Below are 72,089 nucleotides of genomic sequence, written 5' to 3'. Positions count from 1 at the left end.
GCAATAGTTGTCATTAGACTGCATGTTCTGACCCTACCCTAATGATTGCTGCAGACCTTCATTACAACACTGTTATGTAACAGCTTATCCTCAGATGAGCTGTTCATTGGGTTTTACTCCTTCTTTAAACCAATAAAAGAAATCCCGAAGTACCCTGACCCCAGATTTTCCTGCAGATGTCCTCTTCTTCATGTGAGGTGAAAGGTGCCAGATAAGAAGAAATTCATAGATGTGACATTATATGCATTATATTTCTCTGTTATCTTCATTGAGAACGATTCATTTTGATACCCGCCCAGTAAAATCAATGCCATCACAATTTTCCTGGATTACAGCCGTTTCTCATGTAGCTGCTACACTGACTTTACAGTTGTATCAACTAAGTCATTGTTTTGCTTCTATATCAACTTTTCCCACTTCCTAGTTGGCTCATTTGTCAACCTCCCAGTAACTTCGGTATACAGTGTAGAGCTAGATAAACACAGCAGGCCAAGCAGCATCAGAGGAGCAGGAAAGCTGACGTTTCGGGTTGAGACCCCTCTTCAGAAATGGGGGAGGAGAAGGGGATTCTGAAATAAATAGGGAGAGATGGGGGAGGCGGATAAAGGAGAAGATAGGTGGAGAGGAGACAGACAGGTCAAAGAGGCGGGGTTGGAACCTGTAAAGATAAATGTAGGTGGGGAGTTAGGGAGGGGATAGGTCGGTCCAGGTGTACAGATAGGTCAAGGAGGCAGGATGAGGTTAGTGCATAGGAGATGGGGATGGGCCTTGAGGTGGGAGGAATGGTTAGGAGGTGGGGATGAGCTGGGCTGGTTTTGGGATGCAGTCGGGGGAGGGGAGATTTTGAAGCTTGTGAAGTCCACATTGATACCACTGGGTTGCAGGGTTCCCAAGCGAAATATGAGATGCTGTTCCTGCATCTTTCGTGTGGCATCATTGTGGCAATTCAGAGGCCCAGGATGGACATGTTGTCCAAGGACTGGGAGTGGGAGGGGGAGTTAAAGTGGTACGCGACTGGGAGGTGTACTTGTTTGTTGCGAACTGAGCAAAGGTGTTCCGCAAAACGGTCCCCAAGCCTCTGCTTCATTTCCCCCATGTAGATGAGGCCATAACGGGAACAGCGGATACAGTATACCACAGCAGATGTGCTGGTGAACATCTGCTGATGTCGAATGTCTCGTTAGGGCCTGGGATGGGGGTTGAGGGGAGAGATTTAGGGGCAGGTGTAGCACTTGCTCCGGTTGCAGGGAAAAGTGCTCGGGGTGGTGGGGCTGGAGAGGAGTGTGGAGCGGACAAGGGAGTCACGGAGAGAGTGGTCCCTTTCCGGAAAGCAGATAAGGGTGGGGAAGGAAAAATGTCTTTGGTAGTGGGGTCAGATTGTAAATGACAGAAGTATCGGTGGATGATGCATTGGATTCCGAGATTGGTGGGATGGTATGTGAGGATGAGGGGGATTCTGTTTTGGTTGTTATTGCCGGTAGGTGGTGTCAGAGATGACATGCGGGAAATGCGAGAGACACAGTCGAGGGCATTTTCGACTACTGTGGAGGGGAAGTTGCGGTCCTTGGAAAAACAAGGACATGTGAGATATTCGGCAGTGGAATACCTCATCTCTGGATCAGATGTGGCGCAGGCGAACGAATTGCGAATAGGGCATGGCCTTTTTGCAGGAAGATGGGTGAGAGGAACTGCACTCGAGGTAGCTGTGGGAGTCGGTAGGCTTGAAATGGACATCGATTTCCAGGTGGATTGCAGCGATGGACACAGAGGGGTCCAGGAAAGGGGGAAAGGTATCAGAGATGGTCTAGGTGAACTACAGCTCCCAGTCGCGAACCATTTCAACTCCCCGCTCCCACTCCTTGGACGACAGTCCATCCTGGGCCTCCTGCATTACCACAATGATGCCACACAAAAGCTGCAGGAACAGTATCTCATATTTCCTTGGGAACCCTGCAGCCCAAGGGTATCAATGTGGACTTTACAAGCTTCAAAATCTCCCCTCTCCCGACTGCATCCCAAAACCAGCCCAGCTCGTCCCCACCTCCCTAACCATTCCTCCCATGTCAAGCCCCATCCCCAAATGCTACCCACTAACCTCATCCCACCTCCTTGACCTGTCCATCCTCCCTGGACCGACCTATTCCTTCCCTAACTCCCCACTTACATTAATCTTTACAGGCTCCAACCCCACCTCTTTGACCTGTCTGTCTCCTGTCCACCTATCTTCTCCTTTATCCGTCTTCTATCTGCCTCCTTCTCCCTATTTATTTCAGAATCCCCTTCCCCTCCCCCATTTCTGAAGAAGTGTCTCAGCCCAAATCATCAGCTTTCCTGCTCCTCTGATGCTGCTTGGACAGCTGTGTTCATCCAGCTCTGCACCGTGTTATCTCAGATTCTCCAGCATCAGCAGTTCTTGCTTACTTCAGTATAGAATCTGATTTATTTCAAAGGGTTCATTTGATGTGACTATGATAATAAATTCCTTTATGTTCTTAGAAAGTTTTGCAATTCAAATGAGAGATTAGTTTGTGAATCAAATTGAATTAATATCAAGACCCCTGAGCCAAGCCGTTCCAGTATATCTATAACTCCAGCAAATACCTAAGCGTGGAAAATTGTCCAGGTTTGTCCTATACAACAAAAAGCAGAACAAATCTACCTGGCCAATTACTGCCCCATCAGTCTACTCTTGATCATGAGTGAAGTGATTAAACTTTCAAGCAGCTCCTGCTCAGTGCCACCCCCAGTTTAGGTTCAGCCAAGGCCATGCAGCTCCTGAGCTCATTACAGCTTTGATTTAAACATGAACAAAAGAGTTGAATTCCAGAGCTGAGGTGAGAATGACTACCCAGTGAGAGAACACTCAGATAGTTGGAGTCATACCTGGCACAGAGGAAGATGTTTATAGTTATTAGAGGTCAGTCATCTCAGTTCCGGGACATCTCTGCAGGAGTTCCTCGGGCTGGTGTCCTAGGCTCAGATATCTTCAACTGGGCAAAGAAGTGGCAGATCAAATTCAATTGGGGAAAAAATGTGAAGTGATTCATTTTGGAAGTTTGAATTTGATTGCAGAATACAGGGCTAATGGCAGGATTCATGGCAGTGTGGAGAAACAGAGGGATCTTGGCGTCCCTGTCCATTGATCCCTCAAAGTTTCCACCCAAGTTGATATGGTTGTTAAGAACATGGATGTTGTGTTGGCTTTCATTGGCAAGGGGATTGAGTTTAAGAGCCACGAGGTTATACTGCAGCTCAATAAAACCTGGTTAAACCACTCTTGGAATATTGTGTTCACTTCTGGTTGCCTCATTGTAGGAAGGATGTCAAAACTTCAGAGTGTGTGCAAAGGAGATTTACCAAGACGATGCCTGGAATGGAAGGCAGGCCTTATGAGGAAAAGTTGATGGAGCTAGGGCTTTTCACGTTGGAGCGAAGAAGGATGAGAAATGACTTGATAGAGGTATACAAGATCATGAGAGGCATACATTGAGTGGATAACCAAAGATTTTTTCCCAGAGCGGAAATGACTTTCATGCAGGTGCATAATTTTAAGGAGTTTGGAGGAAGGTAGGGGAGATGTCAGAGGTAGATTCTTTACACAGAGTGTAGGGTGCATGGAATGCACTGCCAGCGGTGGTAGTAGAGTCAGATAGATTAGAGACATTTAAGCGACTCTTGAATAGGCACATGGATGATAGTAAAATGAAGGGTATGCAGGTTATTTTGATCTTAGAGTAGGATAATAGTTTGGCACAACATCGTGGGCCGAAGAGCCTGTGCTGTGCTGCACTATTTTATGTTCTATGTTTCTTCAATTATCTTCGCTCCACTATAAGGTCAGTAGTGGGGATGTTTACCAAATGATTGCACAATGTTCAGCACCATTCGTGACTTCTTGGGTACTGAAGCAGTTTATGCCCAACTGCAGCAAGACCTTGAGAGTGACCAACGGCTGAAAATTAACAATATTCACATCACACAAATGCTAGGCAAAAACAGTCTCCAGTAAGAGAAAATCTAACCATAGTCCTTTCAGCGTGGCACTATCCCTGAATTCCCCCACTCCTCAAACCTCAGTACTGTGCAGCTGTCATTACCAGAAACTGGACTAGCCAGATAAATACTGTGGCTATGAGAGCTGGTAACCTGCAATAAGTAATTCACTTCCAGATCCCCAAAGTCTGTCCACCATCTATAAGACCAACATGAGAAGTGTGATGGAATATTTCCTAGTCAGCTGATGAGTGCAACTCGAACAAAGTTCAAGAACCTTTCAGAACAAAGCAGCCCACTTGATTGGCACCACATCCACAATCATTGACTCCCACCACCACCACCATAGCTCATCGTAGCAATGTGTACCGCAAATAAATTCACCAAGGCTTCTTTGATAGCATCTTCCAAACTCTCTCCTATTTCCATCCAGAAGGACAGGGGCAGCAAAAATATGTGAAAACCACCACCACTGGCAGGTTCCGCTCCAAGCCATCCTGAGCTGGAAATACATTGCTGTTCCTTTAGTGTTGCTGGGTTAAAATTGAGGAATTCCATGCTTAGTGGCATTGAGTCTGCCTACAGCAATGGACTGCAGCGGTTCAGAAGGCAGTTCACCATTATTTTCTGAAGGGTAACCAGTGATAGGTAATAAACACTGGCCCAGTCAGTAACACCCACATCTTTCAAGTTGAAAAAGTAACAATGAAGATCATTACAACTGCAGATAATTTGACTTTAGGGAGGCAAGATACCCACTTTTCTTGATGTGCAATAATTTTTTTGTGAGACATTAAAATTGGTAACTGACAGGACTATTTAATTCTCTAACTTGCTGTGGCTGAGACGCTTGCCAAAGATGACTCTCTTTCAGAGTGGAGGTTGATTCTTCAAAAACATTTACTTGTTGATTTCTGTTTGGGTTGCTGCCTCATCTGCAAAAGGTCAGAGAGTTGCCTCATTGTCAACATCGAAGGAAGAGTTTATGGCCGTCAGTGAATATCAGTTTCAGCCCTGATGCAGATGATTAAACTGCCTGGTACTCAGATTCAGGAATAGCTTTTCACAAAGGGTTAAAATGGGTACATTAAATAATTTTAAAATGTTTTACCCTGTTTATTACCAATTTCAATGTCACAAGACCATCAAATTACAAGAAACCTTTGTTCCAAATGTATAGCCATTGTTATTGTTACATTTGAAAGTTTGGAACTACATACAACAGCTGTTTCAACTAAAAAACTGTAATGTTATCATTGGCCTATGAGACCATAGGCCTGCCGTCTCATTGGAAGGAGAGATGACTGAGGGGCACCACGGCTCAGGCAATGGGATAGGTTGGGAAGGAAAGTCCTTCAAGATAATTTCAGCCAGTGTGGAAATTGAACTCATGTTGTTGTCCTTACTCTGCATTGTGCCAGCTGAGCTATTACAAGTGCTAAAAAAAAGCATTGGCTATATTCAGCCATAGCTCAGATCTGCTGCGGTGCATTACAGTTAAAAATACAGGAAAGCATATAGGAAGTTACTAAGTGTGAGATTGAAGCACTTGATTGAAAGACAGTTTAGGTAACACAGCCAATAACTTTTTTTTTTGCATTGGTTTTGAAAAATCTACTTCTGTTCAACTTGGTTTCATGTCATGACTGGTTTGTCATGAGGGAAGCAAGAGAGGAAATCGCGGGGGCCTTAACAGATATCTTTGCAGCATCCTTAGACACGGGTGAGGTCCCAGAGGACTGGAGACTTGCTAGTGTTGTCCCCTTGTTTAAGAAGGGCAGCAAGGGTAATCCAGGTAATTATCGACCGGTGAGCCTGACGTCAGTGGTAGGGAAGCTACTGGAGAAGATACTGAGGGATAGGATCTATTCCCATTTGGAAGAAAATGGGCTTATCAGTGATAGGCAACATGGTTTTGTGCAGGGAAAGTTATGTCCTACCAACTTAATAGAATTCTTTGAGGATGTGACAAAGTTGATTGATGAGGGAACGGCTGTAGATGTCATATACATGGACTTCAGTAAGGCTTTTGATAAGGTTCCCCATGGCAGGCTGATGGAGAAAGTGAAATCACATGGGTCCAGGGTGTGCTAGCTAGATGGATTAAAAAACTGGCTAGGCAACAGGAGACAGACAGTAGTGGTAGAAGGGAGTTTCTCAAATTGGAGACCTGTGACCAGTGGTGTTACACAGGGATCTGTGCTGGGATCACTGTTGTTTGTGATATATGTAAATGATTTGGAGGAAGGTGTAGGTGGTCTGATCGGCAAGTTTGCTGATGACACTAAGATTGGTGGAGTAGCAGTTAGTGAAGGGGACTGTCAGAGATTACAGCAGAATATAAATAGACTGGAGAGTTGGGCAGATAAATGGCAGATGGAGTTCAATCCGAACAAATGCGAGGTGATGCATTTTGGAAGATCAAATTCAAGGGCGAACTATACAGTAAATGGAAAAGTCCTAGGGAAAATTGATGAACAGAGAGATCTGGGTGTTCAGGTCCATTGTTCCCTGAAGGTGTCAACGCAGGTCAATATGGTTGTCAAAAAGGCATATGACATGCTTTCCTTCATTGGGCGGGCTATTGAGTACAAGAGTTGGCAGGTCATGTTGCAGTTGTATAGGACTTTGGTTTGGCCACATTTGGAGTACTGTGTGCAGTTCTGGTTGCCACATTACCAAAAGGATTTGGATGCTTTGAAGAGGGTGCAGAGGAGGTTCACCAGGTTGTTGCCTGGTATGGAGGTGCTAGCTATGAAGAGAGGTTGAGTAGATTAGGATTATTTTCATTAGAAAGACAGAGATTGAGTGGGGACCTGATTGAGGTCTACAAAATCATGAGGGGTATAGACAGGATGGATAGCAAAAAGGTTTTTCCCAGAGTGGGGGACTCAGTTACTAGGGGTCATGAGTTCAAAGTGAGAGGAGGAAATTTTAAGGGAGATATGCGTGGAAAGTTCTTTACACAGATGGTGGAGGGTGCCTGGAATGCGTTGCCAGCGGAGGTGGTAGACGCAGACACGTTAGCATCTTTTAAGATATATTTGGACAGGTACATGGATGGGCAGGGAACAAATGGACACAGACCGTTAGAAAATAGATGACAGGTTAGACAGAGGATCTTGATCGGCGCAGGCTTGGAGGGCCAAGGGGCCTGTTCCTGTGCTGTAGGTTTCTTTGTTCTTTGTTCTTTGTTCTTTATTCAGACACATCAGTAACAGACCAGGTATTACAGGACTATTATATAGTTTGAGCTGTGCAAATTGAGACTGTCCTAGTATATTTCGAGAAGAGTGGAACTTTGAAATTGGGATTAAGGTTGATATACGGAAGTGCTTAGAGTTGTTTCCCCTTTTTGTCACTTTTATTCTGAAGTTACTGACTGCACTGCAGTTCCTTGCACATTAGCTACCTGATTGTATCTCGACCAAGTAGTTATTCCTAATGTGTGGATCTGAACAGGCTGTTCAGTTGAGAGGGCATCACAGCCAAGTGCAATCCTGTTGTCCACACTCTAATGCTTTTTGGCAAGAGGCACTGGGTAATGATTAGGAGTGGAAAAACTTTTCTGATATTTTTCCCCTCTCTCTAACCAGGGAGGCTGCTTTCAGCACCCCGACCATAACCCTGGCTCAGATTGAGATCAAATCTTGGACCTGTATGGCTCAGTGTTACTCTTTCTAACAGTACTCAAGCATAATCTGTAGAACTATTTGGGTACCCATATTAATACTCGGAAATTTTTAAAGGAAAATCATGTGGGAATATGTTCCGGCACAAACCTAAAATTCTTGGCAGTTGCTTAAAGCTATTTTCTATAAGCATAAATATAAATTGAAAATTAATTATAGACGGTAGGCATAGCACGTACTGTGCTGGCCACATAGAGCCCCTGTGCTTTGTAAAGGAACTTTAACGGAATTACCTCATTAATGCACTGATTATGCTTATTTGGCTCAGTGCATCATGGGAATATGCCTCTTCCTGCTCAAGGACTCTTCTTTCCGGGTATATTCCTTCAGCCAGGAGGATGGGGTGGACAAAGCCAAGAACTTCTCCAAGACTACAATCACCAGTGCTGTTCCATGTTCTGCTGACAAGGGGTGCATTTGGCTTGACGAGACAATGTAAGTTTGTGTCTCCAATGAAAACTTTATTTCTGGTGCCCCTTCATTCCCTTGCCGCCTTGTGGGAGAGTCATGAATGGCTGAATATCCAGGATCTCCTGATTGTAGCCATGTTAGAGGTGAAACAAGTAGTTAAAGTCAAAGGGAAAACGATCGCCTAGTGGTATTATCGCTGTTAGTCCAGAGACCCAGATAACGTTCTGGGGAACTGGGTTTGAATCCTGCTATGGCAGATGGTGGAATTTGAATTCAATAAATATCTGGAATTAAGAATCTAGTGATGACCATGAATCCATTGATGATTGTTGGGAAAAACCCATATTTTCTGAAGAAGGGTCCAGACCCGAAACGTCAGCCTTCCTGCTCCTCTGATGCTGCTTGGCCTGCTGTGTTCATCCAGCTCCACACCTTGTTGGCTCACTAATGTCCTTTAGAGAAAGAAACTGCCATCTTTATTGGTCTGACCTGCATTCACCCCCAGACCTACAGCAATGTGGTTGATTCTTAACTGCCCTCTGGGCAATTAGGGATGGGGCAATAAATGCTGGCCTAGTCAGCAATGCCCTCATCCTGTGAACGAATAAAGAAAACAACAGTATAAAAGTGGGCCAATGTTCCTGTTTTGGCAGTGCCTGGGTTTGGGTAATGTGAACAAATTGTTTCATCGTTTTGCTGAGTTAGTTAGAAAGCATGCATTCAGCTCTCAGGTTGACAATGAATGGAATTCAACCAGTGATTGAATGTGACACTCTGTCCTTTTCTAACAATCGGTCTCACAGTCTGGCCCTCTTCACTTTTATTGGAGAATTTAATGGAGAACAGTATAGCATTGATATTCAGTGCCAGTACCTATATGCAAATTTCTGTATGACAGGCATAGTTTCAGTGTCAACAACAGCCACTGGCTGTCACAGCAAAAGATTAATGATCAAAATAGTTATAGCAAATTTTAAAAATTTGACTGCATTAATCAAACAATGAATTTGCCTCCTCCCCACCATCTTAAATTTGCTTCTTTAGATTTTTTTCCTCATTTCCACAATCTTTCTTTGTCATTTTTGCTTTTTATGAATTTTCCTTAAAATGCATTTATAAAATGTTTCAGTTCCCTCCATTTTCCCTCTCTTTCTTTCTGTCTCTTCTGTGTGGCCCATGGTTCAGCTTGTGAACGAACTGCAGTGTTTAGCTATTGCCTTCCACAGCTCATTTGGAGTCACTTATGTTCACACTGCCTGCCCTTGGCTTATTTTGACAGGATTTGCAGGTGATACTCAACCTAATTGACCGTGTTATGGACATAGCTTTCTTAGCCGTCAAATCCTAGAGAGGGACTGGAATCTGAAGCTTCTGGCTTGGAGACAGGGACCGTATCAACTGCACTGTAACGACTCATCACCACCTCTCTGGAGTACATATTGCCAAAGGAAGCTGCAGTTCTGTTGTTACACATCATGGTGCCTGAGCAGAGAGATGCGATAATACATGGGTGTTAGCCTTGGACTCTAAAAGAATATTACTGCATCTTTCATGCTTGGTTCATTGTGAGCTCGAGGATAAGCTCCAACAAAGAGCTATCTCAGGAGATAGCCATCACTCATCTTTTCTTAAGATTGTTCTGGCCTCTGCTTATGAGCAAGAATCAGGTCTCAAAGGCTACATCATTCATTGAAAATAGCATAAAAGTTTAAAGGGTGCTTGTGGCTATTAACACTCAGCCTTGGTTCCAGGGCAGCTACTAACATGCAATGGCAGAATTGTCTCAATCTGTCCAAATGATCTGACCCAGAGTGGGAGGCCTTGCTCTTTGGATTACTTGTAATCTCTAACCAAAAGACTGATGAAATAGTTGAACTTTATATTTTATGTAGCAATGTTTTGTGCACTCTCACAACACTGGGGCATGAAGCAGGGTGCCAACCCTTGTCCAAGAGTATAAGGCAGGCAAAGGGCTAGTTCAAACTAGGAAGCATGTGTAGATATGTATAGTGTGGGCCTGCATTGGAAACATTTGGAGACTGGTGACTTAACATTGCTGCAATCTGCTCAGAAACTAATTTCTGTGGTCTCCAGTGCATTGGGGAGGTCATAACTCTTTCTGAAGAAAGGTCCAGACCTGAAACGTCAGCTTTCCTGCTCCTCTGACGCCGCCTTTCCTGCTGCGTTCATCCAGCTCCATACCTTGTTATCATAAGCAGAATGAATGTCCATTTTGCAGAACACCTTCATTCACTCTGCAAGCACGATCTTGAGCTTCCTGTTACTTGTCATTTTAATGCTCTGCCTTCCTTCGGTGCTGATCTTTCTGTCCATGGCCTACTGCAGTGTTCCAGTGAAGGTCAATGTAAGCACCAGAAACAATACCTTATCTTTGTCTCTTCTACAGCCTCCATGAGTCAACATTGAGCTCAACAATCTTAGATCATAACTCTGCCTCTATCTTGATCTGTGTTTTTGTTTCCTTTTCTTTGGATCTATTGGAATAATGATATCTAGTTTTTAGTCCTGTTCCCTCCATGTTCAATTCAGACAGTTTTTATGTGGCAATCACATCTCACTTGAATGCAACTTTCATTTCTTTAATATTTCCAGCATCTCTCTTTGGTTGTTGTATCTTGAAATCTATTGTTAATTAATCTCTTCTAGCCTCCACTGTTCCACAGAATTCCTTTGTGCTCCCTGTCCCCTCCACCTTCCATCTTCAACTCATACATTTCTATTTTTCCTCAATTCTGATTTTTTAAAAAATTCTTTCATGTGATGTCAACATCGCTGGTAAGGTTGACATTTGTTGTCCATCCCCAGTTCTCCTTGAACTGAGGTGATAGCTCAGACATTACAGGGGACAACTAAACGTCATTCACTATACCAATGATGAGCAATCATTAACGCTGTTTCCTTCCACAGATGCTGCCTGACCTGGGTCTACTCAGCATTTTTTGCTCTTACAACCAATATATTGATTTCCTTGATTTCTATGCACAATTGCAATACAAGTTCCACTTCATTCCGTTGATCCATTCTTTTGCTATTTCCCCACCCACTTTCAGGGAAACGTAAAGCGCTGAATAAAGCCATTTTCCGCTCTTTGAAACAGCCATCAGGTTAATTTCACTCTTCCCCGTGGCCCTGCAAATCTTTCACTTTCTTTTAAGGATAATACCTTAAGCGTAGCACCGTCTCAGTGCGGCAATGCATTAGCAGCCTAGATTTTGGGCTCAAGTCCTCTGGGTGGGACCTGAACACAGAACCTTACGATTTTAAAGCTAGGCATGCCGCCCACAAGAGAGATGTCTTGCATTTCATGTGATAAGTGGAACATTGGGATAAAAGAGGAGAGGTATTCCATTACTTTGATATTTACCACCAGGAATATTGGTGGATATTGAATATATTTGATAAAATATGGGCCTGGATATTCACATTGTCCACTAATGACTATGCATTATTTTTGACATTAGCATCCAATGTTACTGTGATTTTGGTAGTACAAGAGGCTACTCCACTGCAGCAGGTTGCATATTGCTATAAGACACAAACAGTGCTGACCTCAGAAAACCTGTTTAGGTTAGCAATAGAAGTCATTAAATGGAGTTTGGAATTACAAGTAGAAATCTATCACGTTGCACACGAGAGAAGGAGTGCAATGATGCAAAAGATTTTGATAAATTAACAGCTCTGTCAGTATTGTAACTGTATGAGGTATGGTCTGTTGTATTTCACTGGTTTTCTGTTAAGGAAAAATGTGCTGTTAAATTGATCTCTTGTTTGCAATAGACTGCATGTCCACTTTGCAGCTTGTCTTGCTGTATATAATCTGAAGTCAGTTTCTTTCTTTTTCAGTGACCCTCTCAATGCTAGCGACATTACCAGGAAGACACTTGATTGTATTTTGCTCGTCAAAGAGAAGGAGATTGATGCCTAGTTAAAATATGTTTAGAATGTTCCTGAAGAGGTTAACAAGATCACTTGTGGGCAGGGAATACGAACTTTCACTGATGATTTGGGCTGAAAAGTTTTTTTAGGGAAAGCATAGTCTTTTGATCTTGGATATATTATGAAAGAAGGAAGCTCTGAAGTCAAAATCTCGAGTTTTTATTTTGCATTATCCACTGGGTACTCTTTCATAGGCATCCACTTCCCCAGTACCATCATCATAGTTCTCCCAGATCAGCTTCTGATCATCTCATTCTCAGAAGAAACAAAAAGCATCACAAAGCAGGTTTAAGAGATATACCAAGCAGGGCAAAGAGAACAGAAAGGATATTGGGATTAAAAAGATAGGGCTGCTGTGGCTAACGCAGTGCAGAGTAGGATCAGTGAATCACAGTTTCTACCCTGTTTCGATATTCCCAACTCAGAGATGGTAAAAATGTTAGCAAAAGCAAGAAGCAGAAAGCAAAGGAGAAAAGATTACCCTGAGAGATGGTGACAAATAAATGACAAGGCAGGCTCTCAAATGGCAATGTTGGGTATGAACTGCGGAAAAGGAAACTGATATGTTTACAAATGTCAGAAGAGGGAAAGTGAAGTGAAGAGAAAAGCTTGAATTTTGATTTATTGATGTGATATTATGACCAGTGTGCCCTAAGAAGTTTCCACAGTACTGTATAAAAGTTGTGCTATGAGTTATGAGATTTTTTTGATTTGTAGAGTACTGTGTACTATGAATTGAAATGCTGTCACACTTATGTTCCAGATCCAGTTCCTCACTTGGATATCGAAGAAGCAAATGCACAGTTCATGGAACAGAGTGAGGAGTTCTATGATGCCCTCATGAATTGCCATTGGCAGCCATTGGACAGTGTTGCGTCTGACATCCCTGCTTCGGCCATAGCCTAGCAAATTAATATTGCTACTGCAAAGCCATAAAGTATCTAAGTGATCAGTGCATCATGGGACTTTTTATTAGTCCCTTGGTTCTCAAGGTTTTCTGGTTCCAGCAGAATTCTTGTTTAATATGGTTTGGTATGACTGATTAATAAATACTTCATCTTCTTGTTCTTGGTTTACGGAAAGTTTGAAGCAAAATGGTGATTTGAGAAGAAATCTTCTTCAGAAGAAATTTTTTTAAGAAAGATCGAACTTATTCCCAAAATGTTAACGTTTGGACTATCCAAATAATTCATTCACAGTTCATGAGTGTTTTAAAATGTAATTGCTTCTCTGGCTACCATACTTCTGTATACAATGTACAGAGTAGTCTCTCAACCAAGGGGTTCTGCTGACTCTTTCGACCCCAACAGGTTCATAAACATCGTGTAAATCTCAACACTGCTAAGTGCCTTATAACTCATTTCTTTGCATCTCTTGTTACTTTAATGCAATTTTGAGTTTTAGGGATTAAGTGTTCAAATATCCACTGACACCAAACACGAAGGTTTCTTGCGCATGGATCTGGATTAATTTTTTTCATGAAAATTGTGAAATTTTTCAAGTAATTTTGTCAGTTTGATGATTTCTGGTTTTTAATCACCTGATTCTGTACCAGTTTACTCATTGCATTTAGTTATTTGTGTGTGTGTGTATGTACATATAAGTCAAGAAATTTTGATATTGCTGAATATCTACAGTCTATGTTTATCAAAATTTAACCCTCAGCCAGCTGAAAAAAACATTACTGATCCTGTAGCTTTTTTGGGTTTGGTTGTATTTTAGGATTATCAAAATAGTGGACAAAATGGAGGTTATGATCATAGTGTAGGATGTTGGTGAAGTTTTTACTTAACATCCACCTCCAACCCAAGCTTTTGAATTTATGAACATGGATAAGCTACAGGGTTTCATTTGTTTCTGATTTTCAGAAATGCATTTGGCAGACTGCATTTTTACTTGGAAAGAAAGTTAAATTACCCTGGCTAGAGTTTAATGATTACAGTGAAGAGAGTATGTAAAACTTGTTTTTAAAATGCCACTAATTCTGCTGCTGTATCCCTCACTGTCTCAGTTCCAGGTGTTCTTTTTTCAGCATAGTTTGAATGTCATAGTTGCACCATTCAAAAGTATTACTGAGTTACAAAGTATGCAGTGGGGCTCCAGTTCTGTAAGTTAATGAAGGGGCACAATACATTGGGAAATTATTTGTTAGAAGTAAAGTCATTGAATGCCTATTTAAAGTCACTAAGTTCTGCTCGCAAATGTTGACATTTTAATTTTTCCAGTTGTACTTTTATCGAAATTCTGATTTTATCATACTCATGAGCCTGTAAAAACGAATTTATTTTGTAAACTAAAATAAACATGATTTTCTTTTATCGTTTCTGTTTTGAATGCAGGATATGCATAATCTAAGCTTTACTTGCAGAGTGTTGGATAACTATTGGTGCCTGATTATGAGCAGAGTTTTGTAGAGCTCTGTGTTGGGCCAATTACTGTTCATGTTTTCCATTATTGGTACAGAGGGAACTTAAACTGAAGCACCTTTTTCAATTGTATATGCCATAAGTATGTGTCTTGTAGTAACACAATAATTCTGTTTGCAGATTGATTTACATAAATTAGATGAGTTTGTGACTTGGTAGGTGTCAATTTCGTGGACAAAGATATTGCAATACACTCAGATTAGAAAACATCAACCGTATCAGTAGCAAAATCGTGTGGGCATTCAAGGTAGTAAATCAACAGAGTTTTACAAAGCAGAGGTTGACCTGCTTTCTGACGTACCTAGAGAAGCAGGCCTGGCCTCAATCTGATAAAGGAAGTGTGAAACTGCCTTGCACCGCCCAACCTGTTATAAAGGAATGGTTAAATGAAAGAAATTCCCGATACGCACTTCATACTTAACAAGGAACAATTTATTTATCTAACTCTTAACAGTGAATGAATCACAATCAAACTGTTAACAAATCAAACAATTCTCACTTAACGACTAACTAATCCCAAATAAAACAATTCTTGTGTCAGCAATATTAGCTAAGAGTGCCACTATACCCTTATTTAGATGATGCTTACTTTGAGAGCTTAGAGAATTCCGTGAGAGCCAGTGATTTTTGTTTTGGTTTGTTTGTTTGGTAAGTGATTTTCTCTTTAGAGCTGTTGATTGTTAACTCTTAATAGATAGCAGTTGCTTTCATGCCAATTTTCAAATATCATGAAACCAACACTGCTGGAACCAAAATTAACGTTTGTTTAAAAGCTATTGAAACCAGTCAACTCAGACGTAAAGAAACCCTTACCTTCTATTTTTATTTACATGTTTACACAAATTTTTCACATGTTGAAGATTGAAACTTGCTTCCAATTAGCAGACCTGTAGAAACTTCCACAAACAGAATATGCAAAAGGTGCTCCAAAGAGCTGTTTTTGTCAAAGCAGGGGAGATAGATTTTTGACTGCAACTGGAATCAACTGGAGAAAGTGCTGTCAGCCTCTCAAGAAGGAAAGTGCCTGGTCACACAACTAATTTAAAAAAGAAGCATCTGACCATTGAGAAAGAACAACTAAAAGATTGGCTACTGCTGAGAATGTAAGCAATTAATTATACAACCCATGGTGAAAACCATACGCCTCAAGAACACCAGGATTTTAAACTGCATGTTCCTTCTTTCACCTTGTACCTATGTGTACCTAAATAGCTGCCATGGAGCTCTGAGTTACAATAGCTGTGCTCCTGCTAACAGGCCCCCTATCAATTCCATAAATAGATTTATGCTGCATTTTCATTACTTTTCTTGAATTTAGCAGATAATAAGATTGCTTTCTTTTCCTCAAGTAAGACTAGTAAGTGCCTTCTTGCTGACTCAGTAAAGTCACCACAGTCCCAGAGGACTGTATGCTCATTAAAAAGTTGCTTGCTGGTGAGTTTAACCCAAGAGTTGCAATGCTTTAAGCAAGGGGAGTTGTTGAGAAGGTGGAATTTTCATGGTACCTTCAACTGGTGTAAGAATTGGACCTGCGCTGTTGGCACCACTGCAGTGCAAGCCAGCAATCCGGCCACTTGAGCCAACCTAGCCCTCCTACTGATACAGTGGACATTGGGTAACTACATTTTATTAGAGACATGGCCTTGGGTTACAAAATAATTTCAAGCATTTGTTGCAGCTGAAAAGGAGGTTGAAAAGAGCAGAGTCAATTATCCCTCCTAGTCTCATTGTAATAACCTGGAACCTAGCCATGCTGCAGAACAGCCAGACAGGCAAAGGTTGAAATAAGTGATCTTTGTGGTGTTGAGAGTCTGCGGTTTTGCAACTCAGGTCATGTTTGAATAAGCAGCAAATTCTCAAAATTCACACCTAAAATTCTAATATTTCTGCACCCCTCCGTCCAGATGTATATGTTTTTACTTTAGTTAATATTTTTGTGATAAAGAATGAGTAGGCTTTTACATGTCATTAGAGATTTTGTGACCTGTTTTTAACTGCTCCAACCAGTCAATCAGACTTATCATTAATATTTTGACAAGTTATTGAAGAATAGCACTCTCTTTTAAAAAAAAATCCGTATTTTTAATTTCCCCAGGGCTTTCCTAAATAGGGTAACAGGATGAAGTTTATGGGTTACATATTCCATGGCAGTGATAGCTGCCATGGAGTTCTGAGTTACAATAGCTGTGCTCCTGCTAACAGGCCCCCTATCTATCCCATCTCTGGCAGATCTAATCCTCCCCCACAACAACTAGGAAAATCTTAGAGGGTTGGCAATGCTGGGAAGGAGAAAGTGACTGGCTTTACAGAGCCAAGACTACCTACAAAGCAGAATTGGATAAATCCTTTGATGAGAAAAAAATTGCAGGACTATGGGAAAAGGAGCCAAAAATAAGAAAATTTGAGCAAGAAAAGAAACTAAGAGTTCTTACCCAACTTTCTGTATGCATCAGAAACTCAAACAATACTTAAAGATCTGTGGAAGGAAACAGTGATCTTTGAAATGAGGATGTGAGGATATGTGCCTAAAATTCCATTTATAGTCAAATAAAGGGGTGCTTGAAAATGTAACGTCAAAAAGAACCCCAAAAAATGACATTTAGGGAGGGAAATTGTCGGTATTTTTGTCAGTTGATCAGAGCTGGAAAACAATAGGGATCTCTCCTTGAGGGAACGTGACAGGGTGGATGATGTTTTCCCTTATGGGGAGAAACAAAGATTAGAAGATATAGTTTAAGATGATGACGACAGGGAAGCTTTTCTTTTAGAGGGTCATTAGTCTGTGAAAATCTTTTCCCAATAAAGTGGTGTAGGCAGAGTCATTGAATATTCATTTTAAGTTCAAATGCAACAAGATCGGGACAATAACCAGTTTTAGGCTGACACTTAGCAAATAACATTTGCACCACACAAATGCCAGACAATGACCACTGCCAATATGGGGACGTCTAACCATTGCCCTTCACATGCATGGTGTTACCATCACTGAAACCCCACTATCAACATGTTGGACTTGCACATAAATACGGTGACTTATTAAAGCAGGTCAGAGGCAAAGAATACTGTAGTGAGTAACTCCTGACTCCCCAAAAACTGTCCATCATCTGTAAGGCACATGTCAGGTGTGTGATAGAATAGTCTCCACTTGTCTGGATCCATGCAGTTCCAATAACACGCAAGAAGCTTGACAACATCCAGGACAAAGCTGCCTGCCTAATTGGCACCACATCCACTTCCTCCACCACTGACATTCAGTAGCAGTAGTGTGTACTATTTACAAGATACACTGCAGAAATTCACCAAAGATCCTCAGGCAGTGCCTTCTAAACCCAGGATCACTTCTATCTAGAAGGACAAAGGCAGTAGAGACATGGGAACACCACCTTCTTCAAGTTCCTTTCCAAGCCACCCATCATCCTGATTTGGAAATATATTGCCATTCCTTTACTGTCAGTGGGTCAAGATCCTGGAATTCTTTCTCTAATGGCATTGTGGGTCAACTCACGCCAGGGGACTGTAGCCCTTCAAGAAAGTAGTTCACTACCACCTTCTCAAGGGCAATTGCAGATGGGGAAGAAATGCTGGCCAGCCAGTGATGCTCATATCCCACAAATGAATACAAAATGAGGCTGAGTTAGGTGGATTTTTGATTGACAATAGGAGTCAATGATTATCAGGGTAAACAGGAAAGTTGACTTCAGCCACAGTCAGATTAGCTGTGATAAAATTTTATACAAAAGAAAATTATTGTGGTTGATGGAAGTGAATCATCACAGTCCTGAGAAATTGCTGCAGAAGTCTCTTAGAGTCGTGTTCCAGTCCCAACCACTATCAGTTGCTTCAATAGGGACCTCCCTTCCATTATAAGGTCAGAGATAGAGATGTTTGGTGATGATGACATAAGGTTCAGCGGCAGTCATGACTCCTCAGAAACTAAAATAGTCCATGACCATATGCACCAAGATCTGAACATCATCCATATTTGTGCTCATAAGTTGAAATTAACTTATGTGCCACACAAGGCAATGACTATCTCTAACAAGAGAATCTAACTTTTACCCATTGATGTACAATGGCATTACTAATATTGATTTTGCCACTGTTGACATCCTGGAAGTCAACACTGACCAGAAACTGAACTGAACAACCCCAAAAATATGTTATCAGGTCAGAAATTGAGAGTTCTGTAACCAGTAGCTGATCCCAAAGCCTATCTACAATCTGCAAGGTGCAAGTCAGGAGTGTAATGGGATATTTTTCACTCACCTAGGTGATTCCAACTCCAATAATATTGAAGAAGCTTGACACCACCCAAAAATAAAACAGCCCACATGATTGATATTCCAACCAGCCATTTAAACTCCACCACCAATGCTCAGTAGCAGCAATGTACACCATCTGCAAGAAGTAGTGCATCAACTCACCAAGCCTTCTACAACAACACCTTCCAAATCCAAGACCCCCAACAACTAGATGAATAAAGGCAAAAGATACAAGGGGGCACCATCCCCGACAAGCTCCCCTCCAAGTCACAGGTCATCCTCACATGGAACTATATCACTTTTTTTTAACTCTAATTGGAACAGACTCCTGAAACTACCTTCCTAGTAGCACTGTGTGTATACCTACACCAGTTTAATGTAGAGGTTCAAGACACCTTCTCAAGAGTAGTTAGGGATAGACAGTAAATGCTGGCCATTTAGTAACATCCACATCATATAAATGAATATGTTGGGGCAACCTCAAGGTGCCAAATGAATGACATCTGATCCTAATTCATGTATGTTCAGATGTTCTGGAGGACAAATGAAGTGCAGCAAAAAGAGCGGTCAAGCTCAGCATGTGGGATCATAATGTCATAGTGTGTTTACAGATGAGCAGCTGGAGATGTGCTCTGTCACAAACATAAAAACCATCATTTTCCAACCCCGGAAGAATTAGTCATATTGGGCTTGAAACAGCAATACTGTTTGTCTGCAGTTGCTGTCACACCAGCTGAGTTTCACCAGTATTTTCTGTGTTTGTTTCAGGTTTCTGAAATTTGCAATGTTTTGATTTTATTGTGACAGCAAAGCGTTCTCGTAAATGGTAAATCACCAAAGTCCTACTTGACTGTGGAGCAGCATTGTCATTAGAGGGAGATGACTGGAGATGGTTTACCCTGAGGGTCACCATGCCTCAGGCAAGAGGTGAGATTGAGAAGGGCCTCAATGGTCATATGAAGCAAAGATCTGCAGACGTAGAATATCTGAAACAAAAACAGAAATTGCTGGAGAAACTCAGGTCTGGCAGCATGTGCGGAGAAAAACAGAGTTAATGTTTCAAGTCCAGTGACCCTCCTTCAGGGCAAGGACAGCCCTTCATTGGTAACCCCAACTGGGGGCAGAAATTGAGCCCATACTGTTAGTATCATTCTGCATCACAAACCAGCCGTCCAAGCTAATTGAAATTAAACAACGAACTGTGGATGATGAAAATCTGAAACAAAAACAAAAATTGCTGGAGAAACTTAGCAGGTCTAGTAACATCTGTGGAGACAGAAAACAGTTAATGTTCTGACTCCAATGACCCTTAATCACAACTAAATTCTAATCTGAGTTGAGGTAATAGGAGCTGCAGATGCTTAAGAATCCGTGATGAAAGGGTCTAGGCCCGAAACGTCAGCTTTCCTGCTCCGTTCATCCAGCTCCATACTTTGTTATCTCTAATCTGAGTTGAGTGCTGATGAAGGGTCACGGGACTGGAAACGTTAACACTTGTTTCTCTCCGTGCAGATGCTTCCAGACCAGCCCAGTTTCTCCTGCAATTTGCGCTTGTGATCCAAGCTGACTGTCCTGGTACGATTACCTGCAGACAAGAGCATGGGAAAGTGAAAGCAGAAGCCAGCTTCCTTCCTGGAGTCGACACAGTGTGGAGCTGGACGAACACAACAGGTCAGGCAGCACAATGGAGCAGGAGAGTCGACGTTTCGGGCCTAGACTCTTCATCAGGACTGGTTTATAACATATTTATTGTCTCTGACCCCAGCATCTGGAGTTCTCGCTGGCTCACTCTCTTTCTGTGGTGTGGATGGGCTGAATGGCCTCCAAGGTGTGATTGACAGATTCCTGGTGACATCATCCCGCACGAGTGGGCGTGACCACGTCCGTGACGTTAAGCTCACGTGATTTTGTCGGGGCTTTCGGTGGGTGTCGGGAGCGGCGCTCCTTTGGTTAAGGTATACGCTGCGGTAGGAAACTCTCGGATAAAGCAGGCAGCCTTGGGTGGAGGTGTGTGTTATTTACTCTTCCGTTGTCGACAACACTTTTTGACCGGGGCCAAATAGTGTATCTATAGAGATAGGTGACCTGGCGCCTGCGCACTGGGGCGGTTGGGGTACATTATTTTGCAGCTCCCTGGGCTACCCAGCTGTTATTGGCCCTGGCCCTGGCCCTGGCCCGGGCCGATGCTCGAACGTGAGTGAAGGCGACTTAAAGGCAGCCAACGCCCTTTATAACCTGTTCGAACCTGACTGCTTTACGGAGCCAAAGGAAGCACCAGGGCCAAATTGAAGTGTTGAGTGTGGTGGATTGTATGGGCAAGCGGAGGGACTCCAATGGAGGATGGTGGGCGGTGGCCATGAAGGGACCTGTCAATGAGACGAGGGTTTCAATACTTATTTTTTTCTTAAAACAAAGAACCGAAAATCCTGGAGCTCTGAAACACAAACAGACATTGCTGGAAACATGTGCATGTACGACAGCCTCTGTGGAGAGAAAACAGTGTTAATGTTTTGGGTCTAGTTATCCTTCAGAACTATTTCTCCAGCAATTTCTATTTTTGATTTTGAATTCAGAGTTGGGGATGACTGTTTAGAGTTCAAGGGCAGAGGTAACACCTAAGTGCTACTCAGGTTTGGACTCTGAGGCATTGTTTGGAATCTTGATGAAGTGGTTATAAAAGAAGTTAATTTTAATGAGTTTGTGAAGATGTTCTGTAGGATACAGGATTGAGCTGTCTTGCCCACAAGGATGGCATTTTGAAGCTTGCATAATTCACTGTTTCTGGGTGGGAGTCTGTGACCATTCAGTCTGACTACTGAATGTTTAAAAGGCAAATTGGAGAATTATGGTAGCCAGTCTAATCCAAGCAAGCACAGCCTCAGCAAAAAATATAATTGGCCCTAACTAAGCTGTTAATACCTATAAATGTGGCAAATATTGATGTTGAACTAGCTCTATTGAAGCATGACCGTTTAACTTTGACAGTTACTGTGGACTTTGTTTCCAGTATTTTGACTTCTTTCAAATGTGATATTGCACCACCTCAACCCTGACAGCCCACTTGGATGTATTTGTGGTGTGGCTAAATGACCTAGGTGTTAAGTTGTATTTTATATTTTCAAAAAATTTTAGAGTCAGGGTGCTACTGGCTGGGCTAGCATTTGTTGTCCATCCCTAATTGCTCTGTAGAAAGAGTGCGAGAGATAGTAGGAACAGCAGATACTGGAAAATTTAAGGTAACAAGGTGTAAAGCTGGATGAACACAGCAGGCCAGGCAACATCAGAGGAACAGGAAAGCAGATGTTTCGGGCCTAGAATGGTCTAGGCCCAAAACGTCAGCCTTCCTGCTCCTCTGCTGTATTCATCCAGCTCTACACCTTCTTATATCAGAGTGCTAGGTTGCTTCTGGAATCTCTGGGTGTAGCCATACTCATAGTGGTATTAAGAAGGCCTTTTTTAATGTCTTCAATAAAATTTAATTCAAACTAGACCTCTTCTATTATTAGTCTCTTAACAAGTTGTCTCATTTTTGAAAGGTGAATCATCCTTAACTGACTAATTTTTTATGATTAGTCATGAATGAGAAAAGGCTGTTTTCCACTGGCCTCCAAACTCATCCTGTTAACAACACATGTAATATACTTGTCATTGCTACTAGTGAGCCAGATTAGAGCACATTTGAGCAATTATAAATGAGCTGTTATAATTAGAACAGGAAAGATACCTTTGTATCATTCATATTCTCCAGAATATGGCACTATTTCAGTTACTACTGCAGTTACCTCTTTTTTAGGAATGTGGCTGTTGCATTGCCTGAAAACAATCTGCTGTCGCTAGTGAGTTGAAAGAACATCACACTGAAGTCAGTGGACTGTTCCTGTATTTCAATATGTCATGCTGTGTGAACTGTTAGGTAAACATAGCTGCAATCGTTTTATTTTCAAAGTTGTTAATGATCACATTCCTGGTCTCTGAATTCATAAGTAGATTGCCAGATCCTGTATTTATGAATACACCACAAACATTTAATATAAAGACTTTTCTTCCTATATTTCCCTTCCTTCCTGAAAGTGCCTTCTGCTTTATCGTTTTGATTCAGATATACAGCTGACACCTGTTCTGTCATCCTTGATGTGTACATTTAACAGTGAACTTCATTAGTTAATGATTTGGAATGAGAATTTAGATTGATTATCTCCTTTATGAACCACTGTTTTCATTGAGATTGGCTAATTTGGCACAGGTTGTGAATTGAACTGTGATTATTCTTTTCTTAATTTCACATTACAACGGATTGAAAAGCATTTCAGTCAGGGAAGTAAAGCAGACTGAGCGTAGATCTGACAGATGTGCCCTGGTAGCAGCAAATTGCCAAGTTGTCCTGTTCACATTTAGATTGAACTTTCACTTTGTTCACAAGTGACTACATAAGTATACTGCTGTAGAGAGTTACCAGCTGAATTTTTCACGCGAAGTTCCATCTTTTAAAGGTATTATGGCGACACAACAGAATATCGTGCTGTCAGTTGGAACAATTAATATTTGTTCTGAATTATCTATACACCTTTGGAATTGTAGCACTTGTGCATTCCAAGCATGTTGCCATTTGCTCCTTGGTTTAAAAGTAGGAAAAGGGAATCTGAGACAATTTTACCATAGTGATGGGTTTGTGGTGGCCACAGGGCAAGGAATTGCGACTAGCTAAAATTGCTGTGCCAGAGTTCCAACGCTGCCCAAAGTGGCTAACTGGCAGTCTCCTGTATAATAACCTGTGGTGGTTCAGTGGTTAGCATTGCTGTCTCGGCACCAGGGAGCTAGGTTCAATCCTACCCTCGGGCTACTGTGTGCAGTTTGCAAGTTCTCTCCGCCTCCACCACCACCCCCTTCCCCCTCTTTGCATGGGTTTTCTTCCACAGTGCAGGTTAGGTGGATTAGCCATGCTAAATTGCCCATAATGCCCAGGTCTTTACAGATGAGGTGAATTAGCCATGGGAAATGCAGGGTTACAGGGATAGGGTAGGGGGTTGGTCTGTGTGGGGTTTTCTTTGGAGGAGGGGTGTGGACTTGATGGGCTGAATGGCCTCCTTTCACACTATAGGTATCCTAAGATAACCGTTCTAACTGAATCACTTGTTACTGTTTGGCCTTTCCACTTTGTTTTAATCTGAAAAAATAATAGGTGGAATGGGAAACTAACTAGAAATGAAGTCTGCAAGAGGACTAAATCTAGAGTAGACAACCAGGAGTCAATAGCCAGTGATAGTCTCCATCTCGGATTTTGAAAAGAAACTTCATTGCACCTTTCACAGCATTCACATTTTTAACACTATTTTTACATACAAATATTGGAATAATATGTTCAATTCTGGTCTCCCTCCTATAGGAAGAATGTTGTGAAACTTGAAAGGGTTCAGAAAAGATTTAAAAGGAAGAGGCTGAATAGGCTGGAAGTAATTTTCCTGGACGGTCAGAGGCTGAGGATGATCTTGTAGAATTTTATAAAATCATGAACAGGGTGAATAGTCGGTGTTCCCCACAGGGTGGGGGAGTCCAGAACTAGAGGACATAAGTTTTAAGGTGAGAGGCGAAAGGTTCAAAATGGACCTGAGGGGCAACTTTTTCACACTGGGTCGTGCATGTATGGAATGAGCAATGACAGGAAGTGGTGGAGACTGGTACAATGACAACATTTAAAAGGTATTTGGATGGGTATATGATTAGAGGGATTTGGAGGTATATGTCAAATGCTGGCAAATGGAACTAGATTAATTTAGGATATCTGTTTGGCATGGATGAGTTGGACCAAAGGGTCTGTTTCTGTGCTGTACAGCTTTGACTTTTTGTAAGTGAAATTGATGCTTCAGCAAATGGCCTAATTCATTTCACTATTTAATTACTAAACACAATCTTTGCTGCATGAATTGTCTGGATTTTGTGGTCATTAGTGAAGCAAAGGCATGCACTGCTGACCTTGAAGCAAGCTGCCTTCCAGGATCTCTCGAGTTTCCTGACAATTTCAACCTGATGCCTAGTCAGAGGATGTGTTGAGGTCCAATTAAGTCAGTGAACCAATCACATTGAAATATTCTGGACAGCATCAAACCAGGAAGTTAAAATTACTTGGCATTCTTTTAAATTTTCAGATGGCAAAATATCTGGATTTGAGTTTGCTCGCTGAGCTGGAAGGTTAGTTTTCAGACGTTTTGTCACCATTCTAGGTAACATCATCAGTGAGCCTCCGAAGTGCTGGTGTTATGTCCGGCTTTCCGTTTATCTGGTTAGGTTTCCTTGGGTTGGTGATGTCATTTCCTGCATTGGTGATGTCATTTCTTGTACTTTTTCTCAGGGGATGGTAGATTGATTTGGAGCCAATGTGTTTGTTGATGGAGTTCCGGTTGGAATGCCATGCCTCTGGGAATTCTCGTGCGTGTCTCTGTTTGGCTTGTCCTAGGATGGATGCGTTGTCCCAATCAAAATGTCTATTTAGATGGAAGCTAGACAGGACTATTTTCCAGAAATTCTTAATTTGTAGTTCTTTTAATCGTTTAGAGAGAAATTTGACATTCCGCAATTACCTTCTCAGAGCTAGAGAGTTTTGTGCAATTGCAGCAAGACTAAAGTGTAAAAGGAGAAGTTCTGGTTTACTCGGTTGATTTCTCATTGATTGCAATCTGGGTGTTTCAGTCTGAAAATGTGGAATCAATGTCAGTGACTGAATTTAAATGTTATCCCAGACAAACGCAATTCCAGATGTTGCTGTCAGTTACATGGCAGTATTGCCAATGAATGTAGACAGTTTCATCATCCATAATATTGCAAAATATGGGACAGTAAATACTACATTTATCCTGAAAACTTTGAGATTCTTGGACTGCTGCAGTCAACAGTACAGCAACGTAGTCATATGATGGTCATGAATTCTTTTTTAAATGATTCATTTGCCATCGAATGCAGCAGCCACCATGTATACAAAATCTTATGACCAGTAGTGAATGACAAGTTCTTCACAGGATTATGGATAAAATGTTGACCAGAACATCTGTGCCCTGCAGATAGTTCCAAAGTACTGTATTTGGAAAGTTCTTACAGGGATCTGTCTATCTATGGGATTATCTGTTGCTTGATGCTTTTATCTTTTATGGCAGGGTTTCCAAACTGGATTATAACTGCACTGTAATGATCAGAAATTTTGGGTTGCAAGTTTTGGCAGAAATGGTGGCAGTGAAACCTGGACGAAATGTCTGACAGCTGTGAGGCCCCATTTAACTTTTTTCAGTGGATGTGGCCTAATGGGCTGTTTTTAAACCTGAGAGTTGTTAGGTATTTGAGATTAATAGGAACTGCAGATGCTGGAGAATCCAAGATAACAAGGTGTGGAGCTGGATAAACACAGCAGGCCAAGCAGCACCGTAGGAGCAGGAAAGCTGATGTTTCAGACCTAGACCCCAAAACGTCAGCTCTCCTGCTCCTAAGATGCTAATTGGCCTGCTGTGTTCATCTAGCTCCACATCTTGTTATCTTGGTATTTGTTTATTTTGCCAGAAGTCTGCTTACTCATCAACATACACTCCTTACTCTCTTTTCTTTAACCCTTTCACTCCCATTCCACCCAATTCTGTATGACACCTGAAGCTGCGCCTCCTGCTTAACAACTCTAGTCACCTCCAAACTTTTGCTGTGAATCTCTCACAATCTGAGGGATTAAAAATGGGGTCCGATTGAGAGAAGTTTGGTAAATGCTCAGTTGAGGCAGTGGCTTTGCATACCTCTTTGGTTCGTGTTCATTATCAGAATGGCTCATTGTTGCCACCCCATCTTGCTCTGGATTTACCTTGAGCTCATCCATTTTGGTGATTGTATGCTCTGTTAGCTTCAGATGTTAAGGTCGTGCTTTGGTTGACAATGCCAGAGCAGTCAGTGTTAACCTACCTAGGGAGAGGTTATTTAGTTAGATGTTTGTTTGTCTCCCTCTAGATTTTGAAATGCAATCTGGAATTATTTCTGAGATGTTTTAATATGTATGATGTGTAAACTGGGACTGTAACTTGTGTTTGATTTCAGTATGTCTGTACTCATTCCAGAGCATTAAGGCTCATCGCAGTAAGTGAATTGTCACTGAATGCACTGCCTTGCGTGGATCATCTTCTATGAAGGTCATGTGAACAACATTGCTGTCCGGAGATTTGCAGTTCTGTCATCATCTTCCTGCTGATTTGAAAACAAGATGACATGTCTCTTGATTTGAAAAAAAAATTCACAATTTCAGAAAGATGTGCATTGTTTTGGCTAAGGTAATGAGTGCGGTAGTCTGGTCACCTCTTGCACAGAGTTCTACATTATATCGTTGGCAACTCTACATTGTAGATCGTAATTTTATGCTAGTACTGGCAGCAAATAAAAAACAAAAAACAACTTTTTTGTTTTGAAGGTGAATGGGTTAGAGGTTCAACTACATTGATATGACTTTGGTGAGACTGTAATGATGAATCCATGTACAGTTTTTGGTTACTTCTTCCAAGGAAGAAGAGAATTACATCACATTGAAAAGAGTATGGTGATGGTTCAGTTTTAATGCCTGGAAATGAGGAGAGACTGTTTAAGCCTATGTTCTTTGTAGTTTTGAAGAATGAAAATGATCTCCTTGAAACAAAGTTGTTTGTGGTTTTACAGAGTTGGCACTGAGAGGTTGATTTCATAAGCATCGGAGTCAGGATTTCAGATATTGGTCTCAGAATGAGTTAGAATTTAGGAGTGAAATGAGGAGAGATTTCTTTGGACAGTTGTACGTCTTTTAGAATTCTTGATTGTCTTTGGATGTCCATTTGTTTTGAGAATATTCGAGACAGCTTGATAGATGTGTGGATATCAAGGAATATGTGGATAGTGCAGGTAGACAATAAGTCATCGTATCAAATGGTTCAAGGACTGAATAGCCGTAGGCCTCTCTATTATAGAGGACTTTGTTCCAGTAACGCAGCTGTGCTTTACGTTCAACTAATTTTGTCTTAATCAGAACTTTGAACTTGAAGTTTGCCTGTCATGCTCTCAATATTTCCCCTACTCTGATCCTCAGGTCTGCAGTAAGTACTGATGTTTCTGACACCTCACTGTTGCTTGCAGTAAGCTAGAGCTGACCTTTTATGCAGCAATGTCTTACGGACAAATGGAGGACGATCGCTTCAGCTACCGCTCTCAACCTCGGGACTTCAATGCTCTCATTCAAACGTGCAGTGCCAACATACAGAAGATCTCTCAGAATAGTAAGTTGTAATTGCACAAATCTTGGGCTGGGGAAATAATCTGACATTTTTCTTTTGAGCTAAAGAGACCTTGCTTGCATTAAGATTAGTTTACAACTCCAAGCTAACTGGTTGACAAATCTATTACCAATTTAAGCTAATGAAATGTTTATATGTTTGTTTCCACTGTTTTCATTTGTATACTCAGTAAAAACTCCCCATTCCTTGCACCTTGGGCAAGATCAGTATACAGCAGATCTGATTAATTAGCTATTTTAATAACATGTGAAAATGTAAATAGTTGCATGTCAGTTAAAATTCTGGCACCTAGCATAATATATTGCTTTAATTGAGGTGCAATTTTAGTTATTCTCAGTGGGCATGTTTTGGTCTGAATTGAATTACAAAATGGAAGGTTTGGTAATAGCCCCAACTTTTTTTTAGAGAGAACATGCCTCTTAACATTTGGCTTCATTTTGCCAAATGTTTGTGACTTGTCAGTAAATTATAGAATCATGTAGTAAAGAAAGATGACCTTCAGCCTATCATGTCTGCCAGCTGTTTGAAGAAGCCATTGACTGATTCCACATCCATGCCATCTACCCATAATCCTGCAAATCTTTCCACGTTAGGTATGATAGTGTTTGCTAACACGAACTGCAGGGAAACTGGCTGAGAGCTCATTTGGAAATATGCTTGCAGTTGGTTCCAGACCTTCTGTCATTGGCACACTTGTTATGTACACATATGGCACATTGAAACAGGGTTCAGTGACAGAAAAGACCACCAGGATTCATCCTGGGGAGTTACGCCCTCCCTGTACCACTCTCCAGCCAGTTTTCACCTACACCTCTTGTGGTTCTTTTCAGGGTCGAAATGATGATTCCTGGTTCCTGATCTACCCTACCTCCCCCATCCCCATTCATCTTGAACCATTTCACCACCTCCCTCCCCGCCCACTTCCTCAGAATTCTCCATAATTCAATTCACTTCACTTGGATTTACTAGATGAAGACCATACAATTCAATGAGACGATAGTTGATCTTCATCTCAAATCTGCGCATCCACCCTAACTGTACATCTCTTCCCTCCCCACCCCAGTCAAAACCCTGCATGTGTGGAAAATAGGTGCACAATTGAAACACTTTTCTACACATCCCATTTGTCAGCATACACACAAGTGTCTCCTTAGAGCATACGTGCTCCTCAGAGTCAGCAAATGCGGTCTTTATGTATCAAAATCCCTCTGAAATAAAAATTATTGGATAACTGAATTTCTTTTGTACTATAAGTATTGGTTGACTTTGGATTTTATTATTGCCTGATGTTCTTCAAGATGTTATGAATTCAAATTAGCAGATAGCTACGAAGCTGCCTGTAAGTTTCACATCACATGTTTAAAAATACAATGTAAGTCTCTTAAAAATTATGGACAAAATAATCTCTTTCTTACCCCAAAAGATTGTAATATTGTGTTCTGAGAATAATTGGTATCATTTTCACAAGAACCCATATTGGGCTATGATAAGTGCAAGAGTTTTTTAAGTTGTGTTGCAGTCCCAGAAGTAGAACAAAGATATGCTAGGAAAATTTACTGAAGAAAATGGGAGCCAGAAGGGAAAAATAAGTTCTAACATTGTTCATGAAAAGTATTAAATGAGAAGATTACAATCCACTGTTTACTTTCTGATTCCAATGCCTTCAATCTTGGAGGAAAAAGCCTGCAGTGTAGTTTGGTTGAGGTGCATCATATTGAATTGTTTTTATTTAAAGTGTCAAATGAATGTGTGTGGATCTGTTGAGTCAAGCCTCTTGATGCCCATGTAACAGATTTGCTTTCAAATAAGAATGAAAGCAAATGACAGCTATCATCAACTAGATATCACATTGTAGGTACCCATTCTGCTTAGGGTCAGTGATCACCATGCAGGGCAATTGCACGACATGGCTTATATTGTTGAACTAGATAACAAAGTGTGGAGCTGGATTAACACAGCAGGCCAAGCAGCATCTTAGGAGCACAAAAGCTGACATTTCGGGCCTAGACCCTACATCGGAGAGGGTTCTGGAATAAATAGGGAGCGAGGGCGAGGCGGACCAAAGATGGAGAGAAAAGAAGATAGGTGGAGAGGAGAGTATAGGTAGGGAGGGGATAGGTCAGTCCAGGGAAGACAGACAGGTCAAGGAGGTGGGATGAGGTTAGTAGGTAGGAATTGGAGGTGCTGCTTGAGGTGGGAGGAAGGGATGGGTGAGAGAAGAACAGGTTAGGGAGGCAGAGACAGGCTGGGCTGGTTTTGGGATGCAGTGGGGGGAGGGGATGAGCTGGGCTGGTTGTGTGATGCGGTGGGGGAAGGGGAAATTTTGAAGCTGGTGAAGTCCGCATTGATACCATTGGGCTGCAGGGTTCCCAAGTGGAATATGAGTTGCTGTTCCTGCAACCTTCGTGTGGCATCCTTGTGGCACTGCAGGAGGCCCATGATGGACATGTCATCTGAAGAATGGGAGGGGGAGTTAAAATGGCTTGTGACTGGGAGGTGTAGTTGTTTATTGCGAACCGAGTGGAGGTGTTCTGCAAAGTGGTCCCCAAGCCTCTGCTTGGTTTCCCCAATGTAGAGGAAGCCACACCGGGTACAATGGATGCAGTATACCACGTTGACAGATGTGCAGGTGGCAGGTGAACCTCTGCTTAATATGGGAAGTCATCTTGGGGTCTGGGATGGGGGTGAGGGAGGAGGTGTGGGGGCAAGTGTAGCACATCCTGCGGTTGCAGGTGAAGGTGCCGGGTGTGGTGGGGTTGGAGGGCAGAGTGGAGCGAACAAGGGAGTCACGGGGAGAGTGGTCTCTCTGGAAGGCGGACAAGGGTGGGGATGGAAAAATGTCTTGGGTGGTGGTGTCGGATTGTAGATGGCGGAAGTGTCGGAGGATGATGCGTTGTATCCGGAGGTTGGTGGGGTGGTGTGTGAGAACGAGGGGGATCCTCTTTGGGCGGTTGTGGCGGGGGTGGGGTGTGAGGGATGTGTTGCGGGAAATGCGGGTGATGCGGTCAAGGGTGTTCTTGACCACTGCGGCGGCGGGGGGGGGTAGTTTGGCAGAATGCTTCCTAGCCAGAGCTTTCCAACTAGCACCAGGACATTGTTTGGCTGGTGGTTAGAAGGGTTTTGCCTGAGAGATCTTTCATGCCATGATTGGACACGTTGCCCTCAGCGGCTGTGGAATGGACAAGACTATCACATGCTTCCTTCTGGGATATGCCTACACAAAGGAAGTCTGGGGAGAAATGCGAGCTTTGCCCAAACAATGCGGAACTATGTGCTGTACAGTCTGTTTACTGGGACGCAAAACAAAACAAATGTCAACTATGCCTGAAGGACCATCAGTATGGTGAAAGACTCTGTTTAGTCTGCCTGAAACTTGCTGGTCTTCCAGTTGAAGGTGATGACCCAGACTGAGTGTAGACTGGCATATTCCAAGGTCCAGGATTACTTGCTGAGGAATACACTAAAGTGTGGGGCAGCTGCCACCAAGGCATAGTGGGGAAAGACCACTAGGTAAGGTCCTTCTGCTAAAGCATAACAGGGGTCCATTCAATAACTGAACCCTGTTGATGCCTCAGCTAAAAGCCTAGAGGTTAATTGTAAATATAGAGAATGGTGCACGCCAATTACGTTTGACATTGCTTTGATGCCCCAGAAGTAGAACTGATTTGTGAGGAAAGATTACTGAAGAAAATGGGAGCCAGAAGGGAAAATAGGTTCTAAATGAAGAGTATAGATTTGAATGGCATCATTAACTGTGTATGTACATAAAGATTTTCTTCTATGAATAAAGTATATTTTTGCAACAAAATACACATGAATGAGCAAAAGGAGTTTTTAATTTAGATGAAAACATTGCTTTTTAATGCCAAACCTTACTTGGCTCTGCTGCTGTCATTATAATGTTTTAAATAAACACTTAAACTTGGAATTACAAGTTGAATAAATCGGGCACTGAGCAGAAACAGCATCTACAATACAAAACAACCAGTTGAAAAGACAATGTTTAAAGCCTTTGGCAACAACTTCATTTAATAATCAGTTAATTAGAGAAAAATCCTATTGTGTTATGCATAATTCTGCAGTGGTTATGCTGGATCAAAAATCTTAAATTTATTGCATTGAAATCTCCAATGCAGTTATGATTTTGTAGTTATTTAAGTACAGCATCAAAGTAATTATCTATTATTCACAGCTGCACAGATAACTACAATTGTGCAACAACTAGGAACGCAACAAGATACAAGCGAACTTCAGGACAGGCTGTAAGTATACACGTATTTGTGAGGTTATATCCAATTTATACCACACTTAGTAAAATATTTGCGATTAAAAGTTAAACTAGACGACTGCCACTTTATAGTACATGCATGAGTATATTTAAGTTGGAAGTCTATCAATAATTCTGATTCAGATGTGAGGATTTTGTAAAGTAGATATTACACTAATGGCATTAAGTTATAACATTGTTTAGCCAGAAGGAATCACCTGAAGTACAAATTGCATAATTTAAAGGCGCTCTAAATATTAATTTTCAATGAGCTAGAGTATCTAGGTTTGAATTGACTAAGATTTAAGAAATTGCATGCTCAATCTTTGGGTGTTGAACAACTCTGTCTTTACTCAGCAATGGATGTGTGATAGATTATGCGAATCCTACTCTGCCCTTGCCCACATCTGTTCTTCCAGTACATTGAAGCTATCGTTGGTGTTGTTTCCCTCTTATCTATTTTGTCTCTAATTTCCAACTCGCCCTCTCCTTCACCTGGTCCATCTGACTCCTTCCTTCCCTTCCTTGACATCTCTTTTCTTTTCTGGGGATAGGCTGGCCACCAGTATCCACTACAAACTCACCGACTCCCACAGTTGCCTTAACTATACATTCTCTAAGCCTGCTTCCTGTAGGACTCTATTCGGCTCTCCCTGTTTCTGTCTTTCACTTCTGTTCCAATGCTAATATCTTTAGACAAGGGTCCCTTCAAGTTGTCTACATTCTTCCTCAACAGAAGATTCACCCCCACTGTCGCTTGACAGAGCCCTCAGCTGTGTCCCACCCATCTCTTGTGCTTTAGCTCTCACTCCCTAACACAAGTGTTAAGGTCCTGCTTATCCTCACCTACCACCCCACTAGCATCTACATTCAAATGTTCATTAGCTGCCATTTCTGCCACATCCAGCGGGATGCCATCAGAAAACAGTCATTCTCCTCCCCTCCCTTGTCAGCCTTCTCCTGGGGTTGTTCACTCTACTGTCAACACCTCCATGACACCCTGGCAATTGCAGAAGGTACAACACCACATTTACTTCCTCCGTAGGAGAAGCAGCGGTTTACCTGCACTTCATTCAATCTAGTCTCCTATAGACTGGGCAGACAAAATGCAGACTGGGCAACCACTTTGCAGAAAGTGGTCTGTCTGCAGAAATGACCCAGAGCTTCCACACACTTCAGTACACCACCATGTTCATTGGCCAGCATCTGTCTTGGGCTTCATTCTCAGTTTTGGAACTCTGCAACGTTCTGGACTGATCGTGTTCAACAATTTGAGGGCTTGAGTACCTTCTCCCATGTCCTTACCTAACTTCCGTACACCAGGCCTTGTCATCACATGAGCTGCTACGGCAAACATCCTGTTGTCAGCCAATAATAGTCCTCATAAGCAGGTATTCATTCTCCCAGACTGTTCTTTGGCCATTCCTTTGTTGCCCAACTATTCAGCTGATGCTGTCAGCTGTACTCCATTACCACCTAACATTTACTCCTACCGCCTCTGGCCCTTCCCACCCTATCTTCATATATACAAACCTTTGCTTAGCCGCAATCAGTTCTGAAGAAAAGTCGTTGTACCTGAACTGTTGAGTTTGATTTATTGTTGTCATGTACCAAGATACAGTAAAGCGTGTTTTGTGTGCTATAGAGGTTGTGTATCTCAAAGATCCCAGCACAGTGCAGAATAGTGTTGCAGCCGTGGAGAAGGAGCGTAGAGAGAAGTCAGCATTGACATTTTGAGAGGTCTAGTCAATAGTCTGACAACAGCGGGGAAGAAGGTGTTCTTGAATCTGTTTGTACATGTATTCAAACTTTTTTTATATCTTCTGCCAGATGGAACTGGGATGGGAGGGAAAGCAACCAACATAAAGATCCGAAGGCAGTGGGAAGAATAGAGTCAATAAATGGAAGCCTGGTTTGTGGGATGGACTAGGCTGTGTTTACAACTCTAGTTTCTTGTGGTCTTTAGAAGAGTAGTTGCCATACCATGCTGTCATGTGTCCAGATAGGATACGTCCCACAGAGCATCTGTTAAAAATTGGAAAGTGTCTGTGCGGGCATACTGAATTTCCTTTGCCTCTATTTCAAGAGGCTTTGTTGGCTGTCTTGACAAGTCATGTTGACATGTGTGGACTAGGAAAGATTATTTGTGATCACCGTTCCTAAGAACTTGATGCTGTTGATCATCTCTACCTGAGCACCATTGTTGCAGACAGGGGCAGGTCTCCACTCTGCCTCCTGAACCCAATGAGCAGCTCCTTTGTTTTGCTGACACTAACCTTAATGGAGAGACTGTTGCCTTTACACCATGCTGCTAAGCACACGATCTCTTCCCTGTGCTCTGTCTATTCATTGTTTGAGATCTGACCTACAATAATGGTAGCAAACCTGTGCATGGAGTTGGGTGGAATTTGGCCACACAGTCAACACCACCTTCACCAAAATCCTTAACACCAGTGTTCCACAAGGCTGCGTAATTCAGCCACTTACCATGCTCCTTTATACACTTTTGAATGTGGATCGCAGATGTTTGGATGAGCTGTATTTTACGGAGAATGAAAATTAGAAATCCAGTGAAAAGAGCATTGGTGTGGTTGAGTCTGGAGTTTGCAAGGGACTGGATGTGGGGTTTCAGCAGTGGATAGGGAGATGGGGGGGGGGGGGAAGGCAGGTAACATAATGGAGGGTGAAGGTCTCTTTGAGGGTATTGGTTCGGGAGTGGTGAAGAAGTGGGCTGCTGAATAGATATCGCCATCCTTGTGATGAGTCATGTTAGAGGGGATGGAACTAAGGAGAATGGTGTAGAGGAAAAGGCCAGGCTTGCAATATACTTGTGCTCCTGACGTTGTCCTTTTAAGAAAAAAAAGTATAAAAATAATTACTCAGCTGAGAACTTGGTTTGCGGTTGAATTTGCTTCTATCTATATCAGTAAGTCTGAATAGATTGTTTAGGTTTTAGAAAATATCTATTTGGCATAAAACACATGAGTTGTTAACTTACATTTTATTTAAATCTTTTATCCTCTAACAGGCAACAGCTGCAACACTATACAAACCAACTTGCCAAGGAAACCAATAAACACCTGAAGGAGCTTGGATCATTGCCTTTAGCGTACAGTGAGCAGGTACGTTTAGCTGCACAGGTGGCCTACCATTTGAGACCCCAATTGCAGTCTAATGGGGCAAAAAGAAATGATGGTCCTCGCTCATGTAGTCTTGTCGTTCTAAAATGGAAGTGAGTTGCCATTTTAGTACAGCTCCAAGTTAATGCAAATAAGCTGAACTTGGCTTAGACCATCCTGTCATTTGACAGTTAATTGGAAATTAATAGTTTTCCCTTTATAGGGATGGGGAAATAAAATGCAGAAGTCATTCTGTGCTTGGAGTCAAATTTGTATTCAGAAATTCCAATGAACTATTTACTTGAACAGATTTTGTTTCAGTACAACGTTTGGTATTTTTATATGATTACATATGGTCTTCAATATTTCACACAAGGCCTGAGGTAATACAATGTTTCTGGCTCTACTCTCTACATTCAAAATCAGCATTGGCTCATTACCAAACTTTACAGCCCTTTTTCGTACTAATTGGCTACTGTATTGCAGTGTCTGTGGTTTTGGATACAATTGTTGAGATGTGACCCAGAAGGCTTTCGGTAAATTTATCAAATAGTACTCGTGGAGGCAGTCCCTGCTTGTATAAGTTATCCAGCAAACTTGAGATGTTGTTGTGTAGCAGCAGCATGTCCATCTTCCACTCTTTCCTAAATAAAGTGTGGAATAGGAGTGAGCTAACAATATTTGAGGAAGTCAAAAGTATTTTGCCTCCCATCTGGAGGAGCATTTCTTCATCATACTTGTAGAAGAATCAGTGATGTTGAATGTAAGAATAGAACGGGTTTAAAATCATTAGATCCGTAACTTTGTTTTAGAGCATGCATGGTTGAGGGCTAAGCATATAAAATATGTCATGCATTTTTGAAAGTTCTGAAGACTAAAATGTTTCTTTATTATCTTCAGCGTCAGCAGCGAATCCAGAAGGAACGACTCATGAATGAATTTTCTGTAGCTCTGAACAACTTCCAGGCAGCACAGCGGAAAGCTGCAGAAAAAGAGAGAGAGTCTGTAGCAAGAGCAAGGGCAGCATCACGTCTCTCAGTAAGAAATAGTAGTTAATAACCGCTAACGTAATCTAGTACATTGACAAACTCATTCTCCTGCTCATGTAGGTCACCCCTGAATGATGAAAACTGTTGGTCGTAGTGGTACCGTACCTGTTCTGCCCTGGTCCTTCTATGTGGTAGAATTTCCAGATTTGAAGGCTTCTCTCAAAGAAGCCTTGCTGAGTTGCTTAAATTTCTCGTATGTCAAGTACATTGTTGCCAGTGCGTGGTTACTGACTTAATTTCCTAAATGGTGACTAGGTTGATGTTCTTTGTTGCATTCTTCCCCTTTTTTTAATCCATTGCACACCCAAAAACCTTCAGTATATTTTACATTGAGGGAATTTGGGGTTTATTGACTGGACTGGACCAGAATTTATTGCCCAACTTTAATTGTCCTAAAAAGTGGTGGTGAGCTGCTACCTAAAACCACTGCAGTCCATGTGATGCAGTCATTCCCACAACAACTGCCTTATCTTCATACAGGAATGTAATTCTTCATGGATATATGGGTTGTTGTGTGGAAGGGAGATTGCGGAATGCATATCATCAAGACTTACTGGTCGAAGCCTACTCCCAATTGAACGTGGACATTTTGATTGTCCGCTGTGCATTTGGTAGGGTCACATACTTAAGATCTCCGTTTTATTGAGGCATGACTCCCATCTCTTTGGAAAGCTTTCATGTGACCCTATGGCAGGGCATAATATTTGACTTAATTGTTAAGGATACTCGAGCGTGGATATGGCAGGCCACAAAGTTGTAGATTGTGTTGGAGTAGAATTCTGCAGAAGACCTGTTTTGCCTCATGAATTCGAGTTGCTAGATCTGTCTGAACTCTCTACCACTTAGCATGTCACACAATACCATGGAAGAACTTGTGTCCACAAGGGCCATGCAACAGTTATTTCTACCAATACTTTCATGGGCAGATGTATCTTCAGCAGACAATATGGCAAAACATGATCAACTATTTTTCTGCCTTGGTTCCTTCACCACAGCTGTATTCTTTAGGACATGATCAGCTCAGTTTGTTTTGGTGCTGTCAAGTCATTTTGGGAGAGGAACAACCAAGTCCTCCACAGAGACCATATTCTACACCATTGACCCCCCCTTCATACTTCCTCCAATTGTGGTCAAGCTGCTGAAGTACTGATTTCACCACACTGCTGGGATGGCACATTTTTCATCTGAGGAGAGATTGAGTCAATTACTCTTTCGAGCTTAGAAGAACGAGAGGAGAGATAATTGTTTAAATTATGCAAGGACTGGAAAGACTTGATGCAGGGATGATATCTCGCTAATCAGGGGTCCAATGCAAAAGTTCACAATGTCCAGGTAAACAATAGGCTATTTTGAACTTGGATGAAGAATTTTTTTCACTTCGGGTGATGATCCTGTGGAATTGTCTACCTCAGGCTGAGGAAGCTAAGTCACTAAATATTTTTAAGAAAGCAATAGATCTGTACATGCTAATTGTGTCAAGGGGTATGGGAAGAGAGTGGAAGTATGGTTTTGAGATTGAGGAGCAACCCTGGCCACATTGACTGGCAAAGAACATTCTGTGAGCTGCCTTTTTCTATAACTCATCAGCTGAGGGGCGGCAGTGGTAATTAACGTAATGTTTCCTTGCCTACATTTGACTTGATACTTTTGAGATTTTGTGGAGTCTGGAGTCAATGTTGAGGACCCCGGTGCACTTCGCTCCTGACTGCGTACCATGGTTCTGCCACCTCTGAAGCCTGAGGATGATGATGTTGGATGGGATTTTGTAAGTATGCTTAGATGATTGTGAATATGTCATGCTGTTGCTTGATTTTTTTTTTGTCTGAGACAACCATACCAATTTTGGTGCTAGCCCTAGATGTTAGTAAGGTGGACGTTGCAGTGTTGACAGAACTGAGTTTGCCATTGTGGTTTCTAGTACCTACGTCAATGCCAGGTAGTCATTTCAGTTTTGAGACACACACCAGCTTCCTAGGCTACTTCAGAGGACAGTTGAGTCAACTGACATTGCTGTGTGTCTAGAGTTGTATGTACGCTAGACCAGATAAACTCATCAAGTTTCTTTCTGTAATGGACACTTATTGACTGACCAACATTGCTTTGAGGGTTATCACAGACTTTTTAATTCCATACTTTTCAAATTTCAGACTTCGTCACCTTTGCATCCAGGCCCCCACAGCATAATCAGTCTCCGGAGCCATTTTGAACCTAGCTTTAGTAAAAGATTGGGTGAAATGGGAGATGGCAATGCTGGTTTTAAATAATTTTTTTTTGGAGGAGCAGCAGCAAGTTTGGTAAATGAGGTTCCAATTTACGTTTCTGTATGTTTTACATCTGCAGTAAATAAGCAAATCAGGAGCAGCAGCTAAATATAACTAGTCATGACGCATATCTGCACAATTTAATCGGGATCCCAATGTCAGTTATCTGTAGCTTATGTTCTAAAATCTTTGCTTTTTATTTCAAGTGGAACATTGTGGATATGACTAGTACTTTTGATGTGTTGTTTAGCTGGTTGTAGGATCTCAGTCTTTGAACAAGTAACAATTTGGGTTGCAAACTAGAATGTGTAATATGGTGGAAAAACATATATACTTCTTGCCAGGCAAACAGATTGAGTTGTCTGTGTTAGTGCAGTCTCCAGCTCATTTGCTTACTGGCAAAAGTGAGACACTGCATCAAGATGCTGAGCTGTTGTGATTTGAAGTAGGAACCAGGACAACTCTAGTCAAGCTCTGAATGTGTTTCTTCTCTCTCCCTTCCTTTCTGCTGCAACCTCATCAAATACTGGAGATGATAGTGCAACAATTTTGTTATTAAAATGTTTCTATTTCCAGAGTGGTTTCAGTGATGATGAGGTCAAGGAAGAACCACTTGTATCATTCGAAAGGTACTGTGATTAAAAACTTAAGATATATTATCATCATTTGGGAACTTGGAATTTAAAGCAGAGATAAGTGGGTTTGGTGTTTTAGTCCTGTGATGGTTTTTTTCTAAAGAAGTCAGTCATTTTTGAACAGTGTTGGAATGTCTTTTCCAAGAATGAATGTGACTTAAACTAATTGGTTTGATTAACTGCCTGGGATGTTAGTTGATGAAATTGTTCTTAAAAAGTTGAACTTCTGTGACTTGTAGGAAGACTGGTGCGAGGCCGCAATTAGGTTTTAGTTCTGAAGAACAGCTTAATACCAACAAGTTTAATTTGTGGCCGGCCAGATTAATGGAGCTAGAAAACAGCCTTAAAGCTGTTTTAGCAGTTTAAGTTGATGGGTCTTTTCAGTTCACGTGGAAAAGTAGGTGAGGTAGCTTGTACCTGGTGGGAGAGACAGTAACTGAGAATCAGTTTGGTGAATGTATGAAAGGGTTGTAACCTAATCAGTGGAGTAAGAATTTAAGAAGTTGAATGGGACTAATACTTGGATTGAGTGACTGTGATGGATATAGCTGAGAAAGGAGTTCATGATCTTTCTAAATTGCCTTTTTGTGTTTTTTTTGTTATAAACCAATTTTTTTGTTAAAAGGATGTTGTGACTTTGAATATGTTCAGTGAACTGCAGTAACAAATCTGCAAAAGTAAAATTTATAGATCAAGTAGATTTCATGCTGGTGTTTGACCTGTTGAAGCAGTAAACAACAGGATCATAACAGTACCAAATGCAGTTGTCAGAAAAACTCCTTAGAACATTCTTGATTGGAGCTAGTTGCTGAAATAAGGATAGTTTGCTTTTTCTCTTGAATTCAGTTATAAACCTATTTGAGTGACTTTTTTTTAGTTCATCCATGGGCTTGACATCATTTATTGCCTCACCCTAATTACCTATTGTGCAAATGAGTCAACCATATTCCTGAAAGTCTAGAGTGATGTGTAAGCCAGACTGGGTAAGGACGGCAGAGTTCCTTCCCTAAAAGACATGTTTCAATCCCCAACAGTTGACAGTGGTTTCATGTTCATCATTAGATTCTAATTACAGATTATTTTTTTAAATCCCATTCCACCATTTGCCATGGCAGAGTTTGAACCAAAAGTCTCAACGTTATCTGGCTCTCTGGATTCCTGATCTTAGTTGAATTATTGTTAGACTGTGCCTCCCATTAGGTAAAGGTTTCCCCTGTCCAACTGGCTTTAGTACACAAATATACTTGTGGCCATCTCAATCAAAATTTTAATTAAGTAGATGCTGTAACTCAAGGTTGGAAAAGTACCTAATGTTTGGAGTTAGATTTTGAGGTACGAATCGAAAATTGGGGTAAAATATTGGGAACTTCAGATGCCCTTGTTCTGTAGCACTGCTATCCTTCATTTGCCACAGAAGCATATTTTAAAACTTGTACTAAATTAACGATTTTATTTTCTTAGCAATGAAGACTGGAGTCAGACACAAGCTCAATCTCAAGAGGTTGCAATAACTGAAGAAGATCTGGAACTCATCAAAGAACGAGAGACAGCAATCCGACAACTTGAGGTTTGGTTTTAACTTGTCCATTCAAGCATATATAAATAATAAGCCTTTGACATTTGTGGGATATAAGGAGGACCACAAGTTGACCAGTGCAAATTCTGTTAATTATCAGTTTGCAAATTTTCATAAATTTTGGTGTTCTTGCACTTGAATCACCGTAATTCTGCTTTGTATTTCTGTGTAGCGCCTGGATGGAAGGCAGAGATATCAAAGAGAATTAGTTTGTTGTCTCAATAACATCACCACATTTGATTTAAGCTAGTGTCTCTTGTGTTTCTCCCACCTCATGCGTTATATCTGTCCTATGTGTTTGCTACTTCATACACAACATGCTCTGCAGCACTAGAAATGGCCCCTGTATGATGAATGAGCACTGGAACAATAAGTTGTACCTGTTATAAAGTGTTGATGTCTGTATAATGTGTAGACTTTCATCTTGATTTTAATGTATGCAGTATGTTCAAACTACTTTATTCTCTTGTCCAGGCTAACATCTTAGATGTCAACCAGATTTTTAAGGACTTGGCAATGATGATCCATGATCAAGGAGATATGATTGGTAAATTATTACTCTTAAATGCTTCCCTTTTGTATGACCTTTACGTTCATCAGGTTGAAAATCATGATGCTGGAAATTGTAATTCCCCTACATCAGCATCATGGACTCGGACCAGTTTTAGCACTTCTGGATACAATACAATTCAATTCAGTGCAGGAACAGGCCATTCTGGCGCCAAACCTGTGCCAATTCCTAATCTTATTTAGACCCGCTAAGTATTGTCCATGCCTGATTTCTATCCCTGTTTGCCTCCCATTCATGTCTATCAAGATGTCCCTTAAACATTGCTTCCACCATTTCCACTTGTATGTATTCCAGACACCTACTACCTTCTGTGAAACACTTTTCCTACACTTCTCCCTTAAACTTGCCCCCCCTCACCTTGAACCAGTGCCATCTTATTATTAATCTTTACCACTCCTCTTGAAAAAAACCTCTGTGTAACCTATCTATACCTCATATTTTTTTAGACCTCTATCAGGTCACCCCTTGGCCTTCATCTTCCAGTGAAAACGGTCTCAGTTTACCAAACCTGTCCTTGTAATGAAAAACCTTTCAAACCAGGTAATATCCTGGTAAATCTTCTGTGCACCCACTTCAAAACATGTACATCATTCTGGTAGCGTGGTAACCAGAACTGCCCACAATATTCCAAATGTGGCCTAACCAAAGTTTATAAGCTGTAACAAAAATTGCCAGCTTTTATATTCTATGCCACAGCTGATGAAGTATGCTGTACACCTTCTTGCCCAACTTATCTACCTGTGTTGCTGCTTTCAGGGATTTCTGGACCTGTACACCCAGATCCCTCTGGCAATGCTCATAAGGGTTCTATCACTTATTGTATAATTCGCACCTGAATCTGAACTTTCAAAATGTATCTTCTTGCATTTGTCCAGATTAAACCCCATCTGTCATTTCTGTGCCCAAATCTGCAATCTATCGCTATCCCATTGTATCCTTTAACTATCCTCCACACAATCTGCAACTCTGTCAATTTTGGTGTTGTCTGCAAACTTACTAATCAGACCATTACATTTTCCTCCAGATCACTTATCCTGTAGCTAGTTCACCCAGATCCCATGAGACTACCTTCTCTACCAGCCTGCCATGAGGTACCTTACCAAGTGCCTTAAAGTCCATGCAGCCAACATCTACTGCCCTTCCCTCATGAATCATTCTTGTGACCTCCTGAGACAACTGAGTCAAATTAGTGAGACATGTCCTCCCCAGCACAAACCCATGCAGCCTATCACTAACCAGTCTATTTTCTTCCAAATGTGAATAAATCCTGTCTCTCTATCTTCAACTTCCCCACTACTGACATCAAGTTCACTGACCTGTAATCACCTGGTTTATCCGTTGTCCTTCTTAAACCAAGGAAGAATACTAGCCATTCTCCAGTCCTCTGGAATCTTGCCTGAGGCCAAAGAGGATGCAGAGATATCTGTTTAGGCCCCAGCTGTTTTCTTCCTTGCTTCTCTCAATATCCAGGGATAGATCCCCTGAAAACTTGTCTACCTTGAATGTATTTCAAGACACCCAACATTTCCTCTGTTTTTTGACCTCCCCAAGAGTATTCACCTACCTTTTTTTTACTAACCTCCATAACCCTCACATGCCACTCCATCGATGAATACCAATTTAAAGTACTCAGTAAGGATCTCACCCATTTCCTCCAGCTCCCCACACAGCCTCCCTCCTTTCATCCTTGAGTGGACCTACTCTTTCCTTAGATACGTCTTGCTCCTAATATAAGAATAAGATGCCTTGGGTTCCTCCTTTTTGCCCTGCTGGCTTAAGGACATTTCATAGCCCCTTTTAGCCCTCCTAGTTCCCTGCTTGAGCTCCTTCGTACTTTGTGTATTTTTTGAGGACTTTGCCTGTTTTTAGTTGTCAAGACACTGGATATATCTTTTTTACTAAGCCGATTAATTTCCCTGTCATTCAAGGTTTCTAAATCCTGCCATTCCTGTCCTTCGCTGTCACAGGAGTGTTCTTGCCCTGCACTCAAATCAACAGGTCTTTAAAAGATTCCCTTATGTCAGATGTGGACTTACCGTAAACAGCCACTCCCAATCCACGTTCTCCAGTTCTTATTATTCGGTTATAATTGGGCTTCCCCCAATTAACACCCTCATCCAAGATCCATTCTTGTCCTTATCCAAAAAGTTAAGGAATTACACCCGCTATTCCCAAAATGCTTCCCTACTGAAACTTTTATCACCTGGCTGGGCTCATTTCCCAATACCAGGTCCTGTATGGACCCCCCCCTCCCTTGTTGGACTGTCCACATACTGTTTCAAAAACTCTCTTCACACACCTAACAAATTGCTCCCCATTCAAACCCCTTGGCACTAAGGGAGTCCCAGTCAATATGGGAGAAGTTAAAATCACCCAGCACAACAACCCTGTCACTTTCACATCTTTTCAGAATCTGACTGCATATCTCTCCCTCTGTCTCCTGCTGGGAGCTGGGAAGGTCTTTAGTCCCAGCATCATGATTACACCTTTCTATTCCTGAGCTCTACCCAATATGTCTTGCTGCAAGATCCCTCCAGGGTGGCCTCCCTCTACACTGTTGTGATAACACTCCCTAACCCACCTCTTCTGTTTCCTCCTCTACCTCGTTTAAAACATTTTCCCAGAACACCAAGCTACCAATTCTGTCCCTCCTTTCAACAATGTCTCTGTGATAGCAACATCATAACTGCATGCATTAATCCAGGCTCTAAATTCACCCATCTTACCTGTTCTACTTCTTGCGTTGAAACAAATACAAACTAAAGCATTTTAGTTCTGCAGAACAGAATGTGTTTGGCCCAAATCTGGGAAAATAACCTGTCTGCACAAGTATAATTTTTAAAAATTCCCTTAGCAGCCCTCTAGGTTTTCAATGCAATTGCCAGTTTTGTTTTAAAAAGGCATTATACAAGTCCCTTTCTTAACCTTGTGATATTCTAAACAACTAATAAATGCTTTTACTTTAAAAGCACAGTACTACGGTGCTGAAGATCTGAAACAAAGCTTAGTGGGTTTAGCAGCATCTGTGGTGAAAGGAACAGTTGATGCTTAGAATCTAATTTAACCCTCCTTTTGAACTGAATGGGGCTGGAAATGTTTTTTTGTGATTTTTGCGCAGTGGTGGTGGAGTAGTAAATGAAATATGAGAAAGGTGCCTCAGAGCAAAAGAGAAAGGGGCGTTTTTATTTTTTTTGTATTCATTGCTGTAATTATACTGAACACATGATACAGTGCCTTGTATTCATAAGTTTTTAGGAGCGGTCCGGCCTGGGCTGGGGCGAGGTGATTTTTTTTTTGTCCGCGGACAATTCTGATGTCATTCTAAATGACTACAAGCTCCTTGGTTTCCAGCCTGCATTTTAAAATGCAGGTGTGGTTGTCCCTAAAAGCTAGTAAACAGTCATTAAAGGGAAGATTTTGTAAAAGAACTATTTATGAAGAGACATCAGGAATGAAGTAGGAAGCTGGCCTACTGTTAATGGATCAACATTGAAGTAAGCAAGGGCATTAAGCTAATTGGCTTTCTTTTGAGCCATGTGTCTGTGACTGTCCTTGTACACAGCTCTATCTCAGTCATTTTACTAATTGATGAAAACCTGATTATTTGTATTTATCAAATCTAACTGACTGCTTTGGCATTCTTGTCTGTGGCTGCAGTCAAAGTCCACCATCAGCTGTTAATCTTTTTTGAATGTCCTCAACCTCAAATAGATCTGCCACTTCTCCATTGTTAAAGGTACCTCTGTGAAACTGTTTCTTATTTTGTATCAAACACTTTTTGCTTTGTTTTGCATTCAAGTTTAAAGGCTCTCTTTTAACAGTACTATCCCACTTCTTGCAGATAGCATAGAAGCAAATGTGGAGAGTGCAGAAGTACACGTTGAACAAGGAACCCATCAGTTGCAGAGGGCAGCATATTATCAGGTACGATTGCACACTCTAATTTGCTTTAAATAACAATATTCCCAACTATTACATCCTCAAAACATTTGCTTCTGTTCTTGGGTTTGTAGAATCATAAGCTTGTTGCATAATAAGGGGCCGCTTGGCCCCTCATTTATGCCAACACTGCTAGAACAGTTCAAAGCTAATGACATTGCTCCACCTTTTTCCCTGTTTTCTCCTCAATTTTTTTTCAGTTTTTATTTAATGTATTCAGTATTTTCAGCCTGTCATTGTTCTATGTTCCAATGTGTGTAGGCCTAATTTACTCAACCTCTCCCCATAAGATGGTACCTCCTTACCTGGTATCAGCCCAGTGAACCTTCTCTGAACTGCTTCTAATGCTTCCAATATCTTTCATTGCATAAAGGGCCCAAAATCATATTCCAGCTGTGGTCTGACTGGTGCTTTTTATATAGCTTTTAGCAAAACCTCCTTACTTTTATACTTCATTCCCCTTGAAGTAAAGGCTACCATTCCATGTATCTTCCTTATCACTCATTGAACTTGGATGCATGCTTTGCTGTGATTCGTGGACGAGCACTCCCAAATCCCTCTTGTGCAGCTTTCTGCAGCTTTCTGCAGCTTTCTGCAGCTTTCTGCAGCTTTCTGCAGCTTTCTGCAGCTTTCTGCAGCTTTCTGCAGCTTTCTGCAGCTTTCTGCAGCTTTCTGCAGCTTTCTGCAGCTTTCTGCAGCTTTCTGCAGCTTTCTGCAGCTTTCTGCAGCTTTCTGCAGCTTTCTGCAGCTTTCTGCAGCTTTCTGCAGCTTTCTGCAGCTTTCTGCAGCTTTCTGCAGCTTTCTGCAGCTTTCTGCAGCTTTCTGCAGCTTTCAGCTTTTCTCCATTTTTAAATAATACTCTCCACTATTCTTCCTCAAATGCATAGACTCCCATTTCCCTGCAATGTTTCATTTGATAAATTTTTGTCCCCTCATTTAACTTCACTGTGCATACTTTGTGTCATCCTTGCCACTTGCCTTCCCTCCTATCTTTGTGTCATCAGCAAACTTGGCCATAGTACGTTCACTTTACTCATCTAAATTATTAACATGTAAATAACTGTGGCCCCAGCACAGATTTGATTGCATGTCAGTATTTCTCCCAATTAACCATTCTTAGAGTTGACAACTTTCTGGTTATTCTGCTATCGAAAAATGCAGCCCAATCCAGCCTCTTCCAAAATTTAGAGATATGAAGTTATTTGCAGTAATTAGAAATTGTGGCTGATTTCCATGTCTGTAATTTAATTGCAATGACTGACTAACTGTCATACAGGCTGTAACAAGCTAAATCTAAGCAGATTGTGTGCATTGAATCTGCAAACATTTTGTTTTCAGATTTACCTCGAGTAAAAGTATTTTTAAACCCAAACTTGGGAAATTCCTTAAATTTAAAACAAATAAACAGATTTATGAATTAAAGACACAAAATACTAGAAACATTCAGTAGGTCAGGCAGCATCTGATTTTTATCTATTGTCATATGCACTAAACTACATTGAAAAGCTTTGTTTATAAGTGGTACAGGCAGGCCCCAATAAAAGCGAAGGATGTACATATCAAAAAGACTTAAAGCCGTACAAGTTACATTGCACAGGGCGTGCGCTGGTGAGATCAGCGTTAGCAAGATCAGCATTATTTGAGGCTAGAGCGTTTGAAGAGCCTGTGCATTAGTCTGATAACGGCCAGGAAGAAGCTGCTCCTTGACCTGTGTGCGTGTTCAGGCTTCTGTATCTCCTGCCTGATTGAAGAGGTTGCAGGAGATTATTGCCAGGGTGCGATGGGTCTTTGGCTGTCTTTATTTACGCGGCTCGCTGCTGTGAAAGTGTCTCTGGAAGGTTGGCTTCCATGATAGTCTGGGCTATACATGCAGCCTTTTTATGGTCCTGTGCAGCGCAGTTGCCAAACCAGGCCAATGTGCACTTCCTGCACCTCTGCTTCTTGGCCTGCTGTGTTCATCCAGCTCTATGCCTTGTCTCATTATGCAGTTTGATGGCATGCTTTCAATGGTGCATCTGTAGAAGTTGATGAGGGACCTTATGGACATGCCAAATTTCCTGAGCAACCTGAGGAAGAAGAGGCATTGTTGTGCCGCCTTGACTGTCGCATCTACATGGGGAAATTCAGAATAAGTCCTTCGTTATCGTCACTGAGGAACCTTATGCTCTTCACCCTCTCAACCTCAGTCTCATTGTAGATGGGGTTGTGTGCTCCTCCTTTCTCAAGTCAATGATCAGTTCTTTGTTTCTCAATGTTGGCACAACTAATGTTGCCAAACCCTGCATCTACCTTCTGTAGTTTGAGTCATCGTTATGAGATATCTGTCCCACAAGGGAGATGGGGGCAGGGGTTCCCAGTGTTGTTATTGTGGAAGAGGTGCAGTTACCAATCCTCGCTGTGGGCCCCTAGGTCAGAAAGCTGAGGATCCGGTTGCAGAGGATAGCACCAAGACCAAGTTCACGGAATTTTGAGATCAGTCTTGGGAAGGGGTGGGGGAAAGAACCAGCTAATTTTTTAAGATTGGCCTACTGCTGAAACATTTGTTTGTTACTTTGTCACATCTAGGCTTGACTATTGCAATGCTCTTCTTGCTGGCCTTCCACATTCCACCTGTTTAAACCTGCAATCACCAAAAACCTGACAGTTGTCAGTCAGTGATCATGTAACTGGTACGTTGTGCATGGCAACACTAAGTCCACTTACCAACTAATCAACACGCTCTTTTATACAGCATAAGCAAGTTGCTCTATCTTTTACTTTGGTCGTTCTTACAAATGGTCTTGACGAATACAAGATAAAAGGCTTGGAATTTTTTTTGGTTCGGCAATAGTCCAATATGTATTTGCTTTATTTCCTGCATCCTTCAACCACCTCTTCAACATTGAAGATTTTTTAATTTTATTGACCTTGATCCTTCACTTTTTTGCAGCTTTAATGAAATGGTGCAGTGTATCTGTATTAAATTAAAATATAACTAATGCCTCCTTTTCTGCTGCATTCTTGGCAGTTGGTTCTCCAAACATGAAATAGTAAATTTACTGATTTTGGTCAAACAATGTCACCATTTTGATAGGCCTGATTCCACACTGTAGGGATTCTATTGAGGTTGTTGAAGTTGGTTGGCTCACTGAGCTGGTTTCTTTGCAGACGTTTCACTACCATGCTTGGTAACATCCTCAGTGCAGCCTCCAATGAAGTGTCGGTGTGTTTTCCTGTCTGGCCTTTAAACTCTAGGGTCCGTTGAGATGGATTGCCTCACTTCCGGGTTTCCTTCATAGTGTAATGTATACGGGGTCGAGTTCAATGTGTTTTTAAAAACCAGGTGGGAAAACACAGATGCTTCATTGGAGGCTGCAGTGAGGATGTTGCCAAGCATGGTAACGAAACATTTGCAAAACAAGAAACCAGCTCGGCAAACGAATCAACTTCAACCTCAACACCCACAACCCAAGCTACAAACCTACCCCAAAACCTTAGGGATTCTATGTAATGTCAATTTTGCCTGAAATCAATAACCATTTTAACTTCATTTTCCATTTTCCATTTTCCATTTCCCAGTACAGTGAGCACTTGTTTGCTTCTATCAATTGTATGCTGTTTTAGTAAGTCCTGCCTTTCTAGAAAAAGAAAACACATGGGTGTATATAAGTTACTTATTTCACTTCCTAGTGAGTATTAATTCATAAAACTTCACCTGGAATTAACCAGTTTCTTTCAAAGGGATGTCACTGCTATGTAGTAAAAGATGATTTTTATTTTAAAGTTCATTTGGAAGTGTGCTTCTTGGATTGAAGCTTAGCATATAAAGTAAGTTTCTCACATGCAGTTCTTCTATGATTAACTAGAAATGCTTGGTGCTGATGGCTGCCAAGTATGGGAGATGTTCACTTTCTGATAGAACATGCCTTGTGTTATTGAGCATGGATGACACTGACTTGGTCATCATTCTATTTTTGTACTTCCAGAAAAAATCCCGCAAGAAGTTGTGCATCCTGATTATGGTTCTTGCTGTGGTTGGTGTCGTGTTGGGTCTTATTATTTGGTTGTCAAGCAAATAAAGAGCTCCCATAGAAAATCCTGCGCATCTGTAAATGGGGGAAAAAATTGGGAACTGTACACCAACAGAAGTCAATGGACAGCTTTTTTTTCCTGTCTGTTCAGAGGGTGAGACTTTGTATGTTGTGAGATTTAGCACCTAGAAGTGATTGCATTATTTAATTTGTGCACAATAATGTAACGTTTATCCTTTGTTTCCATTTGTTTGTTCATGGGAGTTCATTTTGATACTTGCTTATCACAACAGAAAAAAGTCTACAAAGTTATGTCATCAAATGCATTTTGTGATGATGTGCAAGTGGCTTGGATTTTCAATGCCACTCGGCTAGATTTTACACTTAGGGGAGTCCAATATGGCAATGATCCTTTTTTATCAATTTTGCAAATCAAAAAACTAGTGTCACTGCTCTCCTCTACATCTGGCTAAAGACCACTATTACATAATTTCTCTGTTCAATATTTTGCCTTGTATTTAAACAAAAGAAAAACACTATATAAGATGAACTAATGGCAATGGAAGGTAGTTGTTTTGGCGTCTATCATAATCAGACTCTACTATGGTAGATTTTGCAGTGATGTAACTTTTATTGGCAAACGTTAAATCACTGCTTCCTGTCCAGTGATTTAAAAGCAGAAACTAGAACCCTTGCTGCCAGGTTGGAATTGATCGCCAATTTTTAATCTTAGTTTCTCCAGCATAATCAAATGCATGTTGCAAACTATCACATGGATATCAGTCTTCCACTTAAAACTAAATATTTCTAATCATTTTCACACTTTAGTTTTCCAGTGGTAGAATTTAGAGATCAAGCTAAAAGGCTCATAATGAAGAAAATTGAATGATATAAAATGAATTAATTGTTCTAAGGATAAGAGCTAAAATGTCTGGACTGTTGTGTGGTTCTGCATAAAACATTTTGTATTTTAATAATTCTTTCAGTGTTATTGCTTAATTTCAGTTCATGCAAAAGAAATAGCAGGGAGTGAGGAATCCATTCCAATGCTCTTAAAACTTCCTTTCATTTGTCCTTAAAGCTATTGGCGTCTGTCTTCCTGACACCAGCCCACCAGAGCTGTTGTCTTATGTACTGTTTGTTTTAAGAACACTTTTTTTAAAAATTGTGTTCTTGATTGAACCCTCAAATTTTAGTTCATGAAGTAGCTCACTTGGAACAGAGGAGCATAAACAGTCATCTCTGTCAGAACTTTGATTAGGATGGCATATGCTTCTAGGGCAAGTTGGATTTATTTAATGTAGGTGGCTTTATGTTACTTAGGATATAATAGACTTGTGAACATTGTTCTAATAGTATAAAGCATCAAAATGTGATTTGTGGATTTGAAATCCCTCCGCACTCTGCTTGGATTTTCCTTGATTGATTGTTTGCAATCTCAGATATATGTATATATGTTATATTTCAACTTTCTGAAGGACCATGCAGGACATTTAACTAGGTCAGTGGAAATTGTCAAAAATCAATAGAACCTGTCTATGGAACTGAAATATAAGTTGTCAAATAATCTCCATCTTCAGGACAAGAGATAGATAAACAAATAAAAGTTCATGGAGATCATTTGTTTTGCCTAATCAATCATGAACATTTGCCTGCATGAAAATAACACCTCCAAGTGTAACAGGATAACTTTTCCGAATGAACTCTAAAATTTGAAGATCAATCCTTGACCACCTTTTTGCACTTTTTTGCAGAATGCAGTAGAAATGTCCGACAACATCAGCTTTGAATTTTTGTTTTGAGACCATATTTGGTAGAAATCTGAAACCTGAATGTTGACTTTAAGCCATTCCGTTCTCTGTGCTTTACCTTGTATCAATTACATATCAATTAACAGTTTATGAAACAAAGACAATGTTGGCTTTCTGTTATGAATAAATGTCCTCCACCCTGATTGTGTGATATATGTACATATTTGTATTTGGTTTATAAAAGCTGAGTAAAGTGCTGTTTTATCTATCCTGTTGAGTGTGATGTGTCCCTGTCAGATTTTTCTATCCTTTATCTGAAGTGTTGACTTTTCTCCACAGGGCCAATTTCAAAATGATAAGTCCCAGTTTGGGACAATCACCCCACCTTTTTGCAAGTTTCAAATGGTATCAACCTATCTCCTCAAGGTGATTGCAAGTTTTTTTCTTTCCATGTGGTGAGAAATCTAGACCACTTTGCACTTTTTGGAACACATTGCTTTCACATTACAGCACCTTACATAGAACGTTAGTGTTATGCTTTGTAAATACAAAGTTAACTTCTAAGGGTAATCTCCAAACTGTTTTGTCTGTAAATTGTGAAAGACCTCAGATGAGAACCATCACCACCAGAACACCCAGACAAAGAATCTGTAGGGGTATGTGCACCCTCTAGTAAAAGTAAGTACCACAACTTGAAATTGTCTCGGGCTTAGTTCTGCCCTTGCGTTATATTGCCCATGATTGCTGTAGTAGATAAATGAAGAATATGTTGCAGCTTTCTGTGGTGTGAAGGCTTTGGAGCTTGGATACTTGTCCATGAAACACAAGCTTACGGGTACGGCAGGTAATCAGGAAGGCAAATGTTGGCTCTTATTTCAAAGGTGTTGAATTATAAGAGCAGGGAAGTCTTAGTGTAACAATGCTAATGAGACCACATCTGATGTACTAGAAGTATATTTGGTTCCCTAATTAAGGAGAGATATTACTTCACTAAAAGCAGTTCAGAGAAGGCTTGCTGTAATGATCCCTTGTAGGGGGTGGGTGGAGGTGGGGGGGGACACTGTTTTATCAGCAAAGGTTAAACAGGCTGGGACTGTACACAACGGAGTTTCGAAGAATGAGAGGTGACGTTGTTGAAACATAGAGTATTCTTTAGGGGCTTGACAGGATAAATCCTGAGGGGAAACATCCTGTTATGGGAAATTCTAGGACCAGAGGAAATGATCTCTCAATTCAGGGGTGCCAATTTAAGGCTAAGATGAGAAGGGATTTATTCTGAAGGTTGAGTCTTTAGAATTCCCTGCCTCAGAATTGTGTGGGTAGACTCATTGTGTATATTTTAAGGCTGAGAGAGATTCTAGGTGAATTGGTGGTCACAGGAAAAAAAACATGGAGAAGGATCATCAGCTGTGTTCCTGCTGAATGGCTGAGCAGGCTTGAGGGGCTTAATGGGCTATTTCAATGTATTTTGGAGAAATGACAGAGTGAGCTACAAACTGTTCTCAACTCTGGCTGTTTTTTATAGCCAAATATTAACTTGTGAAGTATGAAGACGTGTCTCTTTCTCTGCAATTAGGAATTGTATTTGGGAAAGTTGTCCATAATTGTTAATTTACTGCCTTTGACAATTGTGCAACTGGTCCCTTTATCAAAACCCATTGATTTCATTTCTTTGTTTTTATTATATTTCCAGTCCCTTTTTTTCCCTCTGGGGATGCCTACAGCTGAATAGAAGTATGCTGCTATCCTAATGCCAAGTCTGATTAAATTCAGGCAGAACTTACAAATGAGGTTAAATTAAAACTGATTTGGCAGAAGATTGAGTTGAGGTTCAGTTGAGTAATTGTAATATACTGTGGATTTTTTATATTAAAAAATTGTTGGAATTAGGTTTGTAAATTATTCTAAATTAGGCATTCACTTCTACCTAAGGAATAGCATAATGCTGATCTCTCTGAAGATGAACCTTTCACCTCTGGAATCAATCTAGTGAACCCTCTGAACTGTCTCCAATGTTACTACTTCTGTCAACTAAGGGAACCATAATTGCTTGCACTAGTCCAAATAGTTTAGGTGATCTTTAAAGCACCATTTGAAACACTGTCTTTTACAGGTGTATGAATAATTAAGTTTTACAGCTGGGATGTCAAACCCCTCCAAAATAACTAAGTTCTTGTCTTGAGATTTATCCAAAACAAAAATTAAATGATTGTGGTCTGGATTTTAGATAAAAAATTTCTTCAGTGTTGTTACAAATGTAAGTTTCAGCCTGACTTTGAACCAACATGAGATGTAATGGCTGTGTCCTCACCATCAAATATTTCTATTGATGAGTACTCAGTTTCTTCAAAAATTTGCTAAAGCTCCTTTAGACAGCATCTTCCAAACTTATAACCACCCCCATCTAGAAGGATAAGGGCAGCAGATATGTGGTAACACCACCACTGGCAAGTTCCTCTCCAAGCCACTTCTCATCCAGACTTGGAAATATATTGCCATTTCTTCAGTGTCGCTGCAAAATCTTGGCACTTCCTCCTTACCAGCATTCTGGGTCCACCTACAACAGACCGTGGGAATTCAAGAAGGCAGCTTATCACCACCACCACCCTCTCAAGGGCAACTCAGGTTGCACAATAAATGTTGGCCATCCCATGACACGTACGCCTCGATGTTTTCAATAAGCTGTTCATTTACTGTTGTTATTACTACTGAACAAGTCAGATCCCAGAATGAAATCTATTTTGATAGATCATATGTTTTAACTTAGTTAGTGGAGCCACTCACTGGAACATAGTCACACGAGGCTGCAGAGTTACTTTTACAACAGAATAGAAGTTTATTGCATTTAAAAAATGAAAACAAAATAAGACATTCTAATCTGATAAAGAAGGCAATTTAGAAAAAATCTTAAACAGCACATCAAAAAGTTTCCAACTTGTGTCTGAAAGCCATCAATTTACAGTAATTTATGTTGAGAGAATCTTTAACTGAAGTTTCCCAAAGTTTATTTCCTGTTAATTGCTGTGTCATCTTACATGAATAGCTAAAATTTACAGCAAAAACTCTATCAGCTTCTGATAACCTGTAGATTTCTAATCAAAGTCTTTGTTTGAAAGCTGCATTAACTAAATCTTTCTACTGAAATAACTGTTGTCCCTGAACAGGAGAGAAACTAATCTTGTTCCGATCCCATTGAGTTGTGTTCCAATCTCTAGCTTTTCCAAACTAAAATGAAATCTTGATTATTCTGAACCAAAAAGAAGCAAATGGCCTTCAATTCTCAACCATCTGTCATATAGTTATAAACAATCTTTTGATTAACACAAAGGTCTGCTTTCTGAGCAAATGCAGGAATAAGGTCACTAGACCACAAGCACATTGACCTTGATTTTATTTTAAACAATGCCTCCATAAAAATGAATCAAATGCATCAGTCTGTATTGTAAACTTTACCTTCCAAAAATGCTATTGAAATATATAAATGATTCCTCTTTCATAATTGTTGGATGGCAGATTTACAGATTGGTTGAAAATGAGCTAGAGTGGATGTATGATGGATATGGGGGGGTTTGGGGGGGGGGGGGGAGAAGAAGAGAGAGAGAGAGAAGTATGGGCAATGCTGACAGTGGATCTGTCAGGTGTAGCTCCAAACAGCAGCAGAAATTGTTGCAAGGAATATATTATTAAATAACCTAAATTTCAATGGAGCATTTACAATGCAGTGGTTGATTGATCATTGTAAATATTGTCAGAGGAGTACTCCATTTTTCCCAATGGTTTCTAAATCTTTATGCTCAGTTCATGTTTTATCTCCTGATATCAACACCACAGGGTTTTTATATTGTTATAGGGAATGCCTTTCGCCATTTACGTTACATCTCTCAATGCCAATTCCTGACATATCCATATTTAAAATCATGATCAAAATTCTCCATGTGTCAGGATGCAGCAAAAATGTCCTGCTATTTGGTTTGTCACAACAGGACTCTTTCAGGTTGCACGTTTTCAAGGATACCATGAATTATTTTGTCATGCATGATTGAAAAATAAAATAACTGAGTGATGAAACCAATTTACTACTCCATGATTTAGGCTGTGCAAATAACAGTTCCAATCAGTTGTGTTGTTGGCAAGAATTCCCCCACTATCAACTACCTGGGATTACTATTGACAAGGAACCAAACTGGATTTGTCATATAAATACTGCAGCAAGTAACTCACCTCCTGACTCCTCAAAGACTGCCCACCAGCTACAAGAAGAACAAAGAAAATTATAGCACAGGAACAGGCCCTCCAAGCCTGCACCAACACGCTGCCCATCACAACTAAAACCCCCTACCCTTCTGGGGACTATATCCCGCTGTTCCCAACCTATTCATTTGTTGGTCAAGAATCCCTTTACAAGTCACTACTGTATCTGCTTCCACTACCTTCCCTGGCACCGAGTTCCAGGCACGTACCACCCTCTGTGTAAAAACCTTGCATTGTACTTCACCTTTAAGCCTTGCGCCTTGCACCTTAAACTATGGCCCCTGGTAACTGGCTCTTCCACACTGGGGAAAAAGTTGCTGATTACTGCCCACTCTGTCTATGCTGTTCATACTCTAGTAGACCTCTGTCGTTTCAGTGGGAAAAACCCAAGTTTCTCCAAACTCTCCTCATAGCTACTGCCCTCCTTAACAGGCAACATCCTGGTAAATTTTTTCTATATCCTCTCCAAAGCCAATACATCCTGTAGCAGTGTGGCGACCAGAATTGAACACAATATTCCAAATGTATCCTAACTAAGGTTCTATAAAGCTGCAACATTACATTTTTAAACTCAACGGCCCAGCTGATGAAGACAAGGATACCATGTGCCTTGTTGCTACCTATTCCACCTGCGTTGCCACTTTCAGTGACCTGTGTACCTGTATTCCCATCAGCCTATCAGTACTTTTAAGGGTTCTGCTGTTTATTGCATTTTTCCCATCCGGATTAGAACTTCTGAAATGCATCACCTCACATTTTTCTGGATTAAACTCCATCTGCCATCTCTCTGCTCAAGTCACCAACCGATCTATATCAAGTTGTAACCTTTGACAGTCCTCATCGCTATCTGCAATTCCACCATCTTTGTGACACCAGCAAACTTATCAGGCCAGTTACATTTTCCTCCAAATCATTTATATAACAAGCAGCAAAGGTCCCAACACTGATCCCTGAGAAATGCCATTTGTCACAGCTCTCCATTCAGAAATGCACCCTTCAACTGCTACCCGCTGTCTTTTATGACCCAGCCACTCTTCTTATCCATCTTGTAGGCTCACCTCTGACTCTGAGTTACTTTACCTTCTGTATCAGCCTGCCATAAGGGACCTTGTCAAAGGCTTTATTGAAGTTCTTGTAGACAACATCCACTGCCCTACCCTCATCAAACATCTTCGTCACTTCCTCAAAAAAACTCAACCAAGTTAGTGAGACATGACCTCCCTTTCACAACACCATGTTGTCTCTGGCTAATACACCCACTGATTTCCAAGTGGGAGTAAATCCTGTCTCGAGGAATCCTCTCCAGTAATTTTCCTACCGCTCACCAGCCTGTAATTAGCTGGATTATCCCTGCCACCCTTCTTAAACAAAAAAACAACATTGGGTATTCTCCAACCCTCTGGGACCTCAGCTGTAGCCAGTGAGAACACAAAGATTTCCCTCAAGAGCCCAGCAATTTCCTCCCTTGCCTCAATATTCTGGGCTATATCCCATCAGTCCCTGGGGACTTGTCTACCTTAATGTTTTTCAAGATCCCCAATACTTTATCTCTTTTGACCTCAACATGACAAACTATCTACACACCCTTCCCCAGACTCATCATCCACCAAGTCCTTCTCAATGGTGAATACTGATGAAAAGTACTCATTTAATACCTCATCCATTTCCCCTGGTTCCACATGTAAATTCCCTGCCCTGTCCTTGAGTGGGCCAACCCTCTCCCTGGAGACCCTCTTGCTCTTCATACATATATAAAAAGCCTTGGGATTTTCCTTAATCCTGTTGGCCAATGATTTTTCATGACTCCTTTTAGCTCTCCTGACTCCTTGCTTAAGTTTCTTTCGACTTTCCTTGTACTCTGCCCTTGCTTCATGAGTTCCCAGCCTTCTAGCCTTGATAAATGCTTCCTTTTTCTTTTTGATTAGGCTCACAATATCTCATGTTATCCAAGGTTCCCTAAACTTGCCAAACTTATCCTTCATCCTTACAGGAACATGCCATTCCTGAGTTCCCAGCAATTTAACCTTGAAAGTCTCCCACATACCAGACATTGATTTGCCCTCAACATCTGCCTCCAATCTATATTCTTTAGGTCCTGCCCAGTATTGTTGTAATTAGCCTTCCCCCAATTTAGCACCTTCACCTGGCAACTACACTTAACTTTATCCATCAATACCTTAAAGCTTACTGAATTGTGTTCACTGTTCCCAAGCTGCTCCCCGAACGAGACGTCAACCACCTGGCCAGGCTCATTCCCCAATACTAGGTCCAATACAGTCCCTTTCTTAGTTCAACTATCTACATACTGTTTCAAGAAGCCCTCTTGGATGCTCCTTACAAACTCTGCCCAATTCACGCCCCACGCACTGATTCCCAGTTAATACATGGGAAGTTAAAATCACCCACGACAACAACACTGTTACTTTTACATCTTGTCAAAATCTGCCTACATAACCCGTTCTTCTATCTCCCGCTGACTGTTGGAAGTTCCACAGTAAACCCCAAACATTGTGATTGCACCCCCTTCCTGTTCCTGATCTCTACCCATATTACCATTCTGTATGAGCCGTAGATTCATTCAGTGTAGAAACAGGCCCTTTGGCCCAACAAGTTCACACCAATATCCAGAGCATCCCACCCAGGCCCATCCCACTATAACCCACCTAATCTACACCTCCCTGAACACTACAGGCAATTTAACATGGTCAACCAACATATCCTGTACATCTTTGGACTGTGGGAGGAAACCGGAGCACCTGGGGCAAACCCACACAGACACTGGGAGAATGTGCAAGCTCCAGACAGACAGTCGCCTGAGGTTGGAATTGAACCCGGGTCCCTGGCGCTGTGAGGCAGCTGTGCTAACCACTGTGTTGCCCAAGGTGGCAGCTGAGGTATCCCATCCAAGGTGTCCTGCAGTACAGCTGTGATAGTCTCCTTAACAAGTAGTGCAATCCCCCTGCCCCTTTTACATCCCTCTCTATCCAGGCTGAAACATCTGTATCATGGAACATTAAGCTGCCAATCCTGTCCCTTCCTTAACCAAGTCTCTGTAATAACAATAACACCATATTTTCAAACAATAATCCAATCTTAAGTTCATCTGCCTTACCTGTTACAGTTTTCGCATTGAAACAAGTGCACTTCAGTCCACCAGACCCACTTTGATCAGCAACCACACCCTGCCTTCTCTTCCTCCGAGTCTTACTGGCCCTATTCTCTCGTTCCCTTTCAGTCAATTCACCTTTGCTTTGGTTCCCACACCCTGCCGAGCTAGTTTAAATCCTACCGAGTGACACTAGCCAACCTCCCATTCAGAATATTTGTGCCCCTCCAATTTAGATGCAACCTGTTCTTCTCGTATAGGTCCCACCTTCCCTGGTAGAGATCCCAATGGTCCAGACATCTGAAACCCTCCCTGCCAGGTCTTCACCATCCCCCCAGACCTCCCCCTCACTGAGGACGAACGGTCAGTCCTCAATAAAGGCTTCACCTTTATCCACCTCCCCCCACACATCAACAAATACCGCTCATGCTTGGACGTTGAGCAGTTTTTCTGCCGCCTCCGCTCCACGCTTACTTCTTTAGTTGTGAGCCTAACCCTTCCTCAGCTGACCCGTTCTACCACCTCCCACACATCCCCTCCTCCTGGACACCACCCCAAGGCCTCCTATCCCCCCTCAACTTCTTCATCTCCGACTGTCATCGAGACATCAATCACCTCAACCTCTGCCCCCCCTCACCCACTCAGACCTCTTCCTGCACATGTGTAGCCATCCGCTCCCTCTGCTCCAATCCCAACCTCACCCGCAGACAAGGGAGGCGCAGTTGTAGTATGGCACACTGACCTCTACATTTCCAAGGCCTGACGCCTCTGACACCTCCTCCTACTGCCCCCTTGATCATGACCCCACCCCCGATCACCAAAAACATCCACAACCTCATCATTTCAAGTGGCCTCCCACCCACAGCCTCCAACCTCATCATTCCCCAACCCCTGCACCGCCCGCTTCTATCTCCTTCCCAAAATCCACAAACCCACCTGCCCTGGTCGACCCATTGTGTCTGCCTGCTCCTGCCCCACCGAACTTACTTCTACTTATCTTGACTCAGTTTTCTGCCCTCGGTCCAGGAACTCCCCAACTACGTCCGGGATACCACCCATGCCCTCCACCTCCTCCAAAACGTCTGATTCCCTGGTCCCCAATATCTCATTTTACCATGGATGTCTAGTCCCTAAACACTTGCATTCCCCATGCAGATGGCCTAAAGGCCCTCCGCTTCTTCCTGTCCCGCAGGCCCAACCAGTCCCCCTCCACTGACACCCTCATCCGCCTAGCCAAACTCGTCCTCACCCTCAACAACTTCTCTTTCAATTCCTCCCACTTCCTACAGACACAGGTGGTAGCCATGGGTACCCGCATGGGCCCCAGCTATACCTGCCTCTTTGTAGGGTACGTGGAACAGTCCCTCTTCCAATGCTATATTGGCCCTAAGCCCCACCTCTTCCTCCGTTACATTGATGACTGTTTTCGCGCAACCTCGTGTTCCCAAAAGGAGCTCGAACAGTTCATCCACTTCACCAACACCTTCCACCCCAACCTTAAGTTCACCTGGATCATCTCTAATACCTCTCTCACCTTCCTGGACCTCTCTGTCTCCATCTCTGGGAACCACTTGGAAACGGATATCCATTTCAAGCCCACCAACTCCCACAGCTACCTCGAATACACCTCCTCCCCACCCACCTTCCTGCAAAAATGCCATCCCCTATTCCCAATTTCTTCACCTCCGCCACATCTGCTCCTGAGAGGAGACATTCCAATCCCGGGCATCCCCGATGTCCTTGTTTTTCAAGCACCACAACTTCCCCTCCAGTGGTCAAGAACGCCCTCGACCGGGTCTCTCATATTTCCCACAATTCATGCCTTACATCCCCTCCCCACAATCTCAACCAAAACCCCTCGTCCTCACGTACCACCCCACCAACCTCCGGATCCAACGCATCATCATCCGACACGTCCACCATCTACAATCCGACCCCACCACTAAAGACATTTTTCCCTCCCACCTTTGTCTACTTTCTGGAGGGACCACTCTCTCCGTGACTCCCTTGTCTGTTCCACATTCCCCTACAGCCCCACCACCCCCGGCACTTTTCCCTGCAACTGCAGGAAGTGCTACACCTGCCCCTATAACTCCTCCCTCACCGCCATCCCAGGCCCCAAAAAAACCTTCCACATCAATCAGATGTTCACCTGCACATCTGCCAATGTGGTATACTGTATCCGCTGTACCCATTGTGGCTTCCTCTACATTGGAGAAACCAAGCAGAGGCTTGGGGACCGCTTTATGGACACCTCCGCTCAGTTTACAACAAACAACTGCAGCTCCCAGTCGCGGACCACTTCAACTCCCCCTCCCACTTCTTGGACAACATGCCCATCCTGGGCCTCCTCCAGTGCCATAACGATGCCACCCGAAGGTTGCAGGAACGGCAACTCATATTCCGCTTGGGAACCCTGCAGCCCAATGGTATCGGTGTGGACTTCACAAGCTTCAAAATCTCCCCTCCCACCACTGCATCACAAAACCAGCCCAGTTCGTCCCCACCTCCCTAATCTATTGGCCCCTTCCCTCACCTATCCACTCCTCCCACCTCAAGCCCCACCCCCACCTCGTACCTATTAACCTCATTCCCGCCTCCTTAACCTGTCCGTCTTCCCTGGACTGACCTATCTCCTCCCTAAATCTCCACCTACACTCACCTTTACTGGCTCCCTCCCAGCCTCTTTGACCTGTCTGTCTCCTCACCACCTATGGTCTCCTTTATCCGTCTTCTATCTGCCTCCCTCTCTCTCCCTATTTATTTCAGAATCCCCTTCCTGAAGAAGAGTCCAGACCGGAAACGTCAGCCTTCCTGCTCCTCTGATGCTGCTTGGCCTGCTGTGTTTATCCAGCTCTCCACCTTGTTATCTCAGATTCTCCAGCATCTGCAGTTCCTGTTATCTCTGAATTGGTATAGAGAGACTTATTACCCAAAAGTGAAACGCGGCTGGTTGCCAGGCACAATCCTCCTGCTGTCGCCACTTGCTAACAGAAGTTAACTTAAATTGGCAAATATCAAACCCAGCAATTTTAAAAACGGAACATTTTTGAAAAACATTTGCAGCAGCCTCTTTCAACGCGATCCTCATTAGTTAAAAACAAGAAGTAGCAGCAGGGGGCGCTGTTTGATCAGAAATGAAACACAACGTCATGAAAACTGCTTAATTGCAGAAACTCAGCACTGCGAGGCATTTTAACAGGAATGATGCATTAGTATAATACCAGTGTTTTAAAACTTCAGTGTGCATGCTACTGACATTTAAAAAATAAACATACGCAGAGCCATAGCGTTAATCAGATCTATCCTTCAGGAAACAAAGCCTCACTTATATGACAACATGACCTCATTTGAGTAAGTGATAAAGCATTTCTTCAGAATCCAGCTACGTTCAACACTAAACCTACAGCTGCTCGCCCAATCACCACATACGTATCAGTACCAGCCCTTATTGTTTCCTTCCCTAAGCCAGTATCTTCCTTCAAATGTGCAGGAAGAACTTACATGGGATTACAATGCCGTTTGGCACACCTGGGCTATGAATCTCGTCTTGCTCCTTGTGATTCTCCTCCCAACTTCCCTCAATTGGCACTATCAATAAGTTAACATAAAGCCTCTCCTCAATTCAGGGTGTTCTGAAGCACATCAAAGCCAAATAAAATAATGTCTATTAGCAAATAATTTACTCAATAGCAACGAGTGACCAGATCATTTGATTTATTGTTTCAGTGTGCTGATTTTAATTTAAATTGCATTTTATCATACCAAAATTGCTGTGTTAGATGGTCATTTAGGAATTCAATGATTGCCACCTTATTTATAATTACCAATTAACAAAAATCCACGTTTTGTTTCGCATCTTCCCTCTTTATGGTAGTTTTCATTTACACAGATTCCTTTTCTTGTGAAGACCATGTCACACCTTTGTACATGATTTAGCTTTCAAAGTAATTTTCCCTGCTGAGTGATTTGAAATGATTATGGATGGGAAGTCACTGACATAAGGCTGGAAATCTGCGGGATGCTGTTAAAACATGGCTAACCCCCACTGGCTTCACCCTGGGTTTCATTGCAGTAGCTTCCTGATGCAACGTCAGGTTTATGTACGTTGCAGTCAACCTTTTAGATGACTGAGGATCTAGTTAACGTGCTCTTTATGCTTTATGTAATTGTTAGAAGAGAGCAGATGTGTTCTTATTAGCTCTTGCATAATATCAAAACATAACAAACACTGAAAAATCAGTTGATTGCATTGTACCCTTTAAGCCAGCACACTGACTGGAGTCTGGTAATACTGTCTAAATATCCCTGAACCTGTACCTACAGTAAATTAAGCCTCTGGTTTATATGAAGTTACAAAATTCAGCACAGCATTCTGATGGCAACAAACAGAGAAACTGAATTAAGACCAGAATTGCTGTAATGGTGTAATACTCAAGGGAAAAATTTCATAATCTATCTTATATATTTGAAATTCTTACTAGTTATGCTTTTAATATACTGACTGACATCTCTTAAACTGTCAGATAGATAAATAATGTGTCATATCCACTTCAGCTTGTTAGAAAACAAAATATTAATGCAGATGTTTTTGAGCTGTAAATACCGTTAGGCAAAGATCAAAAGCTTCAGTATAAAGGCTTAGTGTCATTAGAGTTTGTTCCAACCGAAAGTGAGAGTGCACAGTATAGCTGCAGTTCTCCCTTTTATCTGGTGCTTTACTCCTGTGATGTGTAGGGGTTAAGAGAAATCAGAAACCTTATTACACATAGGAATCAGTTTGAAATGTTTATGACGCCAAATTTTATTATTGCTGAGTCAAAGTCCTGGAATTCCCCAGTGACATTGCGGGTGAACTTACACTGGACAGACAGCAGTTCAGGGTGGGGACCATTTCCTTAAGGACTATTAAGAATGGATAATTAATACTGGCCTTGCTAGTGATACCCACAATCTGAGAACAAATAAAATATGAATGGTATCATGTTGTAATTTACTTCTGATAGAGTAATAAGTGGAAGGTCTTGGACAGGTCAGTATGTTTGTCCGTAACTCATCAACTGCAACTTGAGTTATTGCAATATAACTAAAATTGCAGGAACATTGAGAACGAAGCTCTGTGAAAGGTGCAGAGTACAAAAGCAAAGGCATTGTGCTGACTTTAAAGAACACTAATTCACCCCGAGTTCAAGTGTTGTGTCCACTCCTTTCACACGTTTTAAGAAGACAATGGTATAGAAGCGACTTTCTGGAATGTTTCCAGGGATGATGATGGCCTGCAGGTAGCCTACAATATCTGAGGTTGTTCTTGTTGAAATACGGGGGTTAAAAAAGACCTTTGACAAGATGTTCAAAACCATGAATGGTTTAGGTAGAGTAAATAAGAAAAATTATTCCCAACATCCAAAAGATTGATTATTTAAGAACACAGATTGAGGTGATTGGCAAATGAACAGAGATGGCATATGAATCTCCATCTTGAAAATTTCATCAATAGTCTTTGGGGAGAACATTTTTAAATGCCATGGTGGAAAGACATGTTTCCTGATTTCATCTTTAAATGGCCCAGTTCTAATTCAAGGAGTCTGCCTCTCTGCTCTGGATTTTAACGAGAGGAAATTGTTGCTCTCTATCCACCCCAAGACAAACGGACAGATGTATTCTGAGATGACATGGTGTGGAGCTGAATGAACACAGCAGGCCAAGAGGCATCAGAGGAACAGGAAAGCTGACGTTTTGGGCCTAGACCCTTCTTCAGAAAAAAAATGTGTTCTTTAGTTTTTGCTCCAAAGAGAGCCCTTGACAGGACCATTAGAACTGTTTCAGTTTAACATTGATGGAAGAAGATGATGCAACTTCTGGAGCAAAGGTAATGAAGGCCAGAGATACGGAATGAGTGTGATGTAATTGAGGAAGCAGAAATTGGGAAGGAAAGTTTCAGACGGGAGGAAGGAATTTAAATTTTAAATAGAAAAATAGAAGAAAGGAGAAAATTGTACCAGTGGGTTTTCTTTTTCTTTGCCAGGTTTTGCAGGCTATAGTTATGTTGGGTTTTTGAAGTTCATTTTTTTTAAAGTTCACCTATACAGTTTGCAGTACCCCATTCAGAAAACATAGTGAAGTGTTTGTCAGAGTGTTATCAGGACTAAGAACGGAAGCAGTGTTTGCCTGACAGGTACCCTATGCACAGTTTCAGTTCCAGGTGCTCACATTTGACCAGATGATAGTAAGAGGCGTTAGGATCCCAGAAGGGACTGAATGTCTTTCTCTGAGGCTGAAGTTCACTGAAACAGGAAATTTATAAATGGGTCCATCAAAGAGTTTCTTACAAAAGTATCAATACTACTTTCTTACGCTGGTGTCAAATTTGTAGATGTTTGATAATGAAAAGATTTGCTTGTGCTAAGTGATAGGAGAATAGTTTACACAATGATCACAAATCAGAAGAAGAGCCAGAGGTGAGGCCGAGAGATTTTCTAATGCTACAAGTTCTTGGATCTAGAATGTGCTACCTGAGGTTTCCTGGGGAATATTCAAAAGGGAACTATTTGCTAGAGAAAGAGTAAAGGCAGGGAAGTGGAACTAATTGACTAGTTCTTTCAAACATGCATGATGGCCTCCTTAGCTAGAGTATTATGCATGGTTTTGGTCTCCATATCTGATGAAGGATGTCCTGACTTGAGAGAGAATGCAATCAAAATTTACCACCCTGGCTTTTCAGATGGCAGCACTGACGCTATGAAGTATACTATATAGGATGAATCAGAAAGAATGTTCTTGATGACCGGGGAATCCAGATCAATGGTCACAGAATAAAGATATGGCATAGGCTATTTAGGACTGAGATGAGGAAGAACCTCTTCAACCAGAAAGTGGTGAGCCTGTGAAATTCTCTGCCACAGAAAGTGGTTGAAGGAAAAACATCAAATGTTTTCAAGGAGTTCCATATAGTTCTTAAGGCTAAAGGGATTAAAGAGTATGGGGGAGAGTGGGAACAGGGTCTGAGTGAAATTATCAGCTGTGATCATACTGAATGGTGGAGCAGACCTGGAGGGCTGAATAGCCCACTCCTGCTCCTTGTTTTTTATACTTGAACATCTCTTCTGTTCAAGAAGATTATAATGATATTTGTGTAAATTCTTTCACTGGAGCCAATGGAACCCCATGCCCCCATTAAAAAGAAACTGGAAACTTGTTGAATATTCCCACCAGACAGAAGATTTCATACACGTCTTGAAAATTTTGCAAGGTTTGAGAAAGGACATTTTTATGTTTGAAAGAGTCATTGATGAAGGATCATCAAATAAAATTGTAATTAAGTGTATGACGTGAATCTAGGGCAAGTATTTTCATAGAGAAGTGTGTGTATGAAATGTTTTGTTGCAGAATGATTTGAGACAGACAGGATCATAAGACCATAAAACATGGGAGCAGAAGTTAGGCCATTTGGCCCATCAAGTCTGTTCCACCATTCATTCATGGTTGATAAGTTTCTCAACCCCATTCTCCCATTTTCTCCCTGACACCCTTGATCCCCTTTGATAATCAACTTGATCCCCTTGATAATCTTGATAACATCTTTTAAAGGAAAGCTTGAAATAAAATTATATGAGTCCATGAGGGAAGAACAGAGTATTATGAGTAGTTTTAAGTTGGCCTACTAAGGACTCAGCACAAGTTAGTTGGGCTGAATGGCTGCCTCCAATAGAACATAGAACATAGAACATAGAACATAGAACAGTACAGCACAGAACAGGCCCTTCAGCCCACAATGTTGTGCCGACCATTGATCCTCATGGATGCACCCTCAAATTTCTGTGACCATATGCATGTCCAGCAGTCTCTTAAATGACCCCAATGACCTTGCTTCCACAACTGCTGCTGGCAACGCATTCCATGCTCTCACAACTCTCTGCGTAAAGAACCTGCCTCTGACATCCCCTCTATACTTTCCACCAACCAGCTTAAAACTATGACCCCTCGTGCTAGCCATTTCTGCCCTGGGAAATAGTCTCTGGCTATCGACTCTATCTATGCCTCTCATTATCTTGTATACCTCAATTAGGTCCCCTCTCCTCCTCCTTTTCTCCAATGAAAAGAGACCGAGCTCAGTCAACCTCTCTTCATAAGATAAGCCCTCCAGTCCAGGCAGCATCCTGGTAAACCTCCTCTGAACCCTCTCCAAAGCATCCACATCTTTCCTATAATAGGGCGCCCAGAACTGGACGCAGTATTCCAAGTGCGGTCTAACCAAAGTTTTATAGAGCTGCAACAAGATCTCACGACTCTTAAACTCAATCCCCCTGTTAATGAAAGCCAAAACACCATATGCTTTCTTAACAACCCTGTCCACTTGGGTGGCCATTTTAAGGGATCTATGTATCTGCACACCAAGATCCCTCTGTTCCTCCACGCTGCCAAGAATCCTATCCTTAATCCTGTACTCAGCTTTCAAATTCGACCTTCCAAAATGCATCACCTCGCATTTATCCAGGTTGAACTCCATCTGCCACCTCTCAGCCCATCTCTGCATCCTGTCAATGTCCCGCTGCAGCCTACAACAGCCCTCTATACTGTCAACGACACCTCCGACCTTTGTGTCGTCTGCAAACTTGCTGACCCATCCTTCAATTCCCTCGTCCAAGTCATTAATAAAAATTACAAACAGTAGAGTCAATACTGAAAAGAGTCTATCCTTCTCTTCCAAGATAATAAAATGTGAGGCTGGATGAACACAGCAGGCCAAGCAGCATCTCAGGAGCACAAAAGCTGACGTTTCGGGCCTAGACCCTTCATCAGAGAGGGGGATGGGGAGAGGGAGCTGGAATAAATAGGGAGAGAGGGGGAGGCGGACCGAAGATGGAGAGTAAAGAAGATAGGTGGAGAGAGTATAGGTGGGGAGGTAGGGAGGGGATAGGTCAGTCCAGGGAAGACGGACAGGTCAAGGAGGTGGGATGAGGTTAGTAGGTAGGTGGGGGTGCGGCTTGGTGTGGGAGGAAGGGATGGGTGAGAGGAAGAACCGGTTAGGGAGGCAGAGACAGGTTGGACTGGTTTTGGGATGCAGTGGGTGGGGGGGAAGAGCTGGGCTGGTTGTGTGGTGCAGTGGGGGGAGGGGACGAACTAGGCTGGTTTAGGGATGCAGTAGGGGAAGGGGAGATTTTGAAACTGGTGAAGTCCACATTGATACCATATGGCTGCCGGGTTCCCAGGCGGAATATGAGTTGCTGTTCCTGCAACCTTCGGGTGGCATCATTGTGGCAGTGCAGGAGGCCCATGATGGAGATGTCATCTAAAGAATGGGAGGGGGAGTGGAAATGGTTTGCGACTGGGAGGTGCAGTTGTTTGTTGCGAACTGAGCGGAGGTGTTCTGCAAAGCGGTCTCCAAGCCTCCGCTTGGTTTCCCCAATGTAGAGGAAGCCGCACCGGATACAGTGGATGCAGTATACCACATTGGCAGATGTGCAGGTGAACCTCTGCTTAATGTGGAATGTCATCTTGGGGCCTGGGATAGGGGTGAGGGAGGAGGTGTGGGGACAAGTGTAGCATTTCCTGCGGTTACAGGGGAAGGTGCCGGGTGTGGTGGGGTTGGAGGGCAGTGTGGAGCGAACAAGGGAGTCACGAAGAGAGTGGTCTCTCCGGAAAGCAGACAGGGGTGGGGATGGAAAAATGTCTTGGGTGGTGGGGTCGGATTGTAAATGGCGGAAGTGTCGGAGGATGATGCGTTGTATCCGGAGGTTGGTAGGGTGGTGTGTGAGAACGAGGGGGATCCTCTTAGGGCGGTTGTGGCGGGGGCGGGGTGTGAGGGATGTGTTACAGGAAATACGGGAGACGCGGTCAAGGGCGTTCTCGATCACTGTGGGGGGAAAGTTGCGGTCCTTAAAGAACTTGGACATCTGGGATGTGCGGGAGTGGAATGTCTTATCGTGGGAGCAGATGCGGCGGAGGCGGAGGAATTGGGAATAGGGGATGGAATTTTTGCAGGAGGGTGGGTGGGAGGAGGTGTATTCTAGGTAGCTGTGGGAGTCGGTGGGCTTGAAATGGACATCAGTTACAAGCTGGTTGCCTGAGATGGAGACTGAGAGGTCCAGGAAGGTGAGGGATGTGCTGGAGATGGCCCAGGTGAACTGAAGGTTGGGGTGGAAGGTGTTGGTGAAGTGGATGAACTGTTCGAGCTCCTCTGGGGAGCAAGAGGCGGCGCCGATACAGTCATCAATGTACCGGAGGAAGAGGTGGGGTTTGGGGCCTGTGTAGGTGTGGAAGAGAGACTGTTCCACGTAACCTACAAAGAGGCAGGCATAGCTGGGGCCCATGCGGGTGCCCATGGCCACCCCCTTAGTCTGTAGGAAGTGGGAGAAGTCAAAAGAGAAGTTGTTGAGTGTGAGGACGAGTTCAGCTAGGCAGATGAGAGTGTCGGTGGAGGGGGACTGGTTGGGCCTGCGGGACAGGAAGAAGCGGAGGGCCTTGAGGCCATCTCCATGCGGAATGCAGGTGTACAGGGACTGGACGTCCATGGTGAATATGAGGTGTTGGGGGCCAGGGAATTGGATTTCTAGGTAGCTGCCACCCACCCTCCTGCAAAAATTCCATCCCCTATTCCCAATTCCTCCGCCTCCGCCGCATCTGCTCCCACGATAAGACATTCCACTCCCACACATCCCAGATGTCCAAGTTCTTTAAGGACCGCAACTTTCCCCCCACAGTGATCGAGAACGCCCTTGACCGCGTCTCCCGTATTTCCCGCAACACATCCCTCACACCCCGCCCCCGCCACAACCGCCCTAAGAGGATCCCCCTCGTTCTCACACACCACCCTACCAACCTCCGGATACAACGCATCATCCTCCGACACTTCCACCATTTACAATCCGACCCCACCACCCAAGACATTTTTCCATCCCCTCCCCTGTCTGCTTTCCGGAGAGACCACTCTCTCCGTGACTCCCTTGTTCGCTCCACACTGCCCTCCAACCCCACCACACCCGGCACCTTCCCCTGCAACCGCAGAAAATGCTACACTTGCCCCCACACCTCCTCCCTCACCCCTATCCCAGGCCCCAAGATGACATTCCACATTAAGCAGAGGTTCACCTGCACATCTGCCAATGTGGTATACTGCATCCACTGTACCCGGTGCGGCTTCCTCTACATTGGGGAAACCAAGCGGAGGCTTGGAGACCGCTTGGCAGAACACCTCCGCTCAGTTCGCAACAAACAACTGCACCTCCCAGTCGCAAACCATTTCCACTCCCCCTCCCATTCTCTAGATGACATGTCCATCATGGGCTTCCTGCACTGCCACAATGATGCCACCCGAAGGTTGCAGGAACAGCAACTCATATTCCGCCTGGGAATCCTGCAGCCATATGGTATCAATGTGGACTTCACCAGTTTCAAAATCTCCCCTTCCCCTACTGCATCCCTAAACCAGCCTAGTTCGTCCCCTCCCCCCACTGCACCACACAACCAGCCCAGCTCTTCCCCCCCACCCACTGCATCCCAAAACCAGTCCAACCTGTCTCTGCCTCCCTAACCGGTTCTTCCTCTCACCCATCCCTTCCTCCCACCCCAAGCCGCACCCCCAGCTACCTACTAACCTCATCCCACCTCCTTGACCTGTCCGTCTTCCCTGGACTGACCTATCCCCTCCCTACCTCCCCACCTATACTCTCTCCACCTATCTTCTTTACTCTCCACCTTCGGTCCGCCTCCCCCTCTCTCCCTATTTATTCCAGCTCCCTCTCCCCATCCCCCTCTCTGATGAAGGGTCTAGGCCCGAAACGTCAGCTTTTGTGCTCCTGAGATGCTGCTTGGCCTGCTGTGTTCATCCAGCCTCACATTTTATTATCTTGGAATTCTCCAGCATCTGCAGTTCCCATTATCTCTATCCTTCTCTTCCCTTTGTTTTAAGCTGCTGCCTGCTAGCACTGCTTGGCTACTCATGAATTCACTGCCTGGTAAGCAAATGAGTGAGCTGATTGGCTGTAGCTGCTCCCTGTTCTGTTAGTTGCTGCACTATTTGCCTTAGCTCCTTCTCATGTGTGCAGCTCACTCGATGATGTGGCACAGTATTTGCACAAGTTCGCCGCAGGGGTTGGGCTGGAAGTGGCCCAGAATTCCAGGAAGCTGCTGAGATTAACAGACCAGAATAGAAAGTATTCCACACCACAACCCATCAGGCTGAGCATCCCTTATGCGGCCTGTTTACAAATCGTCATTCAAATGCTTAATGTGTTCATCTCCAGCCTGAAGGTTTACTTTACAGCCCTGAAGTGTGAAAACAGATCCTCCTCACCTCTTTGTTGCTAAACAATTCAATGCTTTTCAACATTTTTATTTCAGTTGTAATTCTTTTTATTTGATGAGTGTGAAAAGATGAGCATTTTCAGATTTTGGGTGCCCTGATGTATAATCACAGTGATGTGCAGATTGTGGTCTTACATAATTCACAGATTTTCACACTTCTTTCATTTATAACGAAGCAAGTGGAGAATCCCACTGAGTGTGGTATTTATGAGACATGTTCACACACAAACCATCAGGCCTATGATTAATAAGATGTAACAAAAACCTAGCAGTTTTAACAAGAAATATTGGGAACAATGTGTTTTCAAGACTACACCTAGCCAAGGCATCGGGGTTAGGAACCTTGCATCAAGAAAATTGACTGCACGCAACAACATTTGAAAGGGCATGAAAGAATGCTGGAGAAACTCAGTCGGTCTGGCAGCCCTTTGGAGAGTAAACAGAATTAACATTTTGGGTCCAGTGCTTCTTCTTTGTCCTGAAGAAGAGGCTTATCAGACTGGAAACATTGACTCTGTCTTCTCTCCATAGATGCTGAGTTTCTGCAGCAATTTCTGTTTTGGTTTCAGCTTCCACAGTTCTCTAGTTTATTTTATTTGTTCCTCCTTAGGCCTGGTGCTTTTGTCAGATTTTCTATTATAAGCTCCTGAGAACCTCCATCTCTTGTACACCCTTTTGTGAAGTGCGGGACTGTTCTTTTTCAATATAGAAGTTACAGGGGTCAAAGCTACCTCAGTAAATACAAGTAAAAAGATCCCTACTAAAATTGTTCTGTTTAAAGGAACCTTATAAAATTCTTTCAATGGATGTGGGCATGGTCGGCAAGGCCAGCATTTCTCTGTCTAAGCTCATCACTTATAAAATAAACAGTATAGAAGGAGGCCATTCAGCCCATTAGACTTGCATTGTGTCTACGAAAGCTACACACTTACCAGACCAACAACCTATTTTTTTTTGCTAAAATCTTGCAAATGTTTTCTTTTTTTTCCAGAAGGAACACAGGAGTGCAAGGGATGATTTAAACTATGCACAATAGCAAGGGGCTTGGATTGAATTGAGAGTGAATGCCTTGTTTCCTTGAGCAGGTTGGTCAATTACCAGTGGACACACATGTAAGGCAATTAGCAGAGAATTAGCAGGGACATGAAGAAACATTTTCATCCAGGGGGTGGTGAGCAACCAGAATTTCCTGCCCAATTCGGTGATTGTTATAGAAACCCTCAACTCATTGG

At 42.3% G+C, this 72,089-nt stretch overlaps 2 protein-coding genes across 9 annotated transcripts in view; both read left to right on the top strand.

The window, feature by feature from the left end:
* Positions 1-14,352, top strand: part of LOC125465077 (tRNA selenocysteine 1-associated protein 1-like) — a 31,342-nt gene extending 16,990 nt beyond the window's left edge. For 3 of the 4 annotated variants that reach the window (XM_048558175.2, XM_048558173.2, XM_048558172.2), the window contains one exon: positions 12,817-14,352. In XM_048558175.2, coding sequence (XP_048414132.1) covers positions 12,817-12,959 — 143 coding nt within the window. In that variant the 3' untranslated portion in view covers positions 12,960-14,352. Of the gene's footprint in view, positions 1-7,953; positions 8,121-12,816 lie in introns of all 4 variants that reach the window. The other variant, XM_048558174.2, reaches the window with a different exon arrangement.
* Positions 14,353-20,555: 6,203 nt separating this feature from the next.
* stx12 (syntaxin 12) lies at positions 20,556-51,465 on the top strand. 5 transcript variants are annotated; one of them, XM_048557905.2, is made up of 11 exons: positions 20,655-20,748; positions 26,823-27,032; positions 27,815-28,001; positions 32,212-32,281; positions 35,315-35,408; positions 36,306-36,443; positions 39,292-39,344; positions 40,812-40,917; positions 41,401-41,473; positions 45,339-45,421; positions 49,402-51,465. In XM_048557905.2, the coding sequence occupies exons 3-11, from the start codon at positions 27,890-27,892 to the stop codon at positions 49,492-49,494; spliced, it is 822 nt and encodes a 273-aa protein (XP_048413862.1). In that variant the 5' UTR covers positions 20,655-20,748; positions 26,823-27,032; positions 27,815-27,889; the 3' UTR covers positions 49,495-51,465. The 5 variants fall into 5 exon arrangements, with proteins under 5 accessions (XP_048413864.1, XP_048413861.1, XP_048413860.1 ...); XM_048557907.2 differs by lacking the exon at positions 26,823-27,032 and having other exon boundaries at positions 20,556-20,663; XM_048557904.1 differs by lacking the exon at positions 26,823-27,032 and having other exon boundaries at positions 20,604-20,696.
* Positions 51,466-72,089: the final 20,624 nt, after the last annotated feature.

The sequence above is a fragment of the Stegostoma tigrinum genome, chromosome 24 (genome assembly GCF_030684315.1).
Source record: "Stegostoma tigrinum isolate sSteTig4 chromosome 24, sSteTig4.hap1, whole genome shotgun sequence".
Classification (NCBI taxonomy): Eukaryota; Metazoa; Chordata; class Chondrichthyes; order Orectolobiformes; family Stegostomatidae; genus Stegostoma; species Stegostoma tigrinum.
The sequence above is the reverse complement of the archived record's forward strand: the minus strand, read 5'-3'. Positions and strand labels throughout refer to the sequence as shown.

Excerpts from the sequence above, each read along its gene's own strand:
- stx12 (XM_048557907.2), top strand. The coding sequence starts at position 27,890 with ATGTCTTACGGACAAATGGAGGACGATCGCTTCAGCTACCGCTCTCAA. Across the intron at positions 28,002-32,211 it reads ACAGAAGATCTCTCAGAATA|CTGCACAGATAACTACAATT; the intron begins GTAAGTTGTAAT and ends TATTATTCACAG. Across the intron at positions 39,345-40,811 it reads CCACTTGTATCATTCGAAAG|CAATGAAGACTGGAGTCAGA; the intron begins GTACTGTGATTA and ends TTATTTTCTTAG.